Source organism: Lasioglossum baleicum, chromosome 17 (assembly GCF_051020765.1).
Source record: "Lasioglossum baleicum chromosome 17, iyLasBale1, whole genome shotgun sequence".
In the NCBI taxonomy this organism is placed as follows: Eukaryota; Metazoa; Arthropoda; class Insecta; order Hymenoptera; family Halictidae; genus Lasioglossum; species Lasioglossum baleicum.
In genome coordinates, this window is record NC_134945.1 from 586,329 (window position 1) to 658,417 (window position 72,089).

Below are 72,089 nucleotides of genomic sequence, written 5' to 3' on the forward strand. Positions count from 1 at the left end.
TAGTGCGGCGGCCATCGCGCTGTTTACGACGAAGACCGGCACAAAGAGGACACGGTCCCCTTTTGCGAAGTCAGCATTTTTCGAACGAACGTTGTTCGTCGACGAACGTTCGATTCTCCACAGTCCTCTCCGGGGACCCGAGTGGGTCAGTCGAGTTTTCGTCAATCTTCCAAGTCCAGACTATTTAGACATAGTCTTTCCAAATCCAGATTGTTTAGACACAATCTTCCCAAATCCATACTGTTTAGACACAGTCCCTAATACCATTCAGTAATATCGTATTCTTATTCGTTTAATTCAAATATTACTTCGTTTATTCAATTAAACATTTTTATTGCGTTTCATATTTCGTACTTAGTACGTATTTCGATTTCGTTAATAATAAGCATCTTTACCTTTGTATTCTTTTACGTTTATAATATACTTTGTTTTACCAGAGTCAATCTAAATCCCAATTATTATTTCCTTGCTCCTAACTTCGTAGTTTGAAGTGACACGTTGTTAGTTAGAGATAGAGTTCTCACTGGAAAGTTCGCGAATAGTATTCCTTATTCAATTTCCTGTTACGTGTTCGCGTACGTGCGTGATAGTGATAGACTTGCTCGCATAGCAAGCTCCGCAGCATCCACGCCCGTTTTCGCTAGTTAAAATATCGTCAATCACGCGGACGATATTCGTGAGTTAGATTCACGGTATCGTACAGCGTCCACGCCCGTTTCCTCAACGAGCGCATCCGTCTACAATACCGTAGCAGCCAGCTGTCAATCATTGGAGGTCGTTCCTGTCAAATATTGACGTGACAGAGTTTGGCGCAGTCGTCAATCCTTGAAGGTCGTTTCCAGCCATTTGGATCAACGCCTGTCAAGCAGAGCGGACCGTATTCAAGGCCATCAGCGCAACCGTAGCTGTTCATCCGTTGCGAATTCATGTCTCGTGTCAATCGACAAACAAGCGAAGCGTAAAAGTAAGTGGAACATATTATCGCGTATGTTTCAGGGTCGCGTGCATCATTCATCTGTGTAAGACTGCATGCAGGTGTCGGCATCGGGTCCTAGTCTGTTGATAAAAAGACCAACACTTTTATTAAATGTCAGTCAGTGGAAGAGTAGAGTAGCCGGGCCGCGGTATTCTCTTCTCTTGCTCTTATAGCCCCGCCAGGACGTGACACAGAGCAATTTTGTGAGGGCACGCTCTGCAGTGGCCGGTACGGTGTCACGCGCGCGTTTGCATGCACGTATGAATTGTAGGACGGAAGACGAAGTTCCGTCGAATCTAGGGACAAGCTCGGCGGCTTGTTTTAGAGCGAAATTGCCAGTAGGTTCATACTGTGGGATTTCGCGTGGCTCTGGCGGTGAAGGTTCCCGCATATTAGAGACGTTACTAGGGCCTGGTGTAGGCGATTGTTGACGTAGGGTTTGACTCGTGATTTGGATGTTATGAAGCTCTTTTCGTATTTCGTCGAGCATATTCTTTTGGTTTTGTGCGTCTTCTTCATATTTGAGACGCAATTTGGCAATGAAATCTGTTTCTTCTTTGAGATATTGCTCTCTACGGGCGAGGTCTTGCGCATAAAGGAGTAACTCTTCCTCGGTCATTGGAGGAAGGTCTGCGTTAGGATCTGCTCGGAGATCCCTTTGAGATCGCGTGATTGGGCGAGACATTTTGAAAGATATAAATGGGATTTAAGAAATGTGAACTTCGTACTGACACGCGTCGGGGCTTATTAATGCAAATATCGGCGACCACTTCGATGTCCTACCGACTGCGCCAAATTTGTCACGTCCGTCACTGTGTTTTTGTTACAGGTACCAGGAGAGAGAAAAGAGAACAGTGACAGACGGACGGTTGAGATATTATGATTAAAATGAGGAGTGGTCTTTCGTGCCGAGACAGCCGCGGGCTGTCATATGCACTAGGACAACCGATATTGCTATGGATGCAGTCAAGAAAAGAACGTCCGACGCGGTTACAAGGAGTGTCCCGACAAGAATCGCGCGCGAGTGGATGCAACGAGAACGGTGAGTTTACAGGATTCAACAATTATACAAGATATTATACGACTCACCGCAATGTTGTATTAACGCCTAATAATATTGTTGCAGCAGGAACTGGCGGTACTGACAGTAGGTGTCGTACATCGGATCTTCTATACAGATGTCCTCGAGGTGGGGAAGATCTGGCAGAGTTGCTGCTGCTCGGTTCGGGACGACGTTAGTGGCCTTGGATGCTGGCCGCAAGACGACACGTTGATGAGCTGGCAGAGGAACGTCACGGATGATTCGGCAACGGACCCTGGGAACGATGATCGTGTCTCGGCTGTCGTCGTCGTCGGCTATGTCGATCACCTCTGGACAATCGACCGGATGTAGAACTGGCGTCGGAGCTCGCGAGAGGTCCGCGTGGTTGACCTCTTTAGGAGGGTTGCAAGGGCAACCGTATACAGAAACGTAATCGGACGCGTCACACGGAATGTGCTCGGTGGTTCCCAGAAGTTCTGTCCACTCGGTAGTGGCAATGATTTGATCGAGCACCGCTTTATTTCTCAACGCGCGTCTCAATTTAGCAAGTTGATACTTGCGTCCCGCTCGACGTGGGCGTCGCATGGGTAAGGAATAGGAATGATGGAATATTAATAATATAATGAAAATGAACTTCCACTTGTTATTAACCTTTTTGGTAGTTAACTCGCTTCACGTCTATAGTGGCGGCTCAGCGTTTCCACTGCGCACTTTAGACCAATTCTAGACGTGGCACGAGAACTTCTCTATGACTCGCTTCAAATTCCTTATTGGCGGCTCAGCGTTTCCACTGCGCACTTTAGACCAAGTCCGGATATGTCACGAGTTTAATATATTCGATGCAAGAACTGAATTGGAAGATGGTGTTGAACTAACACAAGAATAACAAGATCGAAGCACTGGTATAACAACGATATATTAAATAAGAACTGGTAAGTACACTGGTATACGATATGTAAGTAGTATTATAATAGGAGTAGTAATTGGATTAATGAATAATGGATATAGTAATATGTTGTAGGAATAACGTATGAGAATTAGGACTTGAGTTGAGTTGAGTTAGAGTTGGAATTGGAATTGGAATTAGGAGTGAAGGATCGACACACTTCACTTTCGCGGAGCTAGACTGAACACGTCTGCTCTTGAAGCCGGAAGAAGCCGGACTGGCGGCTGGGGCCAGGTTGGCACGTCTGTGCGAGTCGCTGGCTGAAGGCGGACTGATGCAAGCGTTCGCTCTGCCTTGCCTCCTTCGGTCGGAGTGGGGATAGCTGACGCTGCAGTCTCTTTGTTCTTCAGTCGTCGGAGTGGGAGAACTGCTGACGCAGCAGCGTCTTTGCTCCCGGGGACTGCACGTGCATTTCTGCTGACGCTGCAGTCTCGTGGCTGTCCTATTGCCCTCTACGAGCGTGGGACTGCTGATGCAGCAGTCTTTGGACTTCTCGACGTTTCTAGAAGCTTCTAGATGCTTCCAGAGTGATGCAATACTTTATTGCATTTTGTGTCGTGGTGATGGGTTGAAACTGAGGTAAGGTGTTGATCAAGGTGAAGTTATGGTGATGGGTAGAGACGGAGATAAGGATTAGAACAATAGAATAATGAGATCTTAATACTATGCTCTTATGTCTAGGGGACGGTGTATGGATCTTATGCAGATCAGACCTTGAATACATAATGTATGTACAAGGCCAACGTCGTACATCGGACGACGTAACACCTCCCAACGCGGAAAAGAAATTTCTTACAAGGAAGAAATTTCTCGCTCAACACTCGCTTTCACACTCATTCATGCGACGCATCGTCCGGGGGTACTCCGCGCAGGGAGCACAGTTCTCGGCGAGTATTTCTTATATTTGTACGAAACACTGGTCGCACTGAAATGTTGTCGGTGTCGGCACGTGGGGCTGGGGCTGGTTTTGTAATGTCCGACAAGTCGTATTCGCAATGTTCATTTTTCGACTGTCTTTTCTCGGGGTTTAGGGTGGGTGGGGAATCACTTTGTTCACTAACACTTTCACTTTTGTCTTTTCTTATCTGTGTGACGTCGGTCGCACCTCCGACGTTAGCTTTAAGACTACATGTAAAATTAGATACATAAGAGCGAGCGTTCCCCTTTAAAGATTCCAAAACTCCTAAAAATCCTTCATAACAATGAATCCTTAACACCACGTACATCTGATCGAAATCCATCAACATAACCTAAAATCCAAAATCTGTCAAAATCCTAAAATAGCCAAAAATGGCCCAAACTCGAAGATTGAAATATCATTGGACTCGTGAGCGAAAATCATGAAACTAACCTAAAAATTTGTAGGTTAGGTTCTCAATTCGCGTTTGTTTAGACTTTACCAAAATTTCGATTTTTGGTAATTTTCAAAAGTACTTAGAATATTTTCAAACATATGATCGGTCGACAAATGATGTCAACTAATCATATGACATATAAAATTTACATCGAAACGCCTTGCAAGAGCAAGCGCTCGAAAATATTCTAAGTCCCAATTTATTTAAATAAATAAATAGGTACGCCAATGGTTACCACTTAATTTTCGAGTCCTGCACCACTGGGAACGAAAACTGCTGACTCTAGTGCGGCGGCCATCGCGATGTTTACGACGAAGACCGGCACAAAGAGGACACGGTCCCCTTTTGCGAAGTCAGCATTTTTCGGACGAACGTTATTCGTCGACGAACGTTCGATTTTCCACAGTCCTCTCCGGGGACCCGAGTGGGTCAGTCGAGTTTTCGTCAATCTTCCAAGTCCAGACTATTTAGACATAGTCTTTCCAAATCCAGATTGTTTAGACACAATCTTTCCAAATCCATACTGTTTAGACACAGTCCCTAATACCATTCAGTAATATCGTATTCTTATTCGTTTAATTCAAACATTACTTCGTTTATTCAATTAAACATTTTTATTGCGTTTCATATTTCGTACTTAGTACGTATTTCGATTTCGTTAATAATAAGCATCTTTACCTTTGTATTCTTTTACGTTTATAATATACTTTGTTTTACCAGAGTCAATCTAAATCCCAATTATTATTTCCTTGCTCCTAACTTCGTAGTTTGAAGTGACACGTTGTTAGTTAGAGATAGAGTTCTCACTGGAAAGTTCGCGAATAGTATTCCTTATTCAATTTCCTGTTACGTGTTCGCGTACGTGCGTGATAGTGATAGACTTGCTCGCATAGCAAGCTCCGCAGCATCCACGCCCGTTTTCGCTAGTTAAAATATCGTCAATCACGCGGACGATATTCGTGAGTTAGATTCACGGTATCGTACAGCGTCCACGCCCGTTTCCTCAACGAGCGCATCCGTCTACAATACCGTAGCAGCCAGCTGTCAATCATTGGAGGTCGTTCCTGTCAAATATTGACGTGACAGAGTTTGGCGCAGTCGTCAATCCTTGAAGGTCGTTTCCAGCCATTTGGATCAACGCCTGTCAAGCAGAGCGGACCGTATTCAAGGCCATCAGCGCAACCGTAGCTGTTCATCCGTTGCGAATTCATGTCTCGTGTCAATCGACAAACAAGCGAAGCGTAAAAGTAAGTGGAACATATTACCGCGTATGTTTCAGGGTCGCGTGCATCATTCATCTGTGTAAGACTGCATGCAGGTGTCGGCATCGGGTCCTAGTCTGTTGATAAAAAGACCAACACTTTTATTAAATGTCAGTCAGTGGAAGAGTAGAGTAGCCGGGCCGCGGTATTCTCTTCTCTTGCTCTTATAGCCCCGCCAGGACGTGACAAATTTGGCGCAGTCGGTAGGACACTCGTTGGTCACCGATGTTAGAGACACCGTCAACACTTTTGTAGGATACGTCATGTGTCCTACCTCTGCCAAAATTTGTTGTGACAAATTTGGCGCAGTCGGTAGGACAGTCGTTGGTCACCGATGTTAGAAGCACGGCATCGAGGAATAAAAATAGAATCAGTGTTAGCACGCGAACCCCTGCGCGTTCCATCATTGTTTGACAATTTAACGCAGTAGACTTAGAGTCCGTGAAAGCATAGTGTCAGTTAAAAGTGCGACGGGCAGTGAAGGAAATGCCCTTTCGCCCACGTTACATACTCAAATTATTTTTCGCGATGTTCGTACTCAGTACAAATTCATCGAGAGTTTTAGTGAACGTTAAAGTGCGACGGGCGGTTTAGAAAACGCCCCTTCGCCCACGTTATATAGTCGGATTATTTTTCGCGAATTTCATACTTAGAAATTTTCAAGCGACGCAATCATGGAAACGCGTAGCGAGGCTAGAAAGAAGGTTCCTCCTACGGAAGAGGAATTAATTGAATTCCAGAAAGATTTAGCTCGTAGAGAAGCAGCTCTCATTAATCAAACCGCCGCGTTGACTCAACTCAAATTGCAATACGAAACAGAAACGCGTGAGCAGAGAGAAACGTACGAGGATATACGCCGCGAGATAGCAGAAATCCGATCGGCCAGAGATTCTCAATCAATTCCAGCTAGCCCAGTCGTTGCGCCCCGCGAACCCATAATGCACGATTCTTCGAATTTCACCGTTAAACAAGCGGTTGAACTTGTGCCTACCTTTGACGGCACCTCCATAACCGTGCTACAATTCGTTCGCGCGTGCAAGCGAGCCTTGGAAGCTGTTCCAGCCACAGCTGAGCGTACCCTCACTAGATTAGTATGCAATAAGCTTAGAGGACAGGCATACGCCGCGATTGAAGACGTAAATATTAACACAATCTCTGAATTGTGCAACCGCCTGAAAGATGTACTAGGCCCATATAAATTCATCGATCAGTATCGCGGAGAATTAGCTTCGATACACCAGGGACAGTCCGAGCACGTGTTGAATTATATTACGCGAGTAAAGGACCTTAGAACGGCGATCATAGATTCAGGCCGCGGGGTCCCCAATCTAGACGAGATTGATAAATTCACAATTGATTGTTTCATGCGTGGTCTTATCCCAGCGCTTCGAGCCGAGGTCAGGCTCTGCGCGTCACTCGAATTACAGAAAATATTCATGAAGCAGAGGGACAACAAGACTTCAGCGGCCATCGAGGACAAAGATAGTGATAGTGCCAGTGTCGGAGAATTCCGAACCCGTCCTCCCTTGACGAAACGAACGTTAATTTGCGATTCCCTTGACCCAGCGTTGCGAGACAGGGATGACATTTCAGTGCATCCTGTCTACCGCCACCCAGAGGCAGAGATTCCACTGCGTGAAATCTCTTCTCTAAGGGGGGAGGTGTGACGTCGGTCGCACCTCCGACGTTAGCTTTAAGACTACATGTAAAATTAGATACATAAGAGCGAGCGTTCCCCTTTAAAGATTCCAAAACTCCTAAAAATCCTTCATAACAATGAATCCTTAACACCACGTACATCTGATCGAAATCCATCAACATAACCTAAAATCCAAAATCTGTCAAAATCCTAAAATAGCCAAAAATGGCCCAAACTCGAAGATTGAAATATCATTGGACTCGTGAGCGAAAATCATGAAACTAACCTAAAAATTTGTAGGTTAGGTTCTCAATTCGCGTTTGTTTAGACTTTACCAAAATTTCGATTTTTGGTAATTTTCAAAAGTACTTAGAATATTTTCAAACATATGATCGGTCGACAAATGATGTCAACTAATCATATGACATATAAAATTTACATCGAAACGCCTTGCAAGAGCAAGCGCTCGAAAATATTCTAAGTCCCAATTTATTTAAATAAATAAATAGGTACGCCAATGGTTACCACTTAATTTTCGAGTCCTGCACCACTGGGAACGAAAACTGCTGACTCTAGTGCGGCGGCCATCGCGATGTTTACGACGAAGACCGGCACAAAGAGGACACGGTCCCCTTTTGCGAAGTCAGCATTTTTCGGACGAACGTTATTCGTCGACGAACGTTCGATTTTCCACAGTCCTCTCCGGGGACCCGAGTGGGTCAGTCGAGTTTTCGTCAATCTTCCAAGTCCAGACTATTTAGACATAGTCTTTCCAAATCCAGATTGTTTAGACACAATCTTTCCAAATCCATACTGTTTAGACACAGTCCCTAATACCATTCAGTAATATCGTATTCTTATTCGTTTAATTCAAACATTACTTCGTTTATTCAATTAAACATTTTTATTGCGTTTCATATTTCGTACTTAGTACGTATTTCGATTTCGTTAATAATAAGCATCTTTACCTTTGTATTCTTTTACGTTTATAATATACTTTGTTTTACCAGAGTCAATCTAAATCCCAATTATTATTTCCTTGCTCCTAACTTCGTAGTTTGAAGTGACACGTTGTTAGTTAGAGATAGAGTTCTCACTGGAAAGTTCGCGAATAGTATTCCTTATTCAATTTCCTGTTACGTGTTCGCGTACGTGCGTGATAGTGATAGACTTGCTCGCATAGCAAGCTCCGCAGCATCCACGCCCGTTTTCGCTAGTTAAAATATCGTCAATCACGCGGACGATATTCGTGAGTTAGATTCACGGTATCGTACAGCGTCCACGCCCGTTTCCTCAACGAGCGCATCCGTCTACAATACCGTAGCAGCCAGCTGTCAATCATTGGAGGTCGTTCCTGTCAAATATTGACGTGACAGAGTTTGGCGCAGTCGTCAATCCTTGAAGGTCGTTTCCAGCCATTTGGATCAACGCCTGTCAAGCAGAGCGGACCGTATTCAAGGCCATCAGCGCAACCGTAGCTGTTCATCCGTTGCGAATTCATGTCTCGTGTCAATCGACAAACAAGCGAAGCGTAAAAGTAAGTGGAACATATTACCGCGTATGTTTCAGGGTCGCGTGCATCATTCATCTGTGTAAGACTGCATGCAGGTGTCGGCATCGGGTCCTAGTCTGTTGATAAAAAGACCAACACTTTTATTAAATGTCAGTCAGTGGAAGAGTAGAGTAGCCGGGCCGCGGTATTCTCTTCTCTTGCTCTTATAGCCCCGCCAGGACGTGACATCTGCGTCCAGATGAGTGTCACGTTTCGCTGACGCGGGGTTTGCGTTGGATTATTCGGCGCACGCTTGAGTTTGTTTGCATGTACAATCTTAAAATGGTTCCCTACTTTAATTTTTACATTGTTTGAGTCTAGGATGTCGCTGTCACGTCCTGGCGGGGCTATAAGAGCAAGAGAAGAGAATACCGCGGCCCGGCTACTCTACTCTTCCACTGACTGACATTTAATAAAAGTGTTGGTCTTTTTATCAACAGACTAGGACCCGATGCCGACACCTGCATGCAGTCTTACACAGATGAATGATGCACGCGACCCTGAAACATACGCGATAATATGTTCCACTTACTTTTACGCTTCGCTTGTTTGTCGATTGACACGAGAAATGAATTCGCAACGGATGAACGGCTACGGTTGCGCTGATGACCTTGAATTCGGTCCGCTCTGCTTGACAGGCGTTGATCCAAATGGCTGGAAACGACCTTCAAGGATTGACGACTGCGCCAAACTCTGTTACGTCAATATTTGACAGGAACGACCTCCAATGATTGACAGCTGGCTGCTACGGTATTGTAGACGGATGCGCTCGTTGAGGAAACGGGCGTGGACGCTGTACGATACCGTGAATCTAACTCACGAATATCGTCCGCGTGATTGACGATATTTTAACTAGCGAAAACGGGCGTGGACGCTGTGCGATCCCGTGAATTTATCTCGCGAATATCGTCCGCGTGGTTGACGATATTTTGATTCGAGAAAACGGACGTGGATGCTGCGGAGCTTGCTATGCGAGCAAGTCTATCACTATCACGCACGTACGCGAACACGTGACAGGAAATTGAATAAGGAATACTATTCGCGAACTTTCCAGTGAGAACTCTATCTCTAACTAACAACGTGTCACTTCAAACTACGAAGTTAGGAGCAAGGAAATAATAATTGGGATTTAGATTGACTCTGGTAAAACAAAGTATATTATAAACGTAAAAGAATACAACGGTAAAGATGCTTATTATTAACGAAATCGAAATACGTACTAAGTACGAAATATGAAATGCAATAAAAATGTTTAATTGAATAAACGAAGTAATATTTGAATTAAACGAATAAGAATACGATATTACTGAATGGTATTAGGGACTGTGTCTAAACAGTATGGATTTGGGAAGATTGTGTCTAAACAATCTGGATTTGGAAAGACTATGTCTAAATAGTCTGGACTTGGAAGATTGACGAAAACTCGACTGACCCACTCGGGTCCCCGGAGAGGACTGTGGAGAATCGAACGTTCGTCGACGAATAACGTTCGTCCGAAAAATGCTGACTTCGCAAAAGGGGACCGTGTCCTCTTTGTGCCGGTCTTCGTCGTAAACAGCGCGATGGCCGCCGCACTAGAGTCAGCAGTTTTCGTTCCCAGTGGTGCAGGACTCGAAAATTAAATGGTAACCATTGGCGTACCTATTTATTTATTTAAATAAATTGGGACTTAGAATATTTTCGAGCGCTTGCTCTTGCAAGGCGTTTCGATGTAAATTTTATATGTCATATGATTAGTTGACATCATTTGTCGACCGATCATATGTTTGAAAATATTCTAAGTACTTTTGAAAATTACCAAAAATCGAAATTTTGGTAAAGTCTAAACAAACGCGAATTGAGAACATAACCTACAAATTTTTAGGTTAGTTTCATGATTTTCGCTCACGAGTCCAATGATATTTCAATCTTCGAGTTTGGGCCATTTTTGGCTATTTTAGGATTTTGACAGATTTTGGATTTTAGGTTATGTTGATGGATTTCAATCAAATGTACGTGGTGTTAAGGATTCATTGTTATGAAGGATTTTTAGGAGGTTTGGAATCTTTAAAGGGGAACGCTCGCTCTTATGTATCTAATTTTACATGTAGTCTTAAAGCTAACGTCGGAGGTGCGACCGACGTCACACCTCCCCCCTTAGAGAAGAGATTTCACGCAGTGGAATCTCTGCCTCTGGGTGGCGGTAGACAGGATGCACTGAAATGTCATCCCTGTCTCGCAACGCTGGGTCAAGGGAATCGCAAATTAACGTTCGTTTCGTCAAGGGAGGACGGGTTCGGAATTCTCCGACACTGGCACTATCACTGGTTTCCGCTTAAATGTCACCATTGTCTGAATCGGTGTCATCGCTGGAACTATCGGATATCCAGTCAGGGTCGTCCCGTTGTGCGATCCATCTTGCCGATAGAATCTGTCCGCAAGGGATGCACTCCAATACTGGTGTTTCGGTGCATAGCCTTATTCCGCAATACTCGCATCTATTTGGGATGTTATACATCCGCTGATGCTCCCATCGTTCCACTCTAACAATTCGGGTGTATTGGCTGCAGTTGCGGCACAGCAACTTGCCGTTGCAAGCCACTCGAACTATCCCATTGTAACAGATAGTGTTGTTGTATCGTCTCATGTATCGGTGAGCTTTCAGCACGGTCGGCCGTCTTCCTCCCATCGGTCTGCACATCTTTCTGTCGTGGATAGCTATGGGATCCGCAATGTGACTCGGAGCTTGATCGGATGAGGAGTGAAGAGTCTCGTAAGCTGACTCCTCTGGTTGGACCCTTGGCTCGCTATCGTCTTTCTTAGAAGGATCAGAGATTAAGTTTGCAGTTACAATATTTCGCTGACGCGTGTCCTGTCTCGGGCTACCTGGAAGACGTTTAATCTTATTTGCATGGACAATTTTGAAATGGTTTCCTATTCGTAATTTGACATTGTTCGTATCAAGCATTTCTATTATCTCATGCGGTCCAGTATATTGCGCGTCGAATTTTCCTTTACGAGGTTCTTTTAACAAGTATACCTGTTCGCCTACCGTGAACTGCACGGGGTTAATCTTCCTATCATAATAAGTCTTTGATTTCTGCTTTGCCGCTACTAAATTATCGCGCGCGCGGGATTGTGTCTCGTTTATCTTTCTTTGTAGGTCAAAGAGGTAACCTGCGTAGGACTCGTTCTCTACTGCGTAGAGATGGGAATCAGAGGAAGGAACACGGGCCAGGGAACCGAATACCAACTCGTGTGGGGTGAAGTCTGTTCCCTCGTGTACGCTGGTATTGTAGCTAAACATTGCCAAGTTTATCCATTTATCCCAGTTATTTTTGTTGACGTACTGCTTCAAATATTCCGTCAGTACATGATGCGATCTCTCAATGGATCCGTTGCTTTGTGGATGGAAAGCAGTGGTTTGGAGGCGTGTAATCCTGAATCTTTTTGCGATAGCCTTCATAAGGGAGCTTGTGAAGTTAGTCCCTTGATCCGTTAATATTGCCTTAGGCGTTCCAAAGCGACATATCAGGTGGTCGATGAAGGCGTTTGCTGTACTGACGGAGTCGGTAGATTTGAGCGGCACTGCGACGGAGTATTTTGTAAGAAGGTCTTGCATCGTCATTACATACGTGTTGCCATCTTCGGTAGTGGGTAATGGTCCCACGATGTCTAGCGAGACCTTATCAAACGCCCTGCCGGGCGTATCCGTTAACTTCATTGGTAGGCGAGTTTTTACTCTTGTTAACTTGTTACGCTGGCAACTCAGGCAATTGTTAACGTAGTTGGTTACGTCCTTTTTGAGGCTGTTCCACCAGTATTTTTCTCTTATCCTTTTGTATGTCTTGGTTATGCCTTTATGGCCGGCATACGCTGATACATGGTTCTCCGTGATGATCTCCATCCTTCTATCCTCAGCGGGGATTTGGACCTCGTTCGAACAGAGAAATATTTGGACTGGTGTGTCCTCGAATGTTTCTGTGAGTAGATTGATCACGTATTCTCTCGACAAATGGTCGAGGAATGTTTTAGAGATTGAAAAGGATTCCAACGCGAGCTCGTTGACAACGTCGATCAACGTTCTAAGACATTCTTTGAGGTCGTCTGCAGATACCTCATGAAGCGGCGATTGTTTAATCGGTATCTGGATTAACTTGTATTTACCGTGATCTGTTACCCTAGCTCTATGTAGGAGTAAGTCTTGGGATTTGGCCAGTTTGCCTTGTCTATAGAGATCTACGGCCCCGAGATCGATGGGCCGTCCGTCCATCGTTATGAAGCAAACTAAGTTGTCCTTTCTCATTATTAATCGGTCTCTTGTATGAATTATTCTTCTTCTACGTGGTGTAGGATTGCTTTCTTCTTCTTCTTCTTCTTCTTCTTCTTCTTCTGAGGGAATACTCTCTTCTCGCTCATCGAAGACATCTGGTCCGGTCAAGGAAGGCGGAAATATAGGAGAAAAGGAAAGAGTTTCTTCGACTCCCAGATCCCGTAGTAATCCTTGATCGGCGATTGAAATAAGAGGCGGGGATGCTGCGCGGGGGTCATCAGAATGCGATGGCGTACCCATCGATGGTCCCGGTGACGAGGCTGCCGATGATCTTCTCCTTTTTGGGGGCATTGACTTCGGTGGAGGCATGAGAATTGAATCGTCTCTATCTTTCTTCCTGCGGCGTGCGTCGAAAAGAGGAGTCCCCGGGCTTGACAATGGCGTCCTAGGCGGAGTCGTTTCCTCTGAATCGGTCCATGAGATGGGCAATGCCACCGGATTCCGGGATAGGGCATCCGCATTAGAGTTGGCTCTGCCAGGTTTGTAGATAACCTGGTATTCGAACTCTGCCAATTTTAATCTCCACCGGAGGAGCCGGGATGTGGGATCCTTTACGGATGTCATCCACACCAGCGGTCTGTGATCGGTGATGAGTAAGAATTTCCTGCCGTAAATGTACGGGCGGAAATATTGGACGGCGAATATTATGGCTAAACACTCCTTTTCTATTGTGGAGTAGTTTAGTTCAGCGCCGTGAAGGATACGTGACGCGTACGCGATAGGGCGATCCTTTCCCACGTCGCCTTGGCTTAGGACAGCGCCGATCGCGTACCCTGAGGCGTCGCACGTTACGTTGAATGGTTTCCCAAAATCTGGGTACTGGAGGACAGGCTCCGTACACAATGCCTGTCGTAAAGTCTCGAAGGCTTCCTCCTGCTTTGACCCCCACACGAATTTCGTATCCTTGGTAAGGAGTTGGGTGAGGGGTTTGGAAATATGAGCGAATCTATCTATGAATCTGCGGTAATAGCCCGCTAGACCTAAAAATTCGCGGACGTTCTTTGCGTTTTTCGGTCGAGGATAATTTTGGACCGCGTTAATTTTTTTAGGGCATGGCCGTACGCCATCCTCGCTAATCTGGTGTCCTAGGTAAGCTACCTCTCTGTGCAAAAACCCGCATTTAGACGGTTGTAATTTCAAATTGGCGGCTCTCAATCGGCGAGCCAATTTATCAAATTTCGCTTTGTGTTCTTCTAGGGAACGCGCGTATATGACTATATCGTCAAGATAAACGAAGAGTTCGTTACCCTGGAGACCGGTTAGGATCGTATCCATTAGTCGCTGGAACGTAGCCGGCGCATTACGCAATCCGAACGGCATTCTATTATACTGGTAGTGTCCGAACGGAGTTGAGAAGGCGGTTTTTGCGGCGTCCTCCTTTTCCATGCCTATTTGGTGAAACCCGCTTGCCAGATCAAATACGCTAAAATATTTGGCACTACCCAGCTGATCTAAGATCTCGTTTATGCTGGGCAGTGGATAAGCGTCTGCTATTGACTTCTCGTTTAAAGCGCGATAGTCAATTACCATTCTCCATTTCTTATTTCCTTCGGCATCCGCTTTCTTCGGTACGATCCACAAAGGGGAGTTATACGGTGAACTAGAGGGTGCGACTATATCATTTTGTAAGAGTTCACACATTTGTTTGTCGATCTCCTCTTTGTGAATCGGCGGATACCGGTATTGCTTGGTATGTACGGGGATGTCGTCCGTCGTGGGGATTTTATGTGTTACAGCGTTAGTTTTCCCCAGACGATCCCCTTGAAGGTGGAAGAGATCATTATTCTCCTCCAATAAAGATTTGACATGGTCTATCTCGTCGTGATCGAGGTGATCCATGGGAATAGTTTCCATAAGCTCATTAACGCGAGCATTACGGGACTTGGTAATGGAATGGACCCTTTTGGGTATGAATTCGAAGCCTTTCATAAGGGGTTTCGAGTATGAGTGATCGGGATGGTTACCGGAATTGCTTAGGAAATCGGGATGGCTACCGGAATCGTCGGGATGGTTACCGGAATTATTTAAAGAATCGGGATGGCTACCGGAATCGTCGGGATGGTTACCGGAATTATTTAAAGAATCGGGATGGCTACCGGAATCGTCGGAATGGTTACCGGAATTATTTAAAGAATCGGGATGGCTACCGGAATCGTCGGAATGGTTACCGGAATTAATAGAAGACGCGAGTTGATCGTTAACGATCGTCTCGTGCGCGCGGCACGCACGAGCATTGAATACGTCCGAATTGACTTCGGCTTGAATATTCGAAAAGGGAACCTCGATCTCTTCCACCTCCAACGTAGGCAGGGAGAAGGACGCCACTTCGGACGATGCGTTAAAGCATCGCAGGTATGCCTTTCCGTTACGGTTGGTGACTAAACAATCACCTAAGAACACATCGGGTTTTACATCTACTTTTCGCACATACCCTTCGCTTGGGCCCTTTACGTTGACGGCTATGCAGGCGGCGGTACGGCTTTCGATGGAATATTCCCGAGGATTCGAAAAGGGAATACGTAGGGTTTTATACTCTACGCATTCCTTCGCAAATGATATCTCTGCTCCCTCTCTGAAGAAGGGGGAGCCTAAGATACCATCTATATTAATTGGAAAACTGTCAGGCAGAACGTGTAGCGTGACTTTAATGGAATTTGCTAGCTCCGCATTGATATAACCGAGGGTCGCAATTTCTCCTTCTGTCACGCCATGGACGTGTATGACGCTGTCAGTTTTTAGATGAACGTCAGATTTGATACCAGACGCTCGGATTAAGTTGACCTCGGACCCGGTGTCCAAGAGGAACTCACACTCTTTTGAGAAGAGTGACGATTTTGCTTTTATTCGAGGGATAGGGGAGTCCGGCGCGAGATTTATTGCCGAGACTAATTTCGCGGATGGTCGTTCATTCTGCTGACCGTCCGGGTTATCTCTCCTATCTACTCGAATTTCATCTACTGCTGGTCGTCGCTGATGACGGCCAGCTGTGTTGCCTTTTGGCGATTCTCTTGGGATGCCTCCCGTCCTTTGGTCGCGTTTGTCGGGAGGCTTGATTCGTTTCCCGACTCATTTCTACTGTAATATTCGCGGCGGCGACATTCGTGTATGTCATGTCCCGTGCGCTTACAATATTTACAATACTTTTGATTCTCCGTAGGAAAGCGATCGCGACCTGGGGACTGGGAAGCGCGATCTTCGCGTTTATACGTTTCGCGCTGATTTGATTGCGACGGTTCGTGACGTCGCGGAGGAGGAGAGCGATACGCGTCTCTGTTATCGGATTTCCTGTCTCGCCAGGATTCACGAGGTGAAAAGGAAGGTCGTTGATCTTTCCTTTCCGAAGATCTGTTGCGCTGCTCAGGCGCATTCCTATCATAATAAGAGTTGCTTGATCGCTCTGGTGTGCGATTACGAGAGTCGGAGAATGCAACGCGGCGTCCGTCGTCACGATAACGAACACGGTCAAGCTCGTACTGTTTGTACGCGGTTACTGCTTCGTCGAATATTTTCTGTAATTCGAGTGACGCGCAGAGCCTGACCTCGGCTCGAAGCGCTGGGATAAGACCACGCATGAAACAATCAATTGTGAATTTATCAATCTCGTCTAGATTGGGGACCCCGCGGCCTGAATCTATGATCGCCGTTCTAAGGTCCTTTACTCGCGTAATATAATTCAACACGTGCTCGGACTGTCCCTGGTGTATCGAAGCTAATTCTCCGCGATACTGATCGATGAATTTATATGGGCCTAGTACATCTTTCAGGCGGTTGCACAATTCAGAGATTGTGTTAATATTTACGTCTTCAATCGCGGCGTATGCCTGTCCTCTAAGCTTATTGCATACTAATCTAGTGAGGGTACGCTCAGCTGTGGCTGGAACAGCCTCCAAGGCTCGCTTGCACGCGCGAACGAATTGTAGCACGGTTATGGAGGTGCCGTCAAAGGTAGGCACAAGTTCAACCGCTTGTTTAACGGTGAAATTCGAAGAATCGTGCATTATGGGTTCGCGGGGCGCAACGACTGGGCTAGCTGGAATTGATTGAGAATCTCTGGCCGATCGGATTTCTGCTATCTCGCGGCGTATATCCTCGTACGTTACTCTCTGCTCACGCGTTTCTGTTTCGTATTGCAATTTGAGTTGAGTCAACGCGGCGGTTTGATTAATGAGAGCTGCTTCTCTACGAGCTAAATCTTTCTGGAATTCAATTAATTCCTCTTCCGTAGGAGGAACCTTCTTTCTAGCCTCGCTACGCGTTTCCATGATTGCGTCGCTTGAAAATTTCTAAGTATGAAATTCGCGAAAAATAATCCGACTATATAACGTGGGCGAAGGGGCGTTTTCTAAACCGCCCGTCGCACTTTAACGTTCACTAAAACTCTCGATGAATTTGTACTGAGTACGAACATCGCGAAAAATAATTTGAGTATGTAACGTGGGCGAAAGGGCATTTCCTTCACTGCCCGTCGCACTTTTAACTGACACTATGCTTTCACGGACTCTAAGTCTACTGCGTTAAATTGTCAAACAATGATGGAACGCGCAGGGGTTCGCGTGCTAACACTGATTCTATTTTTATTCCTCGATGCCGTGCTTCTAACATCGGTGACCAACGACTGTCCTACCGACTGCGCCAAATTTGTCACAACAAATTTTGGCAGAGGTAGGACACATGACGTATCCTACAAAAGTGTTGACGGTGTCTCTAACATCGGTGACCAACGAGTGTCCTACCGACTGCGCCAAATTTGTCACGTCCTGGCGGGGCTATAAGAGCAAGAGAAGAGAATACCGCGGCCCGGCTACTCTACTCTTCCACTGACTGACATTTAATAAAAGTGTTGGTCTTTTTATCAACAGACTAGGACCCGATGCCGACACCTGCATGCAGTCTTACACAGATGAATGATGCACGCGACCCTGAAACATACGCGATAATATGTTCCACTTACTTTTACGCTTCGCTTGTTTGTCGATTGACACGAGAAATGAATTCGCAACGGATGAACGGCTACGGTTGCGCTGATGACCTTGAATTCGGTCCGCTCTGCTTGACAGGCGTTGATCCAAATGGCTGGAAACGACCTTCAAGGATTGACGACTGCGCCAAACTCTGTTACGTCAATATTTGACAGGAACGACCTCCAATGATTGACAGCTGGCTGCTACGGTATTGTAGACGGATGCGCTCGTTGAGGAAACGGGCGTGGACGCTGTACGATACCGTGAATCTAACTCACGAATATCGTCCGCGTGATTGACGATATTTTAACTAGCGAAAACGGGCGTGGACGCTGTGCGATCCCGTGAATTTATCTCGCGAATATCGTCCGCGTGGTTGACGATATTTTGATTCGAGAAAACGGACGTGGATGCTGCGGAGCTTGCTATGCGAGCAAGTCTATCACTATCACGCACGTACGCGAACACGTGACAGGAAATTGAATAAGGAATACTATTCGCGAACTTTCCAGTGAGAACTCTATCTCTAACTAACAACGTGTCACTTCAAACTACGAAGTTAGGAGCAAGGAAATAATAATTGGGATTTAGATTGACTCTGGTAAAACAAAGTATATTATAAACGTAAAAGAATACAACGGTAAAGATGCTTATTATTAACGAAATCGAAATACGTACTAAGTACGAAATATGAAATGCAATAAAAATGTTTAATTGAATAAACGAAGTAATATTTGAATTAAACGAATAAGAATACGATATTACTGAATGGTATTAGGGACTGTGTCTAAACAGTATGGATTTGGGAAGATTGTGTCTAAACAATCTGGATTTGGAAAGACTATGTCTAAATAGTCTGGACTTGGAAGATTGACGAAAACTCGACTGACCCACTCGGGTCCCCGGAGAGGACTGTGGAGAATCGAACGTTCGTCGACGAATAACGTTCGTCCGAAAAATGCTGACTTCGCAAAAGGGGACCGTGTCCTCTTTGTGCCGGTCTTCGTCGTAAACAGCGCGATGGCCGCCGCACTAGAGTCAGCAGTTTTCGTTCCCAGTGGTGCAGGACTCGAAAATTAAATGGTAACCATTGGCGTACCTATTTATTTATTTAAATAAATTGGGACTTAGAATATTTTCGAGCGCTTGCTCTTGCAAGGCGTTTCGATGTAAATTTTATATGTCATATGATTAGTTGACATCATTTGTCGACCGATCATATGTTTGAAAATATTCTAAGTACTTTTGAAAATTACCAAAAATCGAAATTTTGGTAAAGTCTAAACAAACGCGAATTGAGAACATAACCTACAAATTTTTAGGTTAGTTTCATGATTTTCGCTCACGAGTCCAATGATATTTCAATCTTCGAGTTTGGGCCATTTTTGGCTATTTTAGGATTTTGACAGATTTTGGATTTTAGGTTATGTTGATGGATTTCAATCAAATGTACGTGGTGTTAAGGATTCATTGTTATGAAGGATTTTTAGGAGGTTTGGAATCTTTAAAGGGGAACGCTCGCTCTTGTCACGTCCTGGCGGGGCTATAAGAGCAAGAGAAGAGAATACCGCGGCCCGGCTACTCTACTCTTCCACTGACTGACATTTAATAAAAGTGTTGGTCTTTTTATCAACAGACTAGGACCCGATGCCGACACCTGCATGCAGTCTTACACAGATGAATGATGCACGCGACCCTGAAACATACGCGGTAATATGTTCCACTTACTTTTACGCTTCGCTTGTTTGTCGATTGACACGAGAAATGAATTCGCAACGGATGAACAGCTACGGTTGCGCTGATGGCCTTGAATACGGTCCGCTCTGCTTGACAGGCGTTGATCCAAATGGCTGGAAACGACCTTCAAGGATTGACGACTGCGCCAAACTCTGTCACGTCAATATTTGACAGGAACGACCTCCAATGATTGACAGCTGGCTGCTACGGTATTGTAGACGGATGCGCTCGTTGAGGAAACGGGCGTGGACGCTGTACGATACCGTGAATCTAACTCACGAATATCGTCCGCGTGATTGACGATATTTTAACTAGCGAAAACGGGCGTGGATGCTGCGGAGCTTGCTATGCGAGCAAGTCTATCACTATCACGCACGTACGCGAACACGTAACAGGAAATTGAATAAGGAATACTATTCGCGAACTTTCCAGTGAGAACTCTATCTCTAACTAACAACGTGTCACTTCAAACTACGAAGTTAGGAGCAAGGAAATAATAATTGGGATTTAGATTGACTCTGGTAAAACAAAGTATATTATAAACGTAAAAGAATACAAAGGTAAAGATGCTTATTATTAACGAAATCGAAATACGTACTAAGTACGAAATATGAAACGCAATAAAAATGTTTAATTGAATAAACGAAGTAATATTTGAATTAAACGAATAAGAATACGATATTACTGAATGGTATTAGGGACTGTGTCTAAACAGTATGGATTTGGAAAGATTGTGTCTAAACAATCTGGATTTGGAAAGACTATGTCTAAATAGTCTGGACTTGGAAGATTGACGAAAACTCGACTGACCCACTCGGGTCCCCGGAGAGGACTGTGGAAAATCGAACGTTCGTCGACGAATAACGTTCGTCCGAAAAAATGCTGACTTCGCAAAAGGGGACCGTGTCCTCTTTGTGCCGGTCTTCGTCGTAAACAGCGCGATGGCCGCCGCACTAGAGTCAGCAGTTTTCGTTCCCAGTGGTGCAGGACTCGAAAATTAAGTGGTAACCATTGGCGTACCTATTTATTTATTTAAATAAATTGGGACTTAGAATATTTTCGAGCGCTTGCTCTTGCAAGGCATTTCGATGTAAATTTTATATGTCATATGATTAGTTGACATCATTTGTCGACCGATCATATGTTTGAAAATATTCTAAGTACTTTTGAAAATTACCAAAAATCGAAATTTTGGTAAAGTCTAAACAAACGCGAATTGAGAACATAACCTACAAATTTTTAGGTTAGTTTCATGATTTTCGCTCACGAGTCCAATGATATTTCAATCTTCGAGTTTGGGCCATTTTTGGCTATTTTAGGATTTTGACAGATTTTGGATTTTAGGTTATGTTGATGGATTTCGATCAGATGTACGTGGTGTTAAGGATTCATTGTTATGAAGGATTTTTAGGAGTTTTGGAATCTTTAAAGGGGAACGCTCGCTCTTATGTATCTAATTTTACATGTAGTCTTAAAGCTAACGTCGGAGGTGCGACCGACGTCACACCTCCCCCCTTAGAGAAGAGATTTCACGCAGTGGAATCTCTGCCTCTGGGTGGCGGTAGACAGGATGCACTGAAATGTCATCCCTGTCTCGCAACGCTGGGTCAAGGGAATCGCAAATTAACGTTCGTTTCGTCAAGGGAGGACGGGTTCGGAATTCTCCGACACTGGCACTATCACTATCTTTGTCCTCGATGGCCGCTGAAGTCTTGTTGTCTCTCTGCTTCATGAATATAAAGAACCGGGTCAATGAACTCCAGATGGCGACAACGAGATGCAGGCTCCAGCCGTATAGTGAGTGTAATGCGATGCCGTTAACGATCGTACTGATGATTGTTTTGATCGTTCGAATCGCTACGTACACTCCGATTATTCCAGCACTTATTGATCCGAATGTAGTGAATCCGGACCATAATTTCTGTGCTGTAGACTCCGCTATCTGCTGTAAGGAGTTTTCATCGAGCAGATTGAACATATTGATGTTTCCTGCTGCAAACTGTCTTCCCGTCGCACCCTGTGCGATTGAATTTATGACTGCTACCTTCTCTACAGGAAACATTATATGATCCTGTAGTTTGTCCAGGTCGTCTTGTGAATAAATGCCTCCCGTTGCCAAGTTCTTCGGATCTATGTATTTCCAGGTTGACTTGGCGAGGGGGTGAAGCTCCGAAGGAGTGATGGCCTCCATCAATGACGGTGCTAGGCGATACCATGTTCCGTGGAGTCTGTAATATGGGGGAAGTAGCTCATTGCATGGCTTTTCTGTCCCCGTATTTGAAATGATGTGGTCCCTTGGCTTCAGGAATTTTGATGTGTTCCGATACGTGATGGGTAGCTCATCATAACACCGTTCGGTTTTCCTCACTTAGACCGTGACTGGTATGCACTTTATTATGTGCACTACCTCTCCTGCTGGAACTGCGATAAATCCGACATCCTTCATGATGGCAGTGGCAACTTCTTCGGGTGCTGAATGTAATAATGTGAGGGCGTTCTGGAGAATCTGACGCTCTAGCTCACACTTCTGACGGATTACATCTTTGTAGAGTTGAGAAAATTGTTTCCGGAGGTGCTTCTCCACGTAAACAAATTTGCTGTTGACATACGTGAAGATGTCCAGATTGTTGACCAAGGTGTGTGTTTTCTCCTTGAATTTTCCTGAACTTCCAACTTCCAGAATGAACAGCTTGGGGTGTTCCGTACGGATTATGACATATCCGCAAACTGACGATCTGCCTGTCTCCGTGAGTGCAAAAGTCGTGTCCTGCGATGCTACGGTATACAGGGTTGGAGAAGGATTCACCTTGGAGGATAGTTTAGTGGCTATCCCTTCGTACAAGACATCATAATTATTGAATTTGCACGAGTCCGTCGGCGTGGTTTCCCAGAACGTATGGCCATCTTGTGCGTCTAAGCAGCTTCCTTTTTGAAGGGGGCAGGTTTGCCCAGTTTGTAGATGAATCTGTCCGGTTGACAATCTGATTGGAGCGATGTAGTCGCGGATCGTGATTCGGACTAAAGCTTGTACCACGACATCGGTCCAAGTCCCAAACGGATCACTATACGTGGTTCCAGCGCAGCTACCATCGTTCTGAATAACTCCTGCTAACGTGAGGCCGTGAGAGGAGGTCGAGTTCGGCTGAATACCTGTGATCTGGGCGGCTGGGGTGATGAATATTGTCCCCGTCGTGTGTAGGCTCGAACAGGTTTCGCTGGAGATCGGTAATATATAGTCTTGTCGACCATTGGATACTACCGAATTATGTGAATGCATGCCACAATAGTATATGGTTCTGTCTATTCCGATATGGCATTGCAAAACACGAGCTTGCGAGAATTCAGCTAGCTGCAGGAGCTGAATTCTTTCTAAATTTTCAGCTGGTGCGATGTCTTCTGGCTCGCAGTTAAGAGTGTCAATAGTTGAATACGTGGTAATATTCAAGGTTGAACCTCCACAGTCATATCCAATGAGTGTTGAGGCTTGCGTGGCAATAGAGAGCAAGATAGCTGCTTGTATCGGCTGCATGGTTGCTGTTATAGCGTTGTCGAGAGACTGATGATCTTCAGGGGTGACGGTTTCTCCTTGAAGATCTCGTTGCGTCGCAGGGATATCGTCTTCCTGCTGTGGAGTGGGGTGATGCTGACCAGAGGTTTTAAATTTCGCTCTTGGGTCGCTGCGATAGTTTATCGTTGGCGTAACGATATTGGAGACTCTGTTAACGCTAGGAAGATTGAATTCGTTTCGCAAGATACATAACGAAAGCTTATAATCAGACTTAGTTGTCTCGGGCGAGTATAATGTATCGGCTTTATTTCTTTTTCTTGCTGACGCGAATCTCGCGGAATTGTATTTGCCAGACGCATGGACTTTGTTTTCGGTCGCACGGATACCTGATCGTTGAAGCTGCAAGAGGTCTTGTTCCGGCGAGGATTTGAAGATAGGAGTTTGTGGCAAAACATAAACTCCTTTTGATTTAACTTTAGGAATAGAAATGTTTTCTAAATTGTTCTCATATGAACATTCTAAAAGTTCATCTGAGGCGAAGGCGTTGATGTTTCTTTCCACACAGGACTTTGAATATAAATCGTCGGGATGGTTACCGGAATTCTTTAAAGTATCGGGATGGCTACCGGAATCGTCGGGATGGTTACCGGAATTATTTAAAGAATCGGGATGGCTACCGGAATCGTCGGGATGGTTACCGGAATTATTTAAAGAATCGGGATGGCTACCGGAATCGTCGGAATGGTTACCGGAATTATTTAAAGAATCGGGATGGCTACCGGAATCGTCGGAATGGTTACCGGAATTAATAGAAGACGCGAGTTGATCGTTAACGATCGTCTCGTGCGCGCGGCACGCACGAGCATTGAATAAGTCCGAATTGACTTCGGCTTGAATATTCGAAAAGGGAACCTCGATCTCTTCCACCTCCAACGTAGGCAGGGAGAAGGACGCCACTTCGGACGATGCGTTAAAGCATCGCAGGTATGCCTTTCCGTTACGGTTGGTGACTAAACAATCACCTAAGAACACATCGGGTTTTACATCTACTTTTCGCACATACCCTTCGCTTGGGCCCTTTACGTTGACGGCTATGCAGGCGGCGGTACGGCTTTCGATGGAATATTCCCGAGGATTCGAAAAGGGAATACGTAGGTTTTTATACTCTACGCATTCCTTCGCAAATGATATCTCTGCTCCCTCTCTGAAGAAGGGGGAGCCTAAGATACCATCTATATTAATTGGAAAACTGTCAGGCAGAACGTGTAGCGTGACTTTAATGGAATCTGCTAGCTCCGCATTGATATAACCGAGGGTCGCAATTTCTCCTTCTGTCACGCCATGGACGTGTATGACGCTGTCAGTTTTTAGATGAACGTCAGATCTGATACCAGACGCTCGGATTAAGTTGACCTCGGACCCGGTGTCCAAGAGGAACTCACACTCTTTTGAAAAGAGTGACGATTTTGCTTTTATTCGAGGGATAGGGGAATCCGGCGCGAGATTTATTGCCGAGACTAATTTCGCGGATGGTCGTTCATTCTGCTGACCGTCCGGGTTATCTCTCCTATCTACTCGAATTTCATCTACTGCTGGTCGTCGCTGATGACGGCCAGCTGTGTTGCCTTTTGGCGATTCTCTTGGGATGCCTCCCGTCCTTTGGTCGCGTTTGTCGGGAGGCTTGATTCGTTTCCCGACTCATTTTTACTGTAATATTCGCGGCGGCGACATTCGTGTATGTCATGTCCCGTGCGCTTACAATATTTACAATACTTCCGATTCTCCGTAGGAAAGCGATCGCGACCTGGGGACTGGGAAGCGCGATCTTCGCGTTTATACGTTTCGCGCTGATTTGATTGCGACGGTTCGTGACGTCGCGGAGGAGGAGAGCGATACGCGTCTCTGTTATCGGGTTTCCTGTCTCGCCAGGATTCACGAGGTGAAAAGGAAGGTCGTTGATCTTTCCTTTCCGAAGATCTGTTGCGCTGCTCAGGCGCATTCCTATCATAATAAGAGTTGCTTGATCGCTCTGGTGTGCGATTACGAGAGTCGGAGAATGCAACGCGGCGTCCGTCGTCACGATAACGAACACGGTCAAGCTCGTACTGTTTGTACGCGGTTACTGCTTCGTCGAATATTTTCTGTAATTCGAGTGACGCACAGAGCCTGACCTCGGCTCGAAGCGCTGGGATAAGACCACGCATGAAACAATCAATTGTGAATTTGTCAATCTCGTCTAGATTGGGGACCCCGCGGCCTGAATCTATGATCGCCGTTCTAAGGTCCTTTACTCGCGTAATATAATTCAACACGTGCTCGGACTGTCCCTGGTGTATCGAAGCTAATTCTCCGCGATACTGATCGATGAATTTATATGGGCCTAGTACATCTTTCAGGCGGTTGCACAATTCAGAGATTGTGTTAATATTTACGTCTTCAATCGCGGCGTATGCCTGTCCTCTAAGCTTATTGCATACTAATCTAGTGAGGGTACGCTCAGCTGTGGCTGGAACAGCTTCCAAGGCTCGCTTGCACGCGCGAACGAATTGTAGCACGGTTATGGAGGTGCCGTCAAAGGTAGGCACAAGTTCAACCGCTTGTTTAACGGTGAAATTCGAAGAATCGTGCATTATGGGTTCGCGGGGCGCAACGACTGGGCTAGCTGGAATTGATTGAGAATCTCTGGCCGATCGGATTTCTGCTATCTCGCGGCGTATATCCTCGTACGTTTCTCTCTGCTCACGCGTTTCTGTTTCGTATTGCAATTTGAGTTGAGTCAACGCGGCGGTTTGATTAATGAGAGCTGCTTCTCTACGAGCTAAATCTTTCTGGAATTCAATTAATTCCTCTTCCGTAGGAGGAACCTTCTTTCTAGCCTCGCTACGCGTTTCCATGATTGCGTCGCTTGAAAATTTCTAAGTATGAAATTCGCGAAAAATAATCCGACTATATAACGTGGGCGAAGGGGCGTTTTCTAAACCGCTCGTCGCACTTTAACGTTCACTAAAACTCTCGATGAATTTGTACTGAGTACGAACATCGCGAAAAATAATTTGAGTATGTAACGTGGGCGAAAGGGCATTTCCTTCACTGCCCGTCGCACTTTTAACTGACACTATGCTTTCACGGACTCTAAGTCTACTGCGTTAAATTGTCAAACAATGATGGAACGCGCAGGGGTTCGCGTGCTAACACTGATTCTATTTTTATTCCTCGATGCCGTGCTTCTAACATCGGTGACCAACGACTGTCCTACCGACTGCGCCAAATTTGTCACAACAAATTTTGGCAGAGGTAGGACACATGACGTATCCTACAAAAGTGTTGACGGTGTCTCTAACATCGGTGACCAACGAGTGTCCTACCGACTGCGCCAAATTTGTCACGTCCTGGCGGGGCTATAAGAGCAAGAGAAGAGAATACCGCGGCCCGGCTACTCTACTCTTCCACTGACTGACATTTAATAAAAGTGTTGGTCTTTTTATCAACAGACTAGGACCCGATGCCGACACCTGCATGCAGTCTTACACAGATGAATGATGCACGCGACCCTGAAACATACGCGGTAATATGTTCCACTTACTTTTACGCTTCGCTTGTTTGTCGATTGACACGAGAAATGAATTCGCAACGGATGAACAGCTACGGTTGCGCTGATGGCCTTGAATACGGTCCGCTCTGCTTGACAGGCGTTGATCCAAATGGCTGGAAACGACCTTCAAGGATTGACGACTGCGCCAAACTCTGTCACGTCAATATTTGACAGGAACGACCTCCAATGATTGACAGCTGGCTGCTACGGTATTGTAGACGGATGCGCTCGTTGAGGAAACGGGCGTGGACGCTGTACGATACCGTGAATCTAACTCACGAATATCGTCCGCGTGATTGACGATATTTTAACTAGCGAAAACGGGCGTGGATGCTGCGGAGCTTGCTATGCGAGCAAGTCTATCACTATCACGCACGTACGCGAACACGTAACAGGAAATTGAATAAGGAATACTATTCGCGAACTTTCCAGTGAGAACTCTATCTCTAACTAACAACGTGTCACTTCAAACTACGAAGTTAGGAGCAAGGAAATAATAATTGGGATTTAGATTGACTCTGGTAAAACAAAGTATATTATAAACGTAAAAGAATACAAAGGTAAAGATGCTTATTATTAACGAAATCGAAATACGTACTAAGTACGAAATATGAAACGCAATAAAAATGTTTAATTGAATAAACGAAGTAATATTTGAATTAAACGAATAAGAATACGATATTACTGAATGGTATTAGGGACTGTGTCTAAACAGTATGGATTTGGAAAGATTGTGTCTAAACAATCTGGATTTGGAAAGACTATGTCTAAATAGTCTGGACTTGGAAGATTGACGAAAACTCGACTGACCCACTCGGGTCCCCGGAGAGGACTGTGGAAAATCGAACGTTCGTCGACGAATAACGTTCGTCCGAAAAAATGCTGACTTCGCAAAAGGGGACCGTGTCCTCTTTGTGCCGGTCTTCGTCGTAAACAGCGCGATGGCCGCCGCACTAGAGTCAGCAGTTTTCGTTCCCAGTGGTGCAGGACTCGAAAATTAAGTGGTAACCATTGGCGTACCTATTTATTTATTTAAATAAATTGGGACTTAGAATATTTTCGAGCGCTTGCTCTTGCAAGGCATTTCGATGTAAATTTTATATGTCATATGATTAGTTGACATCATTTGTCGACCGATCATATGTTTGAAAATATTCTAAGTACTTTTGAAAATTACCAAAAATCGAAATTTTGGTAAAGTCTAAACAAACGCGAATTGAGAACATAACCTACAAATTTTTAGGTTAGTTTCATGATTTTCGCTCACGAGTCCAATGATATTTCAATCTTCGAGTTTGGGCCATTTTTGGCTATTTTAGGATTTTGACAGATTTTGGATTTTAGGTTATGTTGATGGATTTCGATCAGATGTACGTGGTGTTAAGGATTCATTGTTATGAAGGATTTTTAGGAGTTTTGGAATCTTTAAAGGGGAACGCTCGCTCTTATGTATCTAATTTTACATGTAGTCTTAAAGCTAACGTCGGAGGTGCGACCGACGTCACACTCTTATGTATCTAATTTTACATGTAGTCTTAAAGCTAACGTCGGAGGTGCGACCGACGTCACATCGCAAATTTCGTGAGGACCCGTATATTGCGCATCGAATTTGCCCTTGCAGGGTTCTTTGAGTAGGAATACCTGTTCTATATCTTCCGGTGGTCGAAGGAGATTTTGCCGATGCTGGGCTTTGAATTTCCCTCGCTTATTCTCATAGGAATATCCGTTATCGCGAGGGTATTCGGATTTACATTTCTTTCTTGCTGACGCGTATTTCGCTGTAGCGCAGAGATTAATTTTATCGTATTTGTTTCGCTTCGCATGGCAACGTGCAGATGGAAGTTGAAAGGAATCGAGTTTCTGTGGATCATCAAAGATATGATTTCGAAGTAAGTTATGAAGTTCTTTTACTTTGGAGGCTTTGATATCCTTCTCTGGTTTAGAACTGTCACTGGATTTATCGTGCAGTATAGAACAGACCTGCTTACATATGGGTCTTGAAGATCTTTGATTGTCGTAGGAATGGAGTTGGTCTTGGAATTGATCGGGCTGGTTACCGGAGTTAGAATAAGGATCGGGCTGGTTACCGGAGTTAGTATAAGAATCGGGCTGGTTACCGGAGTTAGTATAATGATCGGGCTGGTTACCGGAGTTAGTATGAGAATCGGGCTGGTTACCGGAGTTAGAAAGGTCGGGATGGTTACCGAATGCGTCGGGATAGTTCCCGGAATTAGAAAGGTCGGGATGGTTACCGAATACGTCGGGACGATACCCGGAAGTAGAAAGGTCGGGATGGTTACCGAATACGTCGGGATGGTACCCGGAATTGGAAAGGTCGGGATGGTTACCGAATACGTCGGGATGATACCCGGAATTAGAAAGGTCGGAATGGTTACCGAATGCGTCGGGATGATTCCCGGAATTAGAAAGGTCGGAAGAGTACGACTCGATTTCTTCCATCTCCAATGGGGGCAATCGAAATGAAACTCTTTCCGACGAGGTTGTGACGTCGGTCGCACCTCCGACGTTAGCTTTAAGACTACATGTAAAATTAGATACATAAGAGCGAGCGTTCCCCTTTAAAGATTCCAAACCTCCTAAAAATCCTTCATAACAATGAATCCTTAACACCACGTACATCTGATTGAAATCCATCAACATAACCTAAAATCCAAAATCTGTCAAAATCCTAAAATAGCCAAAAATGGCCCAAACTCGAAGATTGAAATATCATTGGACTCGTGAGCGAAAATCATGAAACTAACCTAAAAATTTGTAGGTTAGGTTCTCAATTCGCGTTTGTTTAGACTTTACCAAAATTTCGATTTTTGGTAATTTTCAAAAGTACTTAGAATATTTTCAAACATATGATCGGTCGACAAATGATGTCAACTAATCATATGACATATAAAATTTACATCGAAACGCCTTGCAAGAGCAAGCGCTCGAAAATATTCTAAGTCCCAATTTATTTAAATAAATAAATAGGTACGCCAATGGTTACCACTTAATTTTCGAGTCCTGCACCACTGGGAACGAAAACTGCTGACTCTAGTGCGGCGGCCATCGCGCTGTTTACGACGAAGACCGGCACAAAGAGGACACGGTCCCCTTTTGCGAAGTCAGCATTTTTCGGACGAACGTTATTCGTCGACGAACGTTCGATTCTCGACAGTCCTCTCCGGGGACCCGAGTGGGTCAGTCGAGTTTTCGTCAATCTTCCAAGTCCAGACTATTTAGACATAGTCTTTCCAAATCCAGATTGTTTAGACACAATCTTTCCAAATCCATACTGTTTAGACACAGTCCCTAATACCATTCAGTAATATCGTATTCTTATTCGTTTAATTCAAACATTACTTCGTTTATTCAATTAAACATTTTTATTGCGTTTCATATTTCGTACTTAGTACGTATTTCGATTTCGTTAATAATAAGCACCTTTACCTTTGTATTCTTTTACGTTTATAATATACTTTGTTTTACCAGAGTCAATCTAAATCCCAATTATTATTTCCTTGCTCCTAACTTCGTAGTTTGAAGTGACACGTTGTTAGTTAGAGATAGAGTTCTCACTGGAAAGTTCGCGAATAGTATTCCTTATTCAATTTCCTGTTACGTGTTCGCGTACGTGCGTGATAGTGATAGACTTGCTCGCATAGCAAGCTCCGCAGCATCCACGTCCGTTTTCTCGAATCAAAATATCGTCAACCACGCGGACGATATTCGCGAGATAAATTCACGGGATCGCACAGCGTCCACGCCCGTTTTCGCTAGTTAAAATATCGTCAATCACGCGGACGATATTCGTGAGTTAGATTCACGGTATCGTACAGCGTCCACGCCCGTTTCCTCAACGAGCGCATCCGTCTACAATACCGTAGCAGCCAGCTGTCAATCATTGGAGGTCGTTCCTGTCAAATATTGACGTGACAGAGTTTGGCGCAGTCGTCAATCCTTGAAGGTCGTTTCCAGCCATTTGGATCAACGCCTGTTAAGCAGAGCGGACCGTATTCAAGGCCATCAGCGCAACCGTAGCTGTTCATCCGTTGCGAATTCATGTCTCATGTCAATCGACAAACAAGCGAAGCGTAAAAGTAAGTGGAACATATTACCGCGTATGTTTCAGGGTCGCGTGCATCATTCATCTGTGTAAGACTGCATGCAGGTGTCGGCATCGGGTCCTAGTCTGTTGATAAAAAGACCAACACTTTTATTAAATGTCAGTCAGTGGAAGAGTAGAGTAGCCGGGCCGCGGTATTCTCTTCTCTTGCTTTTATAGCCCCGCCAGGACGTGACAAATTTGGCGCAGTCGGTAGGACACTCGTTGGTCACCGATGTTAGAGACACCGTCAACACTTTTGTAGGATACGTCATGTGTCCTACCTCTGCCAAAATTTGTTGTGACAAATTTGGCGCAGTCGGTAGGACAGTCGTTGGTCACCGATGTTAGAAGCACGGCATCGAGGAATAAAAATAGAATCAGTGTTAGCACGCGAACCCCTGCGCGTTCCATCATTGTTTGACAATTTAACGCAGTAGACTTAGAGTCCGTGAAAGCATAGTGTCAGTTAAAGTGCGACGGGCGGTTTAGAAAACGCCCCTTCGCCCACGTTATATAGTCGGATTATTTTTCGCGAATTTCATACTTAGAAATTTTCAAGCGACGCAATCATGGAAACGCGTAGCGAGGCTAGAAAGAAGGTTCCTCCTACGGAAGAGGAATTAATTGAATTCCAGAAAGATTTAGCTCGTAGAGAAGCAGCTCTCATTAATCAAACCGCCGCGTTGACTCAACTCAAATTGCAATACGAAACAGAAACGCGTGAGCAGAGAGTAACGTACGAGGATATACGCCGCGAGATAGCAGAAATCCGATCGGCCAGAGATTCTCAGTCAATTCCAGCTAGCCCAGTCGTTGCGCCCCGCGAACCCATAATGCACGATTCTTCGAATTTCACCGTTAAACAAGCGGTTGAACTTGTGCCTACCTTTGACGGCACCTCCATAACCGTGCTACAATTCGTTCGCGCGTGCAAGCGAGCCTTGGAGGCTGTTCCAGCCACAGCTGAGCGTACCCTCACTAGATTAGTATGCAATAAGCTTAGAGGACAGGCATACGCCGCGATTGAAGACGTAAATATTAACACAATCTCTGAATTGTGCAACCGCCTGAAAGATGTACTAGGCCCATATAAATTCATCGATCAGTATCGCGGAGAATTAGCTTCGATACACCAGGGACAGTCCGAGCACGTGTTGAATTATATTACGCGAGTAAAGGACCTTAGAACGGCGATCATAGATTCAGGCCGCGGGGTCCCCAATCTAGACGAGATTGATAAATTCACAATTGATTGTTTCATGCGTGGTCTTATCCCAGCGCTTCGAGCCGAGGTCAGGCTCTGTGCGTCACTCGAATTACAGAAAATATTCGATGAAGCAGTAACCGCGTACAAACAGTACGAGCTTGACCGTGTTCGTTATCGCGACGACGGACGCCGCGTTGCATTCTCCGACTCTCGTAATCGCACACCAGAGCGATCAAGCAACTCTCCTTATGATAGGAATGCGCCAGAGCAGCGCAACAGATCTTCGGAAAGGAAAGATCAACGACCTTCCTTTTCACCTCGTGAATCCTGGCGAGACAGGAAACCCGATAACAGAGACGCGTATCGCTCTCCTCCTCCGCGACGTCACGAACCGTCGCAATCAAATCAGCGCGAAACGTATAAACGGATACCTGATCGTTGAAGCTGCAAGAGGTCTTGTTCCGGCGAGGATTTGAAGATAGGAGTTTGTGGCAAAACATAAACTCCTTTTGATTTAACTTTAGGAATAGAAATGTTTTCTAAATTGTTCTCATATGAACATTCTAAAAGTTCATCTGAGGCGAAGGCGTTGATGTTTCTTTCCACACAGGACTTTGAATATAAATCGTCGGGATGGTTACCGGAATTCTTTAAAGTATCGGGATGGCTACCGGAATCGTCGGGATGGTTACCGGAATTATTTAAAGAATCGGGATGGCTACCGGAATCGTCGGGATGGTTACCGGAATTATTTAAAGAATCGGGATGGCTACCGGAATCGTCGGAATGGTTACCGGAATTATTTAAAGAATCGGGATGGCTACCGGAATCGTCGGAATGGTTACCGGAATTAATAGAAGACGCGAGTTGATCGTTAACGATCGTCTCGTGCGCGCGGCACGCACGAGCATTGAATAAGTCCGAATTGACTTCGGCTTGAATATTCGAAAAGGGAACCTCGATCTCTTCCACCTCCAACGTAGGCAGGGAGAAGGACGCCACTTCGGACGATGCGTTAAAGCATCGCAGGTATGCCTTTCCGTTACGGTTGGTGACTAAACAATCACCTAAGAACACATCGGGTTTTACATCTACTTTTCGCACATACCCTTCGCTTGGGCCCTTTACGTTGACGGCTATGCAGGCGGCGGTACGGCTTTCGATGGAATATTCCCGAGGATTCGAAAAGGGAATACGTAGGTTTTTATACTCTACGCATTCCTTCGCAAATGATATCTCTGCTCCCTCTCTGAAGAAGGGGGAGCCTAAGATACCATCTATATTAATTGGAAAACTGTCAGGCAGAACGTGTAGCGTGACTTTAATGGAATCTGCTAGCTCCGCATTGATATAACCGAGGGTCGCAATTTCTCCTTCTGTCACGCCATGGACGTGTATGACGCTGTCAGTTTTTAGATGAACGTCAGATCTGATACCAGACGCTCGGATTAAGTTGACCTCGGACCCGGTGTCCAAGAGGAACTCACACTCTTTTGAAAAGAGTGACGATTTTGCTTTTATTCGAGGGATAGGGGAATCCGGCGCGAGATTTATTGCCGAGACTAATTTCGCGGATGGTCGTTCATTCTGCTGACCGTCCGGGTTATCTCTCCTATCTACTCGAATTTCATCTACTGCTGGTCGTCGCTGATGACGGCCAGCTGTGTTGCCTTTTGGCGATTCTCTTGGGATGCCTCCCGTCCTTTGGTCGCGTTTGTCGGGAGGCTTGATTCGTTTCCCGACTCATTTCTATTGTAATATTCGCGGCGGCGACATTCGTGTACGTCATGTCCCGTGCGCTTACAATATTTACAATACTTCTGATTCTCCGTAGGAAAGCGATCGCGACCTGGGGACTGGGAAGCGCGATCTTCGCGTTTATACGTTTCGCGCTGATTTGATTGCGACGGTTCGTGACGTCGCGGAGGAGGAGAGCGATACGCGTCTCTGTTATCGGGTTTCCTGTCTCGCCAGGATTCACGAGGTGAAAAGGAAGGTCGTTGATCTTTCCTTTCCGAAGATCTGTTGCGCTGCTCTGGCGCATTCCTATCATAAGGAGAGTTGCTTGATCGCTCTGGTGTGCGATTACGAGAGTCGGAGAATGCAACGCGGCGTCCGTCGTCGCGATAACGAACACGGTCAAGCTCGTACTGTTTGTACGCGGTTACTGCTTCATCGAATATTTTCTGTAATTCGAGTGACGCACAGAGCCTGACCTCGGCTCGAAGCGCTGGGATAAGACCACGCATGAAACAATCAATTGTGAATTTATCAATCTCGTCTAGATTGGGGACCCCGCGGCCTGAATCTATGATCGCCGTTCTAAGGTCCTTTACTCGCGTAATATAATTCAACACGTGCTCGGACTGTCCCTGGTGTATCGAAGCTAATTCTCCGCGATACTGATCGATGAATTTATATGGGCCTAGTACATCTTTCAGGCGGTTGCACAATTCAGAGATTGTGTTAATATTTACGTCTTCAATCGCGGCGTATGCTTGTCCTCTAAGCTTATTGCATACTAATCTAGTGAGGGTACGCTCAGCTGTGGCTGGAACAGCTTCCAAGGCTCGCTTGCACGCGCGAACGAATTGTAGCACGGTTATGGAGGTGCCGTCAAAGGTAGGCACAAGTTCAACCGCTTGTTTAACGGTGAAATTCGAAGAATCGTGCATTATGGGTTCGCGGGGCGCAACGACTGGGCTAGCTGGAATTGATTGAGAATCTCTGGCCGATCGGATTTCTGCTATCTCGCGGCGTATATCCTCGTACGTTACTCTCTGCTCACGCGTTTCTGTTTCGTATTGCAATTTGAGTTGAGTCAACGCGGCGGTTTGATTAATGAGAGCTGCTTCTCTACGAGCTAAATCTTTCTGGAATTCAATTAATTCCTCTTCCGTAGGAGGAACCTTCTTTCTAGCCTCGCTACGCGTTTCCATGATTGCGTCGCTTGAAAATTTCTAAGTATGAAATTCGCGAAAAATAATTCGACTATATAACGTGGGCGAAGGGGCGTTTTCTAAACCGCCCGTCGCACTTTAACGTTCACTAAAACTCTCGATGAATTTGTACTGAGTACGAACATCGCGAAAAATAATTTGAGTATGTAACGTGGGCGAAAGGGCATTTCCTTCACTGCCCGTCGCACTTTTAACTGACACTATGCTTTCACGGACTCTAAGTCTACTGCGTTAAATTGTCAAACAATGATGGAACGCGCAGGGGTTCGCGTGCTAACACTGATTCTATTTTTATTCCTCGATGCCGTGCTTCTAACATCGGTGACCAACGACTGTCCTACCGACTGCGCCAAATTTGTCACAACAAATTTTGGCAGAGGTAGGACACATGACGTATCCTACAAAAGTGTTGACGGTGTCTCTAACATCGGTGACCAACGAGTGTCCTACCGACTGCGCCAAATTTGTCACGTCCTGGCGGGGCTATAAGAGCAAGAGAAGAGAATACCGCGGCCCGGCTACTCTACTCTTCCACTGACTGACATTTAATAAAAGTGTTGGTCTTTTTATCAACAGACTAGGACCCGATGCCGACACCTGCATGCAGTCTTACACAGATGAATGATGCACGCGACCCTGAAACATACGCGGTAATATGTTCCACTTACTTTTACGCTTCGCTTGTTTGTCGATTGACACGAGAAATGAATTCGCAACGGATGAACAGCTACGGTTGCGCTGATGGCCTTGAATACGGTCCGCTCTGCTTGACAGGCGTTGATCCAAATGGCTGGAAACGACCTTCAAGGATTGACGACTGCGCCAAACTCTGTCACGTCAATATTTGACAGGAACGACCTCCAATGATTGACAGCTGGCTGCTACGGTATTGTAGACGGATGCGCTCGTTGAGGAAACGGGCGTGGACGCTGTACGATACCGTGAATCTAACTCACGAATATCGTCCGCGTGATTGACGATATTTTAACTAGCGAAAACGGGCGTGGATGCTGCGGAGCTTGCTATGCGAGCAAGTCTATCACTATCACGCACGTACGCGAACACGTAACAGGAAATTGAATAAGGAATACTATTCGCGAACTTTCCAGTGAGAACTCTATCTCTAACTAACAACGTGTCACTTCAAACTACGAAGTTAGGAGCAAGGAAATAATAATTGGGATTTAGATTGACTCTGGTAAAACAAAGTATATTATAAACGTAAAAGAATACAAAGGTAAAGATGCTTATTATTAACGAAATCGAAATACGTACTAAGTACGAAATATGAAACGCAATAAAAATGTTTAATTGAATAAACGAAGTAATATTTGAATTAAACGAATAAGAATACGATATTACTGAATGGTATTAGGGACTGTGTCTAAACAGTATGGATTTGGAAAGATTGTGTCTAAACAATCTGGATTTGGAAAGACTATGTCTAAATAGTCTGGACTTGGAAGATTGACGAAAACTCGACTGACCCACTCGGGTCCCCGGAGAGGACTGGGGAAAATCGAACGTTCGTCGACGAATAACGTTCGTCCGAAAAATGCTGACTTCGCAAAAGGGGACCGTGTCCTCTTTGTGCCGGTCTTCGTCGTAAACAGCGCGATGGCCGCCGCACTAGAGTCAGCAGTTTTCGTTCCCAGTGGTGCAGGACTCGAAAATTAAGTGGTAACCATTGGCGTACCTATTTATTTATTTAAATAAATTGGGACTTAGAATATTTTCGAGCGCTTGCTTTTGCAAGGCGTTTCGATGTAAATTTTATATGTCATATGATTAGTTGACATCATTTGTCGACCGATCATATGTTTGAAAATATTCTAAGTACTTTTGAAAATTACCAAAAATCGAAATTTTGGTAAAGTCTAAACAAACGCGAATTGAGAACCTAACCTACAAATTTTTAGGTTAGTTTCATGATTTTCGCTCACGAGTCCAATGATATTTCAATCTTCGAGTTTGGGCCATTTTTGGCTATTTTAGGATTTGACAGATTTTGGATTTTAGGTTATGTTGATGGTGTGACGTCGGTCGCACCTCCGACGTTAGCTTTAAGACTACATGTAAAATTAGATACATAAGAGCGAGCGTTCCCCTTTAAAGATTCCAAAACTCCTAAAAATCCTTCATAACAATGAATCCTTAACACCACGTACATCTGATCGAAATCCATCAACATAACCTAAAATCCAAAATCTGTCAAATTCCTAAAATAGCCAAAAATGGCCCAAACTCGAAGATTGAAATATCATTGGACTCGTGAGCGAAAATCATGAAACTAACCTAAAAATTTGTAGGTTATGTTCTCAATTCGCGTTTGTTTAGACTTTACCAAAATTTCGATTTTTGGTAATTTTCAAAAGTACTTAGAATATTTTCAAACATATGATCGGTCGACAAATGATGTCAACTAATCATATGACATATAAAATTTACATCGAAACGCCTTGCAAAACCAAGCGCTCGAAAATATTCTAAGTCCCAATTTATTTAAATAAATAAATAGGTACGCCAATGGTTACCACTTAATTTTCGAGTCCTGCACCACTGGGAACGAAAACTGCTGACTCTAGTGCGGCGGCCATCGCGCTGTTTACGACGAAGACCGGCACAAAGAGGACACGGTCCCCTTTTGCGAAGTCAGCATTTTTCGGACGAACGTTATTCGTCGACGAACGTTCGATTGTCCACAGTCCTCTCCGGGGACCCGAGTGGGTCAGTCGAGTTTTCGTCAATCTTCCAAGTCCAGACTATTTAGACATAGTCTTTCCAAATCCAGATTGTTTAGACACAATCTTCCCAAATCCATACTGTTTAGACACAGTCCCTAATACCATTCAGTAACATCGTATTCTTATTCGTTTAATTCAAATATTACTTCGTTTATTCAATTAAACATTTTTATTGCGTTTCATATTTCGTACTTAGTACGTATTTCGATTTCGTTAATAATAAGCATCTTTACCTTTGTATTCTTTTACGTTTATAATATACTTTGTTTTACCAGAGTCAATCTAAATCCCAATTATTATTTCCTTGCTCCTAACTTCGTAGTTTGAAGTGACACGTTGTTAGTTAGAGATAGAGTTCTCACTGGAAAGTTCGCGAATAGTATTCCTTATTCAATTTCCTGTTACGTGTTCGCGTACGTGCGTGATAGTGATAGACTTGCTCGCATAGCAAGCTCCGCAGCATCCACGCCCGTTTTCGCTAGTTAAAATATCGTCAATCACGCGGACGATATTCGTGAGTTAGATTCACGGTATCGTACAGCGTCCACGCCCGTTTCCTCAACGAGCTCATCCGTCTACAATACCGTAGCAGCCAGCTGTCAATCATTGGAGGTCGTTCCTGTCAAATATTGACGTGACAGAGTTTGGCGCAGTCGTCAATCCTTGAAGGTCGTTTCCAGCCATTTGGATCAACGCCTGTCAAGCAGAGCGGACCGTATTCAAGGCCATCAGCGCAACCGTAGCTGTTCATCCGTTGCGAATTCATGTCTCGTGTCAATCGACAAACAAGCGAAGCGTAAAAGTAAGTGGAACATATTACCGCGTATGTTTCAGGGTCGCGTGCATCATTCATCTGTGTAAGACTGCATGCAGGTGTCGGCATCGGGTCCTAGTCTGTTGATAAAAAGACCAACACTTTTATTAAATGTCAGTCAGTGGAAGAGTAGAGTAGCCGGGCCGCGGTATTCTCTTCTCTTGCTCTTATAGCCCCGCCAGGACGTGACAAATTTGGCGCAGTCGGTAGGACACTCGTTGGTCACCGATGTTAGAGACACCGTCAACACTTTTGTAGGATACGTCATGTGTCCTACCTCTGCCAAAATTTGTTGTGACAAATTTGGCGCAGTCGGTAGGACAGTCGTTGGTCACCGATGTTAGAAGCACGGCATCGAGGAATAAAAATAGAATCAGTGTTAGCACGCGAACCCCTGCGCGTTCCATCATTGTTTGACAATTTAACGCAGTAGACTTAGAGTCCGTGAAAGCATAGTGTCAGTTAAAAGTGCGACGGGCAGTGAAGGAAATGCCCTTTCGCCCACGTTACATACTCAAATTATTTTTCGCGATGTTCGTACTCAGTACAAATTCATCGAGAGTTTTAGTGAACGTTAAAGTGCGACGGGCGGTTTAGAAAACGCCCCTTCGCCCACGTTATATAGTCGGATTATTTTTCGCGAATTTCATACTTAGAAATTTTCAAGCGACGCAATCATGGAAACGCGTAGCGAGGCTAGAAAGAAGGTTCCTCCTACGGAAGAGGAATTAATTGAATTCCAGAAAGATTTAGCTCGTAGAGAAGCAGCTCTCATTAATCAAACCGCCGCGTTGACTCAACTCAAATTGCAATACGAAACAGAAACGCGTGAGCAGAGAGTAACGTACGAGGATATACGCCGCGAGATAGCAGAAATCCGATCGGCCAGAGATTCTCAATCAATTCCAGCTAGCCCAGTCGTTGCGCCCCGCGAACCCATAATGCACGATTCTTCGAATTTCACCGTTAAACAAGCGGTTGAACTTGTGCCTACCTTTGACGGCACCTCCATAACCGTGCTACAATTCGTTCGCGCGTGCAAGCGAGCCTTGGAAGCTGTTCCAGCCACAGCTGAGCGTACCCTCACTAGATTAGTATGCAATAAGCTTAGAGGACAGGCATACGCCGCGATTGAAGACGTAAATATTAACACAATCTCTGAATTGTGCAACCGCCTGAAAGATGTACTAGGCCCATATAAATTCATCGATCAGTATCGCGGAGAATTAGCTTCGATACACCAGGGACAGTCCGAGCACGTGTTGAATTATATTACGCGAGTAAAGGACCTTAGAACGGCGATCATAGATTCAGGCCGCGGGGTCCCCAATCTAGACGAGATTGATAAATTCACAATTGATTGTTTCATGCGTGGTCTTATCCCAGCGCTTCGAGCCGAGGTCAGGCTCTGTGCGTCACTCGAATTACAGAAAATATTCGATGAAGCAGTAACCGCGTACAAACAGTACGAGCTTGACCGTGTTCGTTATCGCGACGACGGACGCCGCGTTGCATTCTCCGACTCTCGTAATCGCACACCAGAGCGATCAAGCAACTCTCCTTATGATAGGAATGCGCCAGAGCAGCGCAACAGATCTTCGGAAAGGAAAGATCAACGACCTTCCTTTTCACCTCGTGAATCCTGGCGAGACAGGAAACCCGATAACAGAGACGCGTATCGCTCTCCTCCTCCGCGACGTCACGAACCGTCGCAATCAAATCAGCGCGAAACGTATAAACGCGAAGATCGCGCTTCCCAGTCCCCAGGTCGCGATCGCTTTCCTACGGAGAATCAAAAGTATTGTAAATATTGTAAGCGCACGGGACATGACATACACGAATGTCGCCGCCGCGAATATTACAATAAAAATGAGTCGGGAAACGAATCAAGCCTCCCGACAAACGCGACCAAAGGACGGGAGGCATCCCAAGAGAATCGCCAAAAGGCAACACAGCTGGCCGTCATCAGCGACGACCAGCAGTAGATGAAATTCGAGTAGATAGGAGAGATAACCCGGACGGTCAGCAGAATGAACGACCATCCGCGAAATTAGTCTCGGCAATAAATCTCGCGCCGGACTCCCCTATCCCTCGAATAAAAGCAAGATCGTCACTCTTCTCAAAAGAGTGTGAGTTCCTCTTGGACACCGGGTCCGAGGTCAACTTAATCCGAGCGTCTGGTATCAAATCTGACGTTCATCTAAAAACTGACAGCGTCATACACGTCCATGGCGTGACAGAAGGAGAAATTGCGACCCTCGGTTATATCAATGCGGAGCTAGCAGATTCCATTAAAGTCACGCTACACGTTCTGCCTGACAGTTTTCCAATTAATATAGATGGTATCTTAGGCTCCCCCTTCTTCAGAGAGGGAGCAGAGATATCATTTGCGAAGGAATGCGTAGAGTATAAAACCCTACGTATTCCCTTTTCGAATCCTCGGGAATATTCCGTCGAAAGCCGTACCGCCGCCTGCATAGCCGTCAACGTAAAGGGCCCAAGCGAAGGGTATGTGCGAAAAGTAGATGTAAAACCCGATGTGTTCTTAGGTGATTGTTTAGTCACCAACCGTAACGGAAAGGCATACCTGCGATGCTTTAACGCATCGTCCGAAGTGGCGTCCTTCTCCCTGCCTACGTTGGAGGTGGAAGAGATCGAGGTTCCCTTTTCGAATATTCAAGCCGAAGTCAATTCGGACTTATTCAATGCTCGTGCGTGCCGCGCGCACGAGACGATCGTTAACGATCAACTCGCGTCTTCTATTAATTCCGGTAACCATCCCGACGATTCCGGTAGCCATCCCGATTCTTTAAATAATTCCGGTAACCATCCCGACGATTCCGGTAGCCATTCCGATTCTTTAAATAATTCCGGTAACCATCCCGACGATTCCGGTAGCCATCCCGATACTTTAAAGAATTCCGGTAACCATCCCGACGATTTATATTCAAAGTCCTGTGTGGAAAGAAACATCAACGCCTTCGCCTCAGATGAACTTTTAGAATGTTCATATGAGAACAATTTAGAAAACATTTCTATTCCTAAAGTTAAATCAAAAGGAGTTTATGTTTTGCCACAAACTCCTATCTTCAAATCCTCGCCGGAACAAGACCTCTTGCAGCTTCAACGATCAGGTATCCGTTTATACGTTTCGCGCTGATTTGATTGCGACGGTTCGTGACGTCGCGGAGGAGGAGAGCGATACGCGTCTCTGTTATCGGGTTTCCTGTCTCGCCAGGATTCACGAGGTGAAAAGGAAGGTCGTTGATCTTTCCTTTCCGAAGATCTGTTGCGCTGCTCTGGCGCATTCCTATCATAAGGAGAGTTGCTTGATCGCTCTGGTGTGCGATTACGAGAGTCGGAGAATGCAACGCGGCGTCCGTCGTCGCGATAACGAACACGGTCAAGCTCGTACTGTTTGTACGCGGTTACTGCTTCATCGAATATTTTCTGTAATTCGAGTGACGCACAGAGCCTGACCTCGGCTCGAAGCGCTGGGATAAGACCACGCATGAAACAATCAATTGTGAATTTATCAATCTCGTCTAGATTGGGGACCCCGCGGCCTGAATCTATGATCGCCGTTCTAAGGTCCTTTACTCGCGTAATATAATTCAACACGTGCTCGGACTGTCCCTGGTGTATCGAAGCTAATTCTCCGCGATACTGATCGATGAATTTATATGGGCCTAGTACATCTTTCAGGCGGTTGCACAATTCAGAGATTGTGTTAATATTTACGTCTTCAATCGCGGCGTATGCTTGTCCTCTAAGCTTATTGCATACTAATCTAGTGAGGGTACGCTCAGCTGTGGCTGGAACAGCTTCCAAGGCTCGCTTGCACGCGCGAACGAATTGTAGCACGGTTATGGAGGTGCCGTCAAAGGTAGGCACAAGTTCAACCGCTTGTTTAACGGTGAAATTCGAAGAATCGTGCATTATGGGTTCGCGGGGCGCAACGACTGGGCTAGCTGGAATTGATTGAGAATCTCTGGCCGATCGGATTTCTGCTATCTCGCGGCGTATATCCTCGTACGTTACTCTCTGCTCACGCGTTTCTGTTTCGTATTGCAATTTGAGTTGAGTCAACGCGGCGGTTTGATTAATGAGAGCTGCTTCTCTACGAGCTAAATCTTTCTGGAATTCAATTAATTCCTCTTCCGTAGGAGGAACCTTCTTTCTAGCCTCGCTACGCGTTTCCATGATTGCGTCGCTTGAAAATTTCTAAGTATGAAATTCGCGAAAAATAATTCGACTATATAACGTGGGCGAAGGGGCGTTTTCTAAACCGCCCGTCGCACTTTAACGTTCACTAAAACTCTCGATGAATTTGTACTGAGTACGAACATCGCGAAAAATAATTTGAGTATGTAACGTGGGCGAAAGGGCATTTCCTTCACTGCCCGTCGCACTTTTAACTGACACTATGCTTTCACGGACTCTAAGTCTACTGCGTTAAATTGTCAAACAATGATGGAACGCGCAGGGGTTCGCGTGCTAACACTGATTCTATTTTTATTCCTCGATGCCGTGCTTCTAACATCGGTGACCAACGACTGTCCTACCGACTGCGCCAAATTTGTCACAACAAATTTTGGCAGAGGTAGGACACATGACGTATCCTACAAAAGTGTTGACGGTGTCTCTAACATCGGTGACCAACGAGTGTCCTACCGACTGCGCCAAATTTGTCACGTCCTGGCGGGGCTATAAGAGCAAGAGAAGAGAATACCGCGGCCCGGCTACTCTACTCTTCCACTGACTGACATTTAATAAAAGTGTTGGTCTTTTTATCAACAGACTAGGACCCGATGCCGACACCTGCATGCAGTCTTACACAGATGAATGATGCACGCGACCCTGAAACATACGCGGTAATATGTTCCACTTACTTTTACGCTTCGCTTGTTTGTCGATTGACACGAGAAATGAATTCGCAACGGATGAACAGCTACGGTTGCGCTGATGGCCTTGAATACGGTCCGCTCTGCTTGACAGGCGTTGATCCAAATGGCTGGAAACGACCTTCAAGGATTGACGACTGCGCCAAACTCTGTCACGTCAATATTTGACAGGAACGACCTCCAATGATTGACAGCTGGCTGCTACGGTATTGTAGACGGATGCGCTCGTTGAGGAAACGGGCGTGGACGCTGTACGATACCGTGAATCTAACTCACGAATATCGTCCGCGTGATTGACGATATTTTAACTAGCGAAAACGGGCGTGGATGCTGCGGAGCTTGCTATGCGAGCAAGTCTATCACTATCACGCACGTACGCGAACACGTAACAGGAAATTGAATAAGGAATACTATTCGCGAACTTTCCAGTGAGAACTCTATCTCTAACTAACAACGTGTCACTTCAAACTACGAAGTTAGGAGCAAGGAAATAATAATTGGGATTTAGATTGACTCTGGTAAAACAAAGTATATTATAAACGTAAAAGAATACAAAGGTAAAGATGCTTATTATTAACGAAATCGAAATACGTACTAAGTACGAAATATGAAACGCAATAAAAATGTTTAATTGAATAAACGAAGTAATATTTGAATTAAACGAATAAGAATACGATATTACTGAATGGTATTAGGGACTGTGTCTAAACAGTATGGATTTGGAAAGATTGTGTCTAAACAATCTGGATTTGGAAAGACTATGTCTAAATAGTCTGGACTTGGAAGATTGACGAAAACTCGACTGACCCACTCGGGTCCCCGGAGAGGACTGGGGAAAATCGAACGTTCGTCGACGAATAACGTTCGTCCGAAAAATGCTGACTTCGCAAAAGGGGACCGTGTCCTCTTTGTGCCGGTCTTCGTCGTAAACAGCGCGATGGCCGCCGCACTAGAGTCAGCAGTTTTCGTTCCCAGTGGTGCAGGACTCGAAAATTAAGTGGTAACCATTGGCGTACCTATTTATTTATTTAAATAAATTGGGACTTAGAATATTTTCGAGCGCTTGCTTTTGCAAGGCGTTTCGATGTAAATTTTATATGTCATATGATTAGTTGACATCATTTGTCGACCGATCATATGTTTGAAAATATTCTAAGTACTTTTGAAAATTACCAAAAATCGAAATTTTGGTAAAGTCTAAACAAACGCGAATTGAGAACCTAACCTACAAATTTTTAGGTTAGTTTCATGATTTTCGCTCACGAGTCCAATGATATTTCAATCTTCGAGTTTGGGCCATTTTTGGCTATTTTAGGATTTGACAGATTTTGGATTTTAGGTTATGTTGATGGTGTGACGTCGGTCGCACCTCCGACGTTAGCTTTAAGACTACATGTAAAATTAGATACATAAGAGCGAGCGTTCCCCTTTAAAGATTCCAAAACTCCTAAAAATCCTTCATAACAATGAATCCTTAACACCACGTACATCTGATCGAAATCCATCAACATAACCTAAAATCCAAAATCTGTCAAATTCCTAAAATAGCCAAAAATGGCCCAAACTCGAAGATTGAAATATCATTGGACTCGTGAGCGAAAATCATGAAACTAACCTAAAAATTTGTAGGTTATGTTCTCAATTCGCGTTTGTTTAGACTTTACCAAAATTTCGATTTTTGGTAATTTTCAAAAGTACTTAGAATATTTTCAAACATATGATCGGTCGACAAATGATGTCAACTAATCATATGACATATAAAATTTACATCGAAACGCCTTGCAAAACCAAGCGCTCGAAAATATTCTAAGTCCCAATTTATTTAAATAAATAAATAGGTACGCCAATGGTTACCACTTAATTTTCGAGTCCTGCACCACTGGGAACGAAAACTGCTGACTCTAGTGCGGCGGCCATCGCGCTGTTTACGACGAAGACCGGCACAAAGAGGACACGGTCCCCTTTTGCGAAGTCAGCATTTTTCGGACGAACGTTATTCGTCGACGAACGTTCGATTGTCCACAGTCCTCTCCGGGGACCCGAGTGGGTCAGTCGAGTTTTCGTCAATCTTCCAAGTCCAGACTATTTAGACATAGTCTTTCCAAATCCAGATTGTTTAGACACAATCTTCCCAAATCCATACTGTTTAGACACAGTCCCTAATACCATTCAGTAACATCGTATTCTTATTCGTTTAATTCAAATATTACTTCGTTTATTCAATTAAACATTTTTATTGCGTTTCATATTTCGTACTTAGTACGTATTTCGATTTCGTTAATAATAAGCATCTTTACCTTTGTATTCTTTTACGTTTATAATATACTTTGTTTTACCAGAGTCAATCTAAATCCCAATTATTATTTCCTTGCTCCTAACTTCGTAGTTTGAAGTGACACGTTGTTAGTTAGAGATAGAGTTCTCACTGGAAAGTTCGCGAATAGTATTCCTTATTCAATTTCCTGTTACGTGTTCGCGTACGTGCGTGATAGTGATAGACTTGCTCGCATAGCAAGCTCCGCAGCATCCACGCCCGTTTTCGCTAGTTAAAATATCGTCAATCACGCGGACGATATTCGTGAGTTAGATTCACGGTATCGTACAGCGTCCACGCCCGTTTCCTCAACGAGCTCATCCGTCTACAATACCGTAGCAGCCAGCTGTCAATCATTGGAGGTCGTTCCTGTCAAATATTGACGTGACAGAGTTTGGCGCAGTCGTCAATCCTTGAAGGTCGTTTCCAGCCATTTGGATCAACGCCTGTCAAGCAGAGCGGACCGTATTCAAGGCCATCAGCGCAACCGTAGCTGTTCATCCGTTGCGAATTCATGTCTCGTGTCAATCGACAAACAAGCGAAGCGTAAAAGTAAGTGGAACATATTACCGCGTATGTTTCAGGGTCGCGTGCATCATTCATCTGTGTAAGACTGCATGCAGGTGTCGGCATCGGGTCCTAGTCTGTTGATAAAAAGACCAACACTTTTATTAAATGTCAGTCAGTGGAAGAGTAGAGTAGCCGGGCCGCGGTATTCTCTTCTCTTGCTCTTATAGCCCCGCCAGGACGTGACAAATTTGGCGCAGTCGGTAGGACACTCGTTGGTCACCGATGTTAGAGACACCGTCAACACTTTTGTAGGATACGTCATGTGTCCTACCTCTGCCAAAATTTGTTGTGACAAATTTGGCGCAGTCGGTAGGACAGTCGTTGGTCACCGATGTTAGAAGCACGGCATCGAGGAATAAAAATAGAATCAGTGTTAGCACGCGAACCCCTGCGCGTTCCATCATTGTTTGACAATTTAACGCAGTAGACTTAGAGTCCGTGAAAGCATAGTGTCAGTTAAAAGTGCGACGGGCAGTGAAGGAAATGCCCTTTCGCCCACGTTACATACTCAAATTATTTTTCGCGATGTTCGTACTCAGTACAAATTCATCGAGAGTTTTAGTGAACGTTAAAGTGCGACGGGCGGTTTAGAAAACGCCCCTTCGCCCACGTTATATAGTCGGATTATTTTTCGCGAATTTCATACTTAGAAATTTTCAAGCGACGCAATCATGGAAACGCGTAGCGAGGCTAGAAAGAAGGTTCCTCCTACGGAAGAGGAATTAATTGAATTCCAGAAAGATTTAGCTCGTAGAGAAGCAGCTCTCATTAATCAAACCGCCGCGTTGACTCAACTCAAATTGCAATACGAAACAGAAACGCGTGAGCAGAGAGTAACGTACGAGGATATACGCCGCGAGATAGCAGAAATCCGATCGGCCAGAGATTCTCAATCAATTCCAGCTAGCCCAGTCGTTGCGCCCCGCGAACCCATAATGCACGATTCTTCGAATTTCACCGTTAAACAAGCGGTTGAACTTGTGCCTACCTTTGACGGCACCTCCATAACCGTGCTACAATTCGTTCGCGCGTGCAAGCGAGCCTTGGAAGCTGTTCCAGCCACAGCTGAGCGTACCCTCACTAGATTAGTATGCAATAAGCTTAGAGGACAGGCATACGCCGCGATTGAAGACGTAAATATTAACACAATCTCTGAATTGTGCAACCGCCTGAAAGATGTACTAGGCCCATATAAATTCATCGATCAGTATCGCGGAGAATTAGCTTCGATACACCAGGGACAGTCCGAGCACGTGTTGAATTATATTACGCGAGTAAAGGACCTTAGAACGGCGATCATAGATTCAGGCCGCGGGGTCCCCAATCTAGACGAGATTGATAAATTCACAATTGATTGTTTCATGCGTGGTCTTATCCCAGCGCTTCGAGCCGAGGTCAGGCTCTGTGCGTCACTCGAATTACAGAAAATATTCGATGAAGCAGTAACCGCGTACAAACAGTACGAGCTTGACCGTGTTCGTTATCGCGACGACGGACGCCGCGTTGCATTCTCCGACTCTCGTAATCGCACACCAGAGCGATCAAGCAACTCTCCTTATGATAGGAATGCGCCAGAGCAGCGCAACAGATCTTCGGAAAGGAAAGATCAACGACCTTCCTTTTCACCTCGTGAATCCTGGCGAGACAGGAAACCCGATAACAGAGACGCGTATCGCTCTCCTCCTCCGCGACGTCACGAACCGTCGCAATCAAATCAGCGCGAAACGTATAAACGCGAAGATCGCGCTTCCCAGTCCCCAGGTCGCGATCGCTTTCCTACGGAGAATCAAAAGTATTGTAAATATTGTAAGCGCACGGGACATGACATACACGAATGTCGCCGCCGCGAATATTACAATAAAAATGAGTCGGGAAACGAATCAAGCCTCCCGACAAACGCGACCAAAGGACGGGAGGCATCCCAAGAGAATCGCCAAAAGGCAACACAGCTGGCCGTCATCAGCGACGACCAGCAGTAGATGAAATTCGAGTAGATAGGAGAGATAACCCGGACGGTCAGCAGAATGAACGACCATCCGCGAAATTAGTCTCGGCAATAAATCTCGCGCCGGACTCCCCTATCCCTCGAATAAAAGCAAGATCGTCACTCTTCTCAAAAGAGTGTGAGTTCCTCTTGGACACCGGGTCCGAGGTCAACTTAATCCGAGCGTCTGGTATCAAATCTGACGTTCATCTAAAAACTGACAGCGTCATACACGTCCATGGCGTGACAGAAGGAGAAATTGCGACCCTCGGTTATATCAATGCGGAGCTAGCAGATTCCATTAAAGTCACGCTACACGTTCTGCCTGACAGTTTTCCAATTAATATAGATGGTATCTTAGGCTCCCCCTTCTTCAGAGAGGGAGCAGAGATATCATTTGCGAAGGAATGCGTAGAGTATAAAACCCTACGTATTCCCTTTTCGAATCCTCGGGAATATTCCGTCGAAAGCCGTACCGCCGCCTGCATAGCCGTCAACGTAAAGGGCCCAAGCGAAGGGTATGTGCGAAAAGTAGATGTAAAACCCGATGTGTTCTTAGGTGATTGTTTAGTCACCAACCGTAACGGAAAGGCATACCTGCGATGCTTTAACGCATCGTCCGAAGTGGCGTCCTTCTCCCTGCCTACGTTGGAGGTGGAAGAGATCGAGGTTCCCTTTTCGAATATTCAAGCCGAAGTCAATTCGGACTTATTCAATGCTCGTGCGTGCCGCGCGCACGAGACGATCGTTAACGATCAACTCGCGTCTTCTATTAATTCCGGTAACCATCCCGACGATTCCGGTAGCCATCCCGATTCTTTAAATAATTCCGGTAACCATCCCGACGATTCCGGTAGCCATTCCGATTCTTTAAATAATTCCGGTAACCATCCCGACGATTCCGGTAGCCATCCCGATACTTTAAAGAATTCCGGTAACCATCCCGACGATTTATATTCAAAGTCCTGTGTGGAAAGAAACATCAACGCCTTCGCCTCAGATGAACTTTTAGAATGTTCATATGAGAACAATTTAGAAAACATTTCTATTCCTAAAGTTAAATCAAAAGGAGTTTATGTTTTGCCACAAACTCCTATCTTCAAATCCTCGCCGGAACAAGACCTCTTGCAGCTTCAACGATCAGGTATCCGTGCGACCGAAATCAAAGTCCATGCGTCTGGCAAATACAATTCCGCGAGATTCGCGTCAGCAAGAAAAAGAAATAAAGCCGATACATTATACTCGCCCGAGACAACTAAGTCTGATTATAAGCTTTCGTTATGTATCTTGCGAAACGAATTCAATCTTCCTAGCGTTAACAGAGGCTCCAATATCGTTACGCCAACGATAAACTATCGCAGCGACCCAAGAGCGAAATTTAAAACCTCTGGTCAGCATCACCCCACTCCACAGCAGGAAGACGATATCCCTGCGACGCAACGAGATCTTCAAGGAGAAACCGTCACCCCTGAAGATCATCAGTCTCTCGACAACGCTATAACAGCAACCATGCAGCCGATACAAGCAGCTATCTTGCTCTCTATTGCCACGCAAGCCTCAACACTCATTGGATATGACTGTGGAGGTTCAACCTTGAATATTACCACGTATTCAACTATTGACACTCTTAACTGCGAGCCAGAAGACATCGCACCAGCTGAAAATTTAGAAAGAATTCAGCTCCTGCAGCTAGCTGAATTCTCGCAAGCTCGTGTTTTGCAATGCCATATCGGAATAGACAGAACCATATACTATTGTGGCATGCATTCACATAATTCGGTAGTATCCAATGGTCGACAAGACTATATATTACCGATCTCCAGCGAAACCTGTTCGAGCCTACACACGACGGGGACAATATTCATCACCCCAGCCGCCCAGATCACAGGTATTCAGCCGAACTCGACCTCCTCTCACGGCCTCACGTTAGCAGGAGTTATTCAGAACGATGGTAGCTGCGCTGGAACCACGTATAGTGATCCGTTTGGGACTTGGACCGATGTCGTGGTACAAGCTTTAGTCCGAATCACGATCCGCGACTACATCGCTCCAATCAGATTGTCAACCGGACAGATTCATCTACAAACTGGGCAAACCTGCCCCCTTCAAAAAGGAAGCTGCTTAGACGCACAAGATGGCCATACGTTCTGGGAAACCACGCCGACGGACTCGTGCAAATTCAATAATTATGATGTCTTGTACGAAGGGATAGCCACTAAACTATCCTCCAAGGTGAATCCTTCTCCAACCCTGTATACCGTAGCATCGCAGGACACGACTTTTGCACTCACGGAGACAGGCAGATCGTCAGTTTGCGGATATGTCATAATCCGAACGGAACACCCCAAGCTGTTCATTCTGGAAGTTGGAAGTTCAGGAAAATTCAAGGAGAAAACACACACCTTGGTCAACAATCTGGACATCTTCACGTATGTCAACAGCAAATTTGTTTACGTGGAGAAGCACCTCCGGAAACAATTTTCTCAACTCTACAAAGATGTAATCCGTCAGAAGTGTGAGCTAGAGCGTCAGATTCTCCAGAACGCCCTCACATTATTACATTCAGCACCCGAAGAAGTTGCCACTGCCATCATGAAGGATGTCGGATTTATCGCAGTTCCAGCAGGAGAGGTAGTGCACATAATAAAGTGCATACCAGTCACGGTCCAAGTGAGGAAAACCGAACGGTGTTATGATGAGCTACCCATCACGTATCGGAACACATCAAAATTCCTGAAGCCAAGGGACCACATCATTTCAAATACGGGGACAGAAAAGCCATGCAATGAGCTACTTCCCCCATATTATAGACTGCACGGAACATGGTATCGCCTAACACCGTCATTGATGGAGGCCATCACTCCTTCGGAGCTTCACCCCCTCGCCAAGTCAACCTGGAAATACATAGATCCGAAGAACTTGGCAACGGGAGGCATTTATTCACAAGACGACCTGGACAAACTACAGGATCATATAATGTTTCCTGTAGAGAAGGTAGCAGTCATAAATTCAATCGCACAGGGTGCGACGGGAAGACAGTTTGCAGCAGGAAACATCAATATGTTCAACCTGCTCGATGAAAACTCCCTACAGCAGATAGCGGAGTCTACAGCACAGAAATTATGGTCCGGATTCACTACATTCGGATCAATAAGTGCTGGAATAATCGGAGTGTACGTAGCGATCCGCACGATCAAAACAATCATCAGTACGATCGTTAACGGCATCGCATTACACTCACTATACGGCTGGAGCCTGCATCTCGTCGTCGCCATCTGGAGTTCACTGACCCGGTTCTTTATATTCATGAAGCAGAGGGACAACAAGACTTCAGCGGCCATCGAGGACAAAGATAGTGATAGTGCCAGTGTCGGAGAATTCCGAACCCGTCCTCCCTTGACGAAACGAACGTTAATTTGCGATTCCCTTGACCCAGCGTTGCGAGACAGGGATGACATTTCAGTGCATCCTGTCTACCGCCACCCAGAGGCAGAGATTCCACTGCGTGAAATCTCTTCTCTAAGGGGGGAGGTGTGACGTCGGTCGCACCTCCGACGTTAGCTTTAAGACTACATGTAAAATTAGATACATAAGAGCGAGCGTTCCCCTTTAAAGATTCCAAAACTCCTAAAAATCCTTCATAACAATGAATCCTTAACACCACGTACATCTGATCGAAATCCATCAACATAACCTAAAATCCAAAATCTGTCAAATTCCTAAAATAGCCAAAAATGGCCCAAACTCGAAGATTGAAATATCATTGGACTCGTGAGCGAAAATCATGAAACTAACCTAAAAATTTGTAGGTTATGTTCTCAATTCGCGTTTGTTTAGACTTTACCAAAATTTCGATTTTTGGTAATTTTCAAAAGTACTTAGAATATTTTCAAACATATGATCGGTCGACAAATGATGTCAACTAATCATATGACATATAAAATTTACATCGAAACGCCTTGCAAAACCAAGCGCTCGAAAATATTCTAAGTCCCAATTTATTTAAATAAATAAATAGGTACGCCAATGGTTACCACTTAATTTTCGAGTCCTGCACCACTGGGAACGAAAACTGCTGACTCTAGTGCGGCGGCCATCGCGCTGTTTACGACGAAGACCGGCACAAAGAGGACACGGTCCCCTTTTGCGAAGTCAGCATTTTTCGGACGAACGTTATTCGTCGACGAACGTTCGATTGTCCACAGTCCTCTCCGGGGACCCGAGTGGGTCAGTCGAGTTTTCGTCAATCTTCCAAGTCCAGACTATTTAGACATAGTCTTTCCAAATCCAGATTGTTTAGACACAATCTTCCCAAATCCATACTGTTTAGACACAGTCCCTAATACCATTCAGTAACATCGTATTCTTATTCGTTTAATTCAAATATTACTTCGTTTATTCAATTAAACATTTTTATTGCGTTTCATATTTCGTACTTAGTACGTATTTCGATTTCGTTAATAATAAGCATCTTTACCTTTGTATTCTTTTACGTTTATAATATACTTTGTTTTACCAGAGTCAATCTAAATCCCAATTATTATTTCCTTGCTCCTAACTTCGTAGTTTGAAGTGACACGTTGTTAGTTAGAGATAGAGTTCTCACTGGAAAGTTCGCGAATAGTATTCCTTATTCAATTTCCTGTTACGTGTTCGCGTACGTGCGTGATAGTGATAGACTTGCTCGCATAGCAAGCTCCGCAGCATCCACGCCCGTTTTCGCTAGTTAAAATATCGTCAATCACGCGGACGATATTCGTGAGTTAGATTCACGGTATCGTACAGCGTCCACGCCCGTTTCCTCAACGAGCTCATCCGTCTACAATACCGTAGCAGCCAGCTGTCAATCATTGGAGGTCGTTCCTGTCAAATATTGACGTGACAGAGTTTGGCGCAGTCGTCAATCCTTGAAGGTCGTTTCCAGCCATTTGGATCAACGCCTGTCAAGCAGAGCGGACCGTATTCAAGGCCATCAGCGCAACCGTAGCTGTTCATCCGTTGCGAATTCATGTCTCGTGTCAATCGACAAACAAGCGAAGCGTAAAAGTAAGTGGAACATATTACCGCGTATGTTTCAGGGTCGCGTGCATCATTCATCTGTGTAAGACTGCATGCAGGTGTCGGCATCGGGTCCTAGTCTGTTGATAAAAAGACCAACACTTTTATTAAATGTCAGTCAGTGGAAGAGTAGAGTAGCCGGGCCGCGGTATTCTCTTCTCTTGCTCTTATAGCCCCGCCAGGACGTGACAATGGATTTCAATCAAATGTACGTGGTGTTAAGGATTCATTGTTATGAAGGATTTTTAGGAGTTTTGGAATCTTTAAAGGGGAACGCTCGCTCTTATGTATCTAATTTTACATGTAGTCTTAAAGCTAACGTCGGAGGTGCGACCGACGTCACAATACATAAGAGCGAGCGTTCCCCTTTAAAGATTCCAAACCTCCTAAAAATCCTTCATAACAATGAATCCTTAACACCACGTACATTTGATTGAAATCCATCAACATAACCTAAAATCCAAAATCTGTCAAAATCCTAAAATAGCCAAAAATGGCCCAAACTCGAAGATTGAAATATCATTGGACTCGTGAGCGAAAATCATGAAACTAACCTAAAAATTTGTAGGTTATGTTCTCAATTCGCGTTTGTTTAGACTTTACCAAAATTTCGATTTTTGGTAATTTTCAAAAGTACTTAGAATATTTTCAAACATATGATCGGTCGACAAATGATGTCAACTAATCATATGACATATAAAATTTACATCGAAACGCCTTGCAAAAGCAAGCGCTCGAAAATATTCTAAGTCCCAATTTATTTAAATAAATAAATAGGTACGCCAATGGTTACCACTTAATTTTCGAGTCCTGCACCACTGGGAACGAAAACTGCTGACTCTAGTGCGGCGGCCATCGCGCTGTTTACGACGAAGACCGGCACAAAGAGGACACGGTCCCCTTTTGCGAAGTCAGCATTTTTCGGACGAACGTTATTCGTCGACGAACGTTCGATTCTCCACAGTCCTCTCCGGGGACCCGAGTGGGTCAGTCGAGTTTTCGTCAATCTTCCAAGTCCAGACTATTTAGACATAGTCTTTCCAAATCCAGATTGTTTAGACACAATCTTTCCAAATCCATACTGTTTAGACACAGTCCCTAATACCATTCAGTAATATCGTATTCTTATTCGTTTAATTCAAATATTACTTCGTTTATTCAATTAAACATTTTTATTGCGTTTCATATTTCGTACTTAGTACGTATTTCGATTTCGTTAATAATAAGCATCTTTACCTTTGTATTCTTTTACGTTAATAATATACTTTGTTTTACCAGAGTCAATCTAAATCCCAATTATTATTTCCTTGCTCCTAACTTCGTAGTTTGAAGTGACACGTTGTTAGTTAGAGATAGAGTTCTCACTGGAAAGTTCGCGAATAGTATTCCTTATTCAATTTCCTGTTACGTGTTCGCGTACGTGCGTGATAGTGATAGACTTGCTCGCATAGCAAGCTCCGCAGCATCCACGTCCGTTTTCTCGAATCAAAATATCGTCAACCACGCGGACGATATTCGCGAGATAAATTCGCGGGATCGCACAGCGTCCACGCCCGTTTTCGCTAGTTAAAATATCGTCAATCACGCGGACGATATTCGTGAGTTAGATTCACGGTATCGTACAGCGTCCACGCCCGTTTCCTCAACGAGCGCATCCGTCTACAATACCGTAGCAGCCAGCTGTCAATCATTGGAGGTCGTTCCTGTCAAATATTGACGTGACAGAGTTTGGCGCAGTCGTCAATCCTTGAAGGTCGTTTCCAGCCATTTGGATCAACCCCTGTCAAGCAGAGCGGACCGTATTCAAGGCCATCAGCGCAACCGTAGCTGTTCATCCGTTGCGAATTCATGTCTCGTGTCAATCGACAAACAAGCGAAGCGTAAAAGTAAGTGGAACATATTACCGCGTATGTTTCAGGGTCGCGTGCATCATTCATCTGTGTAAGACTGCATGCAGGTGTCGGCATCGGGTCCTAGTCTGTTGATAAAAAGACCAACACTTTTATTAAATGTCAGTCAGTGGAAGAGTAGTGTCACGTCCTGGCGGGGCTATAAGAGCAAGAGAAGAGAATACCGCGGCCCGGCTACTCTGCTCTTCCACTGACTGACATTTAATAAAAGTGTTGGTCTTTTTATCAACAGACTAGGACCCGATGCCGACACCTGCATGCAGTCTTACACAGATGAATGATGCACGCGACCCTGAAACATACGCGATAATATGTTCCACTTACTTTTACGCTTCGCTTGTTTGTCGATTGACACGAGAAATGAGTTCGCAACGGATGAACAGCTACGGTTGCGCTGATGGCCTTGAATTCGGTCCTCTCTGCTTGACAGGCGTTGATCCAAATGGCTGGAAACGACCTTCAAGGATTGACGACTGCGCCAAATTCTGTCACGTCAATATTTGGCAGGAACGACCTCCAATGGTGGACAGCTGGCGGCTACGGTATTGTAGACGGATGCGCTCGTTGAGGAAACGGGCGTGGACGCTGTACGATACCGTGAATCTAACTCACGAATATCGTCCGCGTGATTGACGATATTTTAACTAGCGAAAACGGACGTGGACGCTGTACGATCCCGTGAATTTATCTCGCGAATATCGTCCGCGTGGTTGACGATATTTTGATTCGAGAAAACGGACGTGGATGCTGCGGAGCTTGCTATGCGAGCAAGTCTATCACTATCACGCACGTACGCGAACACGTAACAGGAAATTGAATAAGGAATACTATTCGCGAACTTTCCAGTGAGAACTCTATCTCTAACTAACAACGTGTCACTTCAAACTACGAAGTTAGGAGCAAGGAAATAATAATTGGGATTTAGATTGACTCTGGTAAAACAAAGTATATTATAAACGTAAAAGAATACAAAGGTAAAGGTGCTTATTATTAACGAAATCGAAATACGTACTAAGTACGAAATATGAAACGCAATAAAAATGTTTAATTGAATAAACGAAGTAATGTTTGAATTAAACGAATAAGAATACGATATTACTGAATGGTATTAGGGACTGTGTCTAAACAGTATGGATTTGGAAAGATTGTGTCTAAACAATCTGGATTTGGAAAGACTATGTCTAAATAGTCTGGACTTGGAAGATTGACGAAAACTCGACTGACCCACTCGGGTCCCCGGAGAGGACTGGGGAGAATCGAACGTTCGTCGACGAACAACGTTCGTTCGAAAAATGCTGACTTCGCAAAAGGGGACCGTGTCCTCTTTGTGCCGGTCTTCGTCGTAAACAGCGCGATGGCCGCCGCACTAGAGTCAGCAGTTTTCGTTCCCAGTGGTGCAGGACTCGAAAATTAAGTGGTAACCATTGGCGTACCTATTTATTTATTTAAATAAATTGGGACTTAGAATATTTTCGAGCGCTTGCTCTTGCAAGGCGTTTCGATGTAAATTTTATATGTCATATGATTAGTTGACATCATTTGTCGACCGATCATATGTTTGAAAATATTCTAAGTACTTTTGAAAATTACCAAAAATCGAAATTTTGGTAAAGTCTAAACAAACGCGAATTGAGAACATAACCTACAAATTTTTAGGTTAGTTTCATGATTTTCGCTCACGAGTCCAATGATATTTCAATCTTCGAGTTTGGGCCATTTTTGGCTATTTTAGGATTTTGACAGATTTTGGATTTTAGGTTATGTTGATGGATTTCGATCAGATGTACGTGGTGTTAAGGATTCATTGTTATGAAGGATTTTTAGGAGTTTTGGAATCTTTAAAGGGGAACGCTCGCTCTTATGTATCTAATTTTACATGTAGTCTTAAAGCTAACGTCGGAGGTGCGACCGACGTCACACCTCCCCCCTTAGAGAAGAGATTTCACGCAGTGGAATCTCTGCCTCTGGGTGGCGGTAGACAGGATGCACTGAAATGTCATCCCTGTCTCGCAACGCTGGGTCAAGGGAATCGCAAATTAACGTTCGTTTCGTCAAGGGAGGACGGGTTCGGAATTCTCCGACACTGGCACTATCACTGGTTTCCGCTTAAATGTCACCATTGTCTGAATCGGTGTCATCGCTGGAACTATCGGATATCCAGTCAGGGTCGTCCCGTTGTGCGATCCATCTTGCCGATAGAATCTGTCCGCAAGGGATGCACTCCAATACTGGTGTTTCGGTGCATAGCCTTATTCCGCAATACTCGCATCTATTTGGGATGTTATACATCCGCTGATGCTCCCATCGTTCCACTCTAACAATTCGGGTGTATTGGCTGCAGTTGCGGCACAGCAACTTGCCGTTGCAAGCCACTCGAACTATCCCATTGTAACAGATAGTGTTGTTGTATCGTCTCATGTATCGGTGAGCTTTCAGCACGGTCGGCCGTCTTCCTCCCATCGGTCCGCACATCTTTCTGTCGTGGATAGCTATGGGATCCGCAATGTGACTCGGAGCTTGATCGGATGAGGAGTGAAGAGTCTCGTAAGCTGACTCCTCTGGTTGGACCCTTGGCTCGCTATCGTCTTTCTTAGAAGGATCAGAGATTAAGTTTGCAGTTACAATATTTCGCTGACGCGTGTCCTGTCTCGGGCTACCTGGAAGACGTTTAATCTTATTTGCATGGACAATTTTGAAATGGTTTCCTATTCGTAATTTGACATTGTTCGTATCAAGCATTTCTATTATCTCATGCGGTCCAGTATATTGCGCGTCGAATTTTCCTTTACGAGGTTCTTTTAACAAGTATACCTGTTCGCCTACCGTGAACTGCACGGGGTTAATCTTCCTATCATAATAAGTCTTTGATTTCTGCTTTGCCGCTACTAAATTATCGCGCGCGCGGGATTGTGTCTCGTTTATCTTTCTTTGTAGGTCAAAGAGGTAACCTGCGTAGGACTCGTTCTCTACTGCGTAGAGATGGGAATCAGAGGAAGGAACACGGGCCAGGGAACCGAATACCAACTCGTGTGGGGTGAAGTCTGTTCCCTCGTGTACGCTGGTATTGTAGCTAAACATTGCCAAGTTTATCCATTTATCCCAGTTATTTTTGTTGACGTACTGCTTCAAATATTCCGTCAGTACATGATGCGATCTCTCAATGGATCCGTTGCTTTGTGGATGGAAAGCAGTGGTTTGGAGGCGTGTAATCCTGAATCTTTTTGCGATAGCCTTCATAAGGGAGCTTGTGAAGTTAGTCCCTTGATCCGTTAATATTGCCTTAGGCGTTCCAAAGCGACATATCAGGTGGTCGATGAAGGCGTTTGCTGTACTGACGGAGTCGGTAGATTTGAGCGGCACTGCGACGGAGTATTTTGTAAGAAGGTCTTGCATCGTCATTACATACGTGTTGCCATCTTCGGTAGTGGGTAATGGTCCCACGATGTCTAGCGAGACCTTATCAAACGCCCTGCCGGGCGTATCCGTTAACTTCATTGGTAGGCGAGTTTTTACTCTTGTTAACTTGTTACGCTGGCAACTCAGGCAATTGTTAACGTAGTTGGTTACGTCCTTTTTGAGGCTGTTCCACCAGTATTTTTCTCTTATCCTTTTGTATGTCTTGGTTATGCCTTTATGGCCGGCATACGCTGATACATGGTTCTCCGTGATGATCTCCATCCTTCTATCCTCAGCGGGGATTTGGACCTCGTTCGAACAGAGAAATATTTGGACTGGTGTGTCCTCGAATGTTTCTGTGAGTAGATTGATCACGTATTCTCTCGACAAATGGTCGAGGAATGTTTTAGAGATTGAAAAGGATTCCAACGCGAGCTCGTTGACAACGTCGATCAACGTTCTAAGACATTCTTTGAGGTCGTCTGCAGATACCTCATGAAGCGGCGATTGTTTAATCGGTATCTGGATTAACTTGTATTTACCGTGATCTGTTACCCTAGCTCTATGTAGGAGTAAGTCTTGGGATTTGGCCAGTTTGCCTTGTCTATAGAGATCTACGGCCCCGAGATCGATGGGCCGTCCGTCCATCGTTATGAAGCAAACTAAGTTGTCCTTTCTCATTATTAATCGGTCTCTTGTATGAATTATTCTTCTTCTACGTGGTGTAGGATTGCTTTCTTCTTCTTCTTCTTCTTCTTCTTCTTCTTCTGAGGGAATACTCTCTTCTCGCTCATCGAAGACATCTGGTCCGGTCAAGGAAGGCGGAAATATAGGAGAAAAGGAAAGAGTTTCTTCGACTCCCAGATCCCGTAGTAATCCTTGATCGGCGATTGAAATAAGAGGCGGGGATGCTGCGCGGGGGTCATCAGAATGCGATGGCGTACCCATCGATGGTCCCGGTGACGAGGCTGCCGATGATCTTCTCCTTTTTGGGGGCATTGACTTCGGTGGAGGCATGAGAATTGAATCGTCTCTATCTTTCTTCCTGCGGCGTGCGTCGAAAAGAGGAGTCCCCGGGCTTGACAATGGCGTCCTAGGCGGAGTCGTTTCCTCTGAATCGGTCCATGAGATGGGCAATGCCACCGGATTCCGGGATAGGGCATCCGCATTAGAGTTGGCTCTGCCAGGTTTGTAGATAACCTGGTATTCGAACTCTGCCAATTTTAATCTCCACCGGAGGAGCCGGGATGTGGGATCCTTTACGGATGTCATCCACACCAGCGGTCTGTGATCGGTGATGAGTAAGAATTTCCTGCCGTAAATGTACGGGCGGAAATATTGGACGGCGAATATTATGGCTAAACACTCCTTTTCTATTGTGGAGTAGTTTAGTTCAGCGCCGTGAAGGATACGTGACGCGTACGCGATAGGGCGATCCTTTCCCACGTCGCCTTGGCTTAGGACAGCGCCGATCGCGTACCCTGAGGCGTCGCACGTTACGTTGAATGGTTTCCCAAAATCTGGGTACTGGAGGACAGGCTCCGTACACAATGCCTGTCGTAAAGTCTCGAAGGCTTCCTCCTGCTTTGACCCCCACACGAATTTCGTATCCTTGGTAAGGAGTTGGGTGAGGGGTTTGGAAATATGAGCGAATCTATCTATGAATCTGCGGTAATAGCCCGCTAGACCTAAAAATTCGCGGACGTTCTTTGCGTTTTTCGGTCGAGGATAATTTTGGACCGCGTTAATTTTTTTAGGGCATGGCCGTACGCCATCCTCGCTAATCTGGTGTCCTAGGTAAGCTACCTCTCTGTGCAAAAACCCGCATTTAGACGGTTGTAATTTCAAATTGGCGGCTCTCAATCGGCGAGCCAATTTATCAAATTTCGCTTTGTGTTCTTCTAGGGAACGCGCGTATATGACTATATCGTCAAGATAAACGAAGAGTTCGTTACCCTGGAGACCGGTTAGGATCGTATCCATTAGTCGCTGGAACGTAGCCGGCGCATTACGCAATCCGAACGGCATTCTATTATACTGGTAGTGTCCGAACGGAGTTGAGAAGGCGGTTTTTGCGGCGTCCTCCTTTTCCATGCCTATTTGGTGAAACCCGCTTGCCAGATCAAATACGCTAAAATATTTGGCACTACCCAGCTGATCTAAGATCTCGTTTATGCTGGGCAGTGGATAAGCGTCTGCTATTGACTTCTCGTTTAAAGCGCGATAGTCAATTACCATTCTCCATTTCTTATTTCCTTCGGCATCCGCTTTCTTCGGTACGATCCACAAAGGGGAGTTATACGGTGAACTAGAGGGTGCGACTATATCATTTTGTAAGAGTTCACACATTTGTTTGTCGATCTCCTCTTTGTGAATCGGCGGATACCGGTATTGCTTGGTATGTACGGGGATGTCGTCCGTCGTGGGGATTTTATGTGTTACAGCGTTAGTTTTCCCCAGACGATCCCCTTGAAGGTGGAAGAGATCATTATTCTCCTCCAATAAAGATTTGACATGGTCTATCTCGTCGTGATCGAGGTGATCCATGGGAATAGTTTCCATAAGCTCATTAACGCGAGCATTACGGGACTTGGTAATGGAATGGACCCTTTTGGGTATGAATTCGAAGCCTTTCATAAGGGGTTTCGAGTATGAGTGATCGGGATGGTTACCGGAATTGCTTAGGAAATCGGGATGGCTACCGGAATCGTCGGGATGGTTACCGGAATTATTTAAAGAATCGGGATGGCTACCGGAATCGTCGGGATGGTTACCGGAATTATTAGAAGACGCGAGTTGATCGTTAACGATCGTCTCGTGCGCGCGGCACGCACGAGCATTGAATAAGTCCGAATTGACTTCGGCTTGAATATTCGAAAAGGGAACCTCGATCTCTTCCACCTCCAACGTAGGCAGGGAGAAGGACGCCACTTCGGACGATGCGTTAAAGCATCGCAGGTATGCCTCTCCGTTACGGTTGGTGACTAAACAATCACCTAAGAACACATCGGGTTTTACATCTACTTTTCGCACATACCCTTCGCTTGGGCCCTTTACGTTGACGGCTATGCAGGCGGCGGTACGGCTTTCGATGGAATATTCCCGAGGATTCGAAAAGGGAATACGTAGGTTTTTATACTCTACGCATTCCTTCGCAAATGATATCTCTGCTCCCTCTCTGAAGAAGGGGGAGCCTAAGATACCATCTATATTAATTGGGAAACTGTCAGGCAGAACGTGTAGCGTGACTTTAATGGAATCTGCTAGCTCCGCATTGATATAACCGAGGGTCGCAATTTCTCCTTCTGTCACGCCATGGACGTGTATGACGCTGTCAGTTTTTAGATGAACGTCAGATTTGATACCAGACGCTCGGATTAAGTTGACCTCGGACCCGGTGTCCAAGAGGAACTCACACTCTTTTGAGAAGAGTGACGATTTTGCTTTTATTCGAGGGATAGGGGAGTCCGGCGCGAGATTTATTGCCGAGACTAATTTCGCGGATGGTCGTTCATTCTGCTGACCGTCCGGGTTATCTCTCCTATCTACTCGAATTTCATCTACTGCTGGTCGTCGCTGATGACGGCCAGCTGTGTTGCCTTTTGGCGATTCTCTTGGGATGCCTCCCGTCCTTTGGTCGCGTTTGTCGGGAGGCTTGATTCGTTTCCCGACTCATTTCTACTGTAATATTCGCGGCGGCGACATTCGTGTATGTCATGTCCCGTGCGCTTACAATATTTACAATACTTCTGATTCTCCGTAGGAAAGCGATCGCGACCTGGGGACTGGGAAGCGCGATCTTCGCGTTTATACGTTTCGCGCTGATTTGATTGCGACGGTTCGTGACGTCGCGGAGGAGGAGAGCGATACGCGTCTCTGTTATCGGGTTTCCTGTCTCGCCAGGATTCACGAGGTGAAAAGGAAGGTCGTTGATCTTTCCTTTCCGAAGATCTGTTGCGCTGCTCTGGCGCATTCCTATCATAAGGAGAGTTGCTTGATCGCTCTGGTGTGCGATTACGAGAGTCGGAGAATGCAACGCGGCGTCCGTCGTCGCGATAACGAACACGGTCAAGCTCGTACTGTTTGTACGCGGTTACTGCTTCATCGAATATTTTCTGTAATTCGAGTGACGCGCAGAGCCTGACCTCGGCTCGAAGCGCTGGGATAAGACCACGCATGAAACAATCAACTGTGAATTTATCAATCTCGTCTAGATTGGGGACCCCGCGGCCTGAATCTATGATCGCCGTTCTAAGGTCCTTTACTCGCGTAATATAATTCAACACGTGCTCGGACTGTCCCTGGTGTATCGAAGCTAATTCTCCGCGATACTGATCGATGAATTTATATGGGCCTAGTACATCTTTCAGGCGGTTGCACAATTCAGAGATTGTGTTAATATTTACGTCTTCAATCGCGGCGTATGCCTGTCCTCTAAGCTTATTGCATACTAATCTAGTGAGGGTACGCTCAGCTGTGGCTGGAACAGCCTCCAAGGCTCGCTTGCACGCGCGAACGAATTGTAGCACGGTTATGGAGGTGCCGTCAAAGGTAGGCACAAGTTCAACCGCTTGTTTAACGGTGAAATTCGAAGAATCGTGCATTATGGGTTCGCGGGGCGCAACGACTGGGCTAGCTGGAATTGATTGAGAATCTCTGGCCGATCGGATTTCTGCTATCTCGCGGCGTATATCCTCGTACGTTACTCTTTGCTCACGCGTTTCTGTTTCGTATTGCAATTTGAGTTGAGTCAACGCGGCGGTTTGATTAATGAGAGCTGCTTCTCTACGAGCTAAATCTTTCTGGAATTCAATTAATTCCTCTTCCGTAGGAGGAACCTTCTTTCTAGCCTCGCTACGCGTTTCCATGATTGCGTCGCTCGAAAATTTCTAAGTATGAAATTCGCGAAAAATAATCCGACTATATAACGTGGGCGAAGGGGCGTTTTCTAAACCGCCCGTCGCACTTTAACGTTCACTAAAACTCTCGATGAATTTGTACTGAGTACGAACATCGCGAAAAACAATTTGAGTATGTAACGTGGGCGAAAGGGCATTTCCTTCACTGCCCGTCGCACTTTTAACTGACACTATGCTTTCACGGACTCTAAGTCTACTGCGTTAAATTGTCAAACAATGATGGAACGCGCAGGGGTTCGCGTGCTAACACTGATTCTATTTTTATTCCTCGATGCCGTGCTTCTAACATCGGTGACCAACGAGTGTCCTACCGACTGCGCCAAATTTGTCACGTCCTGGCGGGGCTATAAGAGCAAGAGAAGAGAATACCGCGGCCCGGCTACTCTGCTCTTCCACTGACTGACATTTAATAAAAGTGTTGGTCTTTTTATCAACAGACTAGGACCCGATGCCGACACCTGCATGCAGTCTTACACAGATGAATGATGCACGCGACCCTGAAACATACGCGATAATATGTTCCACTTACTTTTACGCTTCGCTTGTTTGTCGATTGACACGAGAAATGAGTTCGCAACGGATGAACAGCTACGGTTGCGCTGATGGCCTTGAATTCGGTCCTCTCTGCTTGACAGGCGTTGATCCAAATGGCTGGAAACGACCTTCAAGGATTGACGACTGCGCCAAATTCTGTCACGTCAATATTTGGCAGGAACGACCTCCAATGGTGGACAGCTGGCGGCTACGGTATTGTAGACGGATGCGCTCGTTGAGGAAACGGGCGTGGACGCTGTACGATACCGTGAATCTAACTCACGAATATCGTCCGCGTGATTGACGATATTTTAACTAGCGAAAACGGACGTGGACGCTGTACGATCCCGTGAATTTATCTCGCGAATATCGTCCGCGTGGTTGACGATATTTTGATTCGAGAAAACGGACGTGGATGCTGCGGAGCTTGCTATGCGAGCAAGTCTATCACTATCACGCACGTACGCGAACACGTAACAGGAAATTGAATAAGGAATACTATTCGCGAACTTTCCAGTGAGAACTCTATCTCTAACTAACAACGTGTCACTTCAAACTACGAAGTTAGGAGCAAGGAAATAATAATTGGGATTTAGATTGACTCTGGTAAAACAAAGTATATTATAAACGTAAAAGAATACAAAGGTAAAGGTGCTTATTATTAACGAAATCGAAATACGTACTAAGTACGAAATATGAAACGCAATAAAAATGTTTAATTGAATAAACGAAGTAATGTTTGAATTAAACGAATAAGAATACGATATTACTGAATGGTATTAGGGACTGTGTCTAAACAGTATGGATTTGGAAAGATTGTGTCTAAACAATCTGGATTTGGAAAGACTATGTCTAAATAGTCTGGACTTGGAAGATTGACGAAAACTCGACTGACCCACTCGGGTCCCCGGAGAGGACTGGGGAGAATCGAACGTTCGTCGACGAACAACGTTCGTTCGAAAAATGCTGACTTCGCAAAAGGGGACCGTGTCCTCTTTGTGCCGGTCTTCGTCGTAAACAGCGCGATGGCCGCCGCACTAGAGTCAGCAGTTTTCGTTCCCAGTGGTGCAGGACTCGAAAATTAAGTGGTAACCATTGGCGTACCTATTTATTTATTTAAATAAATTGGGACTTAGAATATTTTCGAGCGCTTGCTCTTGCAAGGCGTTTCGATGTAAATTTTATATGTCATATGATTAGTTGACATCATTTGTCGACCGATCATATGTTTGAAAATATTCTAAGTACTTTTGAAAATTACCAAAAATCGAAATTTTGGTAAAGTCTAAACAAACGCGAATTGAGAACATAACCTACAAATTTTTAGGTTAGTTTCATGATTTTCGCTCACGAGTCCAATGATATTTCAATCTTCGAGTTTGGGCCATTTTTGGCTATTTTAGGATTTTGACAGATTTTGGATTTTAGGTTATGTTGATGGATTTCGATCAGATGTACGTGGTGTTAAGGATTCATTGTTATGAAGGATTTTTAGGAGTTTTGGAATCTTTAAAGGGGAACGCTCGCTCTTATGTATCTAATTTTACATGTAGTCTTAAAGCTAACGTCGGAGGTGCGACCGACGTCACAGTAGAGTAGCCGGGCCGCGGTATTCTCTTCTCTTGCTTTTATAGCCCCGCCAGGACGTGACAAATTTGGCGCAGTCGGTAGGACACTCGTTGGTCACCGATGTTAGAAACACCGTCAACACTTTTGTAGGATACGTCATGTGTCCTACCTCTGCCAAAATTTGTTGTGACAAATTTGGCGCAGTCGGTAGGACACTCGTTGGTCACCGATGTTAGAAGCACGGCATTGTCACGTCCTGGCGGGGCTATAAGAGCAAGAGAAGAGAATACCGCGGCCCGGCTACTCTGCTCTTCCACTGACTGACATTTAATAAAAGTGTTGGTCTTTTTATCAACAGACTAGGACCCGATGCCGACACCTGCATGCAGTCTTACACAGATGAATGATGCACGCGACCCTGAAACATACGCGATAATATGTTCCACTTACTTTTACGCTTCGCTTGTTTGTCGATTGACACGAGAAATGAGTTCGCAACGGATGAACAGCTACGGTTGCGCTGATGGCCTTGAATTCGGTCCTCTCTGCTTGACAGGCGTTGATCCAAATGGCTGGAAACGACCTTCAAGGATTGACGACTGCGCCAAATTCTGTCACGTCAATATTTGGCAGGAACGACCTCCAATGGTGGACAGCTGGCGGCTACGGTATTGTAGACGGATGCGCTCGTTGAGGAAACGGGCGTGGACGCTGTACGATACCGTGAATCTAACTCACGAATATCGTCCGCGTGATTGACGATATTTTAACTAGCGAAAACGGACGTGGACGCTGTACGATCCCGTGAATTTATCTCGCGAATATCGTCCGCGTGGTTGACGATATTTTGATTCGAGAAAACGGACGTGGATGCTGCGGAGCTTGCTATGCGAGCAAGTCTATCACTATCACGCACGTACGCGAACACGTAACAGGAAATTGAATAAGGAATACTATTCGCGAACTTTCCAGTGAGAACTCTATCTCTAACTAACAACGTGTCACTTCAAACTACGAAGTTAGGAGCAAGGAAATAATAATTGGGATTTAGATTGACTCTGGTAAAACAAAGTATATTATAAACGTAAAAGAATACAAAGGTAAAGGTGCTTATTATTAACGAAATCGAAATACGTACTAAGTACGAAATATGAAACGCAATAAAAATGTTTAATTGAATAAACGAAGTAATGTTTGAATTAAACGAATAAGAATACGATATTACTGAATGGTATTAGGGACTGTGTCTAAACAGTATGGATTTGGAAAGATTGTGTCTAAACAATCTGGATTTGGAAAGACTATGTCTAAATAGTCTGGACTTGGAAGATTGACGAAAACTCGACTGACCCACTCGGGTCCCCGGAGAGGACTGGGGAGAATCGAACGTTCGTCGACGAACAACGTTCGTTCGAAAAATGCTGACTTCGCAAAAGGGGACCGTGTCCTCTTTGTGCCGGTCTTCGTCGTAAACAGCGCGATGGCCGCCGCACTAGAGTCAGCAGTTTTCGTTCCCAGTGGTGCAGGACTCGAAAATTAAGTGGTAACCATTGGCGTACCTATTTATTTATTTAAATAAATTGGGACTTAGAATATTTTCGAGCGCTTGCTCTTGCAAGGCGTTTCGATGTAAATTTTATATGTCATATGATTAGTTGACATCATTTGTCGACCGATCATATGTTTGAAAATATTCTAAGTACTTTTGAAAATTACCAAAAATCGAAATTTTGGTAAAGTCTAAACAAACGCGAATTGAGAACATAACCTACAAATTTTTTGGTTAGTTTCATGATTTTCGCTCACGAGTCCAATGATATTTCAATCTTCGAGTTTGGGCCATTTTTGGCTATTTTAGGATTTTGACAGATTTTGGATTTTAGGTTATGTTGATGGATTTCAATCAAATGTACGTGGTGTTAAGGATTCATTGTTATGAAGGATTTTTAGGAGGTTTGGAATCTTTAAAGGGGAACGCTCGCTCTTATGTATCTAATTTTACATGTAGTCTTAAAGCTAACGTCGGAGGTGCGACCGACGTCACACCTCCCCCCTTAGAGAAGAGATTTCACGCAGTGGAATCTCTGCCTCTGGGTGGCGGTAGACAGGATGCACTGAAATGTCATCCCTGTCTCGCAACGCTGGGTCAAGGGAATCGCAAATTAACGTTCGTTTCGTCAAGGGAGGACGGGTTCGGAATTCTCCGACACTGGCACTATCACTGGTTTCCGCTTAAATGTCACCATTGTCTGAATCGGTGTCATCGCTGGAACTATCGGATATCCAGTCAGGGTCGTCCCGTTGTGCGATCCATCTTGCCGATAGAATCTGTCCGCAAGGGATGCACTCCAATACTGGTGTTTCGGTGCATAGCCTTATTCCGCAATACTCGCATCTATTTGGGATGTTATACATCCGCTGATGCTCCCATCGTTCCACTCTAACAATTCGGGTGTATTGGCTGCAGTTGCGGCACAGCAACTTGCCGTTGCAAGCCACTCGAACTATCCCATTGTAACAGATAGTGTTGTTGTATCGTCTCATGTATCGGTGAGCTTTCAGCACGGTCGGCCGTCTTCCTCCCATCGGTCCGCACATCTTTCTGTCGTGGATAGCTATGGGATCCGCAATGTGACTCGGAGCTTGATCGGATGAGGAGTGAAGAGTCTCGTAAGCTGACTCCTCTGGTTGGACCCTTGGCTCGCTATCGTCTTTCTTAGAAGGATCAGAGATTAAGTTTGCAGTTACAATATTTCGCTGACGCGTGTCCTGTCTCGGGCTACCTGGAAGACGTTTAATCTTATTTGCATGGACAATTTTGAAATGGTTTCCTATTCGTAATTTGACATTGTTCGTATCAAGCATTTCTATTATCTCATGCGGTCCAGTATATTGCGCGTCGAATTTTCCTTTACGAGGTTCTTTTAACAAGTATACCTGTTCGCCTACCGTGAACTGCACGGGGTTAATCTTCCTATCATAATAAGTCTTTGATTTCTGCTTTGCCGCTACTAAATTATCGCGCGCGCGGGATTGTGTCTCGCTTATCTTTCTTTGTAGGTCAAAGAGGTAACCTGCGTAGGACTCGTTCTCTACTGCGTAGAGATGGGAATCAGAGGAAGGAACACGGGCCAGGGAACCGAATACCAACTCGTGTGGGGTGAAGTCTGTTCCCTCGTGTACGCTGGTATTGTAGCTAAACATTGCCAAGTTTATCCATTTATCCCAGTTATTTTTGTTGACGTACTGCTTCAAATATTCCGTCAGTACATGATGCGATCTCTCAATGGATCCGTTGCTTTGTGGATGGAAAGCAGTGGTTTGGAGGCGTGTAATCCTGAATCTTTTTGCGATAGCCTTCATAAGGGAGCTTGTGAAGTTAGTCCCTTGATCCGTTAATATTGCCTTAGGCGTTCCAAAGCGACATATCAGGTGGTCGATGAAGGCGTTTGCTGTACTGACGGAGTCGGTAGATTTGAGCGGCACTGCGACGGAGTATTTTGTAAGAAGGTCTTGCATCGTCATTACATACGTGTTGCCATCTTCGGTAGTGGGTAATGGTCCCACGATGTCTAGCGAGACCTTATCAAACGCCCTGCCGGGCGTATCCGTTAACTTCATTGGTAGGCGAGTTTTTACTCTTGTTAACTTGTTACGCTGGCAACTCAGGCAATTGTTAACGTAGTTGGTTACGTCCTTTTTGAGGCTGTTCCACCAGTATTTTTCTCTTATCCTTTTGTATGTCTTGGTTATGCCTTTATGGCCGGCATACGCTGATACATGGTTCTCCGTGATGATCTCCATCCTTCTATCCTCAGCGGGGATTTGGACCTCGTTCGAACAGAGAAATATTTGGACTGGTGTGTCCTCGAATGTTTCTGTGAGTAGATTGATCACGTATTCTCTCGACAAATGGTCGAGGAATGTTTTAGAGATTGAAAAGGATTCCAACGCGAGCTCGTTGACAACGTCGATCAACGTTCTAAGACATTCTTTGAGGTCGTCTGCAGATACCTCATGAAGCGGCGATTGTTTAATCGGTATCTGGATTAACTTGTATTTACCGTGATCTGTTACCCTAGCTCTATGTAGGAGTAAGTCTTGGGATTTGGCCAGTTTGCCTTGTCTATAGAGATCTACGGCCCCGAGATCGATGGGCCGTCCGTCCATCGTTATGAAGCAAACTAAGTTGTCCTTTCTCATTATTAATCGGTCTCTTGTATGAATTATTCTTCTTCTACGTGGTGTAGGATTGCTTTCTTCTTCTTCTTCTTCTTCTTCTTCTTCTTCTGAGGGAATACTCTCTTCTCGCTCATCGAAGACATCTGGTCCGGTCAAGGAAGGCGGAAATATAGGAGAAAAGGAAAGAGTTTCTTCGACTCCCAGATCCCGTAGTAATCCTTGATCGGCGATTGAAATAAGAGGCGGGGATGCTGCGCGGGGGTCATCAGAATGCGATGGCGTACCCATCGATGGTCCCGGTGACGAGGCTGCCGATGATCTTCTCCTTTTTGGGGGCATTGACTTCGGTGGAGGCATGAGAATTGAATCGTCTCTATCTTTCTTCCTGCGGCGTGCGTCGAAAAGAGGAGTCCCCGGGCTTGACAATGGCGTCCTAGGCGGAGTCGTTTCCTCTGAATCGGTCCATGAGATGGGCAATGCCACCGGATTCCGGGATAGGGCATCCGCATTAGAGTTGGCTCTGCCAGGTTTGTAGATAACCTGGTATTCGAACTCTGCCAATTTTAATCTCCACCGGAGGAGCCGGGATGTGGGATCCTTTACGGATGTCATCCACACCAGCGGTCTGTGATCGGTGATGAGTAAGAATTTCCTGCCGTAAATGTACGGGCGGAAATATTGGACGGCGAATATTATGGCTAAACACTCCTTTTCTATTGTGGAGTAGTTTAGTTCAGCGCCGTGAAGGATACGTGACGCGTACGCGATAGGGCGATCCTTTCCCACGTCGCCTTGGCTTAGGACAGCGCCGATCGCGTACCCTGAGGCGTCGCACGTTACGTTGAATGGTTTCCCAAAATCTGGGTACTGGAGGACAGGCTCCGTACACAATGCCTGTCGTAAAGTCTCGAAGGCTTCCTCCTGCTTTGACCCCCACACGAATTTCGTATCCTTGGTAAGGAGTTGGGTGAGGGGTTTGGAAATATGAGCGAATCTATCTATGAATCTGCGGTAATAGCCCGCTAGACCTAAAAATTCGCGGACGTTCTTTGCGTTTTTCGGTCGAGGATAATTTTGGACCGCGTTAATTTTTTTAGGGCATGGCCGTACGCCATCCTCGCTAATCTGGTGTCCTAGGTAAGCTACCTCTCTGTGCAAAAACCCGCATTTAGACGGTTGTAATTTCAAATTGGCGGCTCTCAATCGGCGAGCCAATTTATCAAATTTCGCTTTGTGTTCTTCTAGGGAACGCGCGTATATGACTATATCGTCAAGATAAACGAAGAGTTCGTTACCCTGGAGACCGGTTAGGATCGTATCCATTAGTCGCTGGAACGTAGCCGGCGCATTACGCAATCCGAACGGCATTCTATTATACTGGTAGTGTCCGAACGGAGTTGAGAAGGCGGTTTTTGCGGCGTCCTCCTTTTCCATGCCTATTTGGTGAAACCCGCTTGCCAGATCAAATACGCTAAAATATTTGGCACTACCCAGCTGATCTAAGATCTCGTTTATGCTGGGCAGTGGATAAGCGTCTGCTATTGACTTCTCGTTTAAAGCGCGATAGTCAATTACCATTCTCCATTTCTTATTTCCTTCGGCATCCGCTTTCTTCGGTACGATCCACAAAGGGGAGTTATACGGTGAACTAGAGGGTGCGACTATATCATTTTGTAAGAGTTCACACATTTGTTTGTCGATCTCCTCTTTGTGAATCGGCGGATACCGGTATTGCTTGGTATGTACGGGGATGTCGTCCGTCGTGGGGATTTTATGTGTTACAGCGTTAGTTTTCCCCAGACGATCCCCTTGAAGGTGGAAGAGATCATTATTCTCCTCCAATAAAGATTTGACATGGTCTATCTCGTCGTGATCGAGGTGATCCATGGGAATAGTTTCCATAAGCTCATTAACGCGAGCATTACGGGACTTGGTAATGGAATGGACCCTTTTGGGTATGAATTCGAAGCCTTTCATAAGGGGTTTCGAGTATGAGTGATCGGGATGGTTACCGGAATTGCTTAGGAAATCGGGATG